Source organism: Ursus arctos, unplaced genomic scaffold, assembly GCF_023065955.2.
Source record: "Ursus arctos isolate Adak ecotype North America unplaced genomic scaffold, UrsArc2.0 scaffold_20, whole genome shotgun sequence".
Taxonomy (NCBI): Eukaryota; Metazoa; Chordata; class Mammalia; order Carnivora; family Ursidae; genus Ursus; species Ursus arctos.
The window spans coordinates 48,663,997-48,736,085 of record NW_026622875.1 but is presented as its reverse complement, the minus strand read 5'-3'; the positions used below and the strand labels follow the sequence as shown (position 1 = coordinate 48,736,085).

Sequence of the window (72,089 nt, the reverse complement as noted above, 5' to 3'; positions counted from 1 at the left end):
ATAAATAAATAAAATATTTTTAAAATAAATAAGTAAATAAATACAATACAATACAATACAATAAAATAACATGCAGCATGTTGTTGGAGGGAGATTCTCTTTCCAGCACATACTTTTTTGCAAGACTTCTGTGTGGGTAGCAGGAGTATCTGTTTAAATTGGCTGCCATTAACAGACACATGAAAAAATGTTCAAAATTATTAGCCATCAGGGAAATTCAAATCAAAACCACATTGAGATACCACCTTACGCCAATTAGAATGGCAAAAATGGACAAAACAAGAAACAACAAATGTTGGAGAGGATATGGAGAAAGGGGAACCCTCTTACACAGTTCATGGGAATGCAAGTTGGTACAGCCACTTTGGAAACAGTGTGGAGGTCCCTTAAAAAGTTAAAAATAGAGCTACCTTATGATCCAGCAATTGCACTACTGGGTATTTACCCCAAAGATACAGATGTAGTGAAGAGAAGGGCCATATGCACCCCAATGTTCATAGCAGCATTGTCCACAATAGCTAAATTGTGGAAGGAGCCGAGATGCCCTTCAACAGATGACTGGATTAAGAGGATGTGGTCCATATATACAATGGAATATTACTCAGCCATCAGAAAGAACGATTACACAACATTTGCAGCAACATGGACGGGACTGGAGGAGATTATGCTAAGTGAAATAAGTCAAGCAGAGAAAAACAATTATCATATGGTTTCACTCATTTATGGAACAAAAGAAATAGCAGGGAGATAGGTAGGAGAAGGAAGGGAAGAATGAAGGGGGGGGTAAACAGAAGGGGGAATGAACCACAAGAGACTATGGACTCTGGGAAACAAACTGAGGGCTTCAGAGGGAAGGGGGATGGGGGATTGGGATAGGCCTGTGATGGGTTTTAAAGAGGGCACATATTGCATGGAGCAATGGGTGTTATACATAAATAATGAATCATGGAACACTACATCAAAAACTAAGGATGTACTGTATGGTGACTAACATAACATAATAAAAATTATTAATAAGTAAGTAAGTAAATAAATAAATAAATAAATAAATAAATAAATAAATAAATCGGCTGCCAGAGATCCCACCAACCAAGCAGGAACTGAAGGTCTGGGAGCTATGGAGGTATACTATCTGATATGTCCCTGTATCAGAAGGGAGAAATAGCTCACCTGAGCAGCCTCAGGGGCAGAATGAGCAAGAGAGGCCAGCCCTACAAAACACAGCCTCAGTGCAATGTCACAACATAGAACCTCCCCCTTTCCCTGGGCCAGCTCAGACCACATCTGGATGCAGCAACCACTCCCCTTCATTGCACAGAGTGGCAGGTGTGGGGAAGTAGAAATCGAAAGGGAGGCGGGCACTCCCCGCAGGGCACTAATGTATCCTGCAATTCATTCCCTGCCCTTAGCCATTGCTCGTTCAGGTGAAGCAGGTGTGGCAGCTTTCCCATGAGTACTGGTAGTTATCTTGGCGCAGAGATATGCCCACACCTGCTCTTAGCGCTCACTCTGGTCCACCTGCTGGATCCAGTCTCCAGGTTAAGGGAATGGCATAGAGATAGGTGTCCCAGATGAAGGGGCATTTGCAGGAGGGTGCCATCTCTCTACATGGTTCCAGTGAGTCTGTACAGGCAAAACATGTCCTTGTGGGCTTCCTGGAACAACCAGCATTCTTCCAGGAACTGCAATGCTCATGCAACTTGTCCCTGAGTGTGGCTTTTCCTTGTAGTATGTGGCATCCCTCTGGACATGAGAAGGTCAGTTCTGGCCTGCAAAGTCCAAGGGTGGGTGCCCCACATCACAAGGGCCAAGACCAGAAGGAGTAGCACTGATGCTGTCATCAATCAGGCCATGTCTACCCTGAATCCCGCAACAAACAACCTAGGATTGTCGAATCCTCCAAAGATTTCAGCAGGTCCAGGCTCTTGGCACACAAACCTTATGTTTAATCCTTTACCTTTTCAAAAAAATTTATTTCAAAGACGAACAACCTAATTAAAAAAAAATAGAGTGTGTACTCCCAGTTCACTAAAACTAACAAACAAAAAACAAAAACAAATGGCCAATAAAATATGAAAAGATACTAAAAAATTTTGTCAATGTTTGAATATGATTACATCATTCTGACTTTATTATAAGAATAAAGGGTGAAAATTAAAATTTTCTCCCGATCTCATATTTTCATTGGTTTTTCAAAAGCCCATAAATGCCTTTCCTTTGGTCCATCTTATTTTTTTCTCATATCAGAAGAGCAAGGTAGGCTTACAATTTCAAAATGAAAACTAATTCAAAGAAAGAAGAGCCAAAATATGTTCACTTCTTTAGTCAAGCCACCTCTCTTCTTGAATTCCTATTATCCACAGTCTGATTTATTTTGGTATTGAGTTCATCCTGATATTTGAGGCTGTCAATATAATTACTGATGCCATCTTACTGTGATGGTTTTAAAGGTGGAGATTTCTATATTTAAAAACAACATAACACATTACAGTTACAACTAAAATTTTTTTAAAGTATAGGCTAGCAGGCTACCTATCACATTTTCTGACTTTGCTCTGATATAATTTTTAAATTATGTTATAGAAAGAGATGCATTCAGCTCTGTCCTCTACAAAGAACAAGAGGAGGCATAGGAATTTAAAAATCGAAGACCACAAGGGACGCCTGGGCAGCTCAGTCGGCTGAGTGACCTACTCTTGATCTCAAGTCTTGATCTCAGGTTCTTGAGTTCAAGCCCCGTATTGGGCTCCAGGCTGGGTGTGAAGCCTACTTAGAGAAAAAAAAAAATAGAAGAACACAAGAGAAGCATTGAGGATGAAGTGTGGTTCATGCACCTCTGAGGTTTATCTCCTTTGCATCTTCATCAGGACTTTAGGGTGGGACCCCAAAGAATCAGAATTCCATCTCATCGACACCAAACTTAACCAGAATCTCTGGTTATAGGATATCCATACCCATCTGAGCTGTCTTAAGGCCTTTGTAGGTCCTGAGCATTCTTACTTTGAAAGCCCCACCTATATTCTTGTCAAATCCTTTAAAATGCAACCATGTCATAAATATTTATTGAGCATTGTCCTAGGCATTGTTCCAAAAACTTGGCCTATAGTAGTGAACAAAAATAAGATCCCTAAGACCCTTTATTCTACATAATTTATATACAACTATGGAGGAGTCAGGTTGAATTAAGTATAGTTGAATGGTTGGCATGTTATGTTAGGTAGATGCTTGTACACAGGTTAGGCTAGCCTCTGCTGATGTAACAAACAATCCCCTAAATCTCAGTGGCTTAACAGAACACAAGTATATTTCTGACTCACTACATGTCCAGGGTAGGTTAAAGGAGCTCTGCTCTCTTGGGAACACAGACTTCAGAAGGTATCATCATCTTGTAGCTAAACCAGTGAGAACATATGACGTCTTCGGTCTCTACAACCGGAAAGGAGTAACTTGGAGAGTCATGCGCTGGCTCGTAAGTGTTTCATACTAGAAGAGACAAGAGCCACTTGCAGTCATAGCCAATGGCAGAACCAGCCACAAAGTCCTGTCTAACTGAAAGGAAACTAGGAAATGCAGGAGAGCCCAGAGTTATTCATGAGCAGTGAATGTCCCTGCCACAAAGCTTATCTAATATTTATTGATTTTATTTTGCAGTTTTCCTTTTATAGTATAGAGCCAGTTAATGTTTTTTCAAGCCTCAGATATTTGCATGAAATGCTCATAGACCCTAACCTCTGTTGTTATAATAGTTTATATTTACTGAAAGTTTGTTGTATGTAGGCACTGTTTTTGGTGCTTTGTAGGCATGCATAAATGTACAGCTCATCTACTCTTCACAACAACCCAGTGACATAGGTACTAGTCCTGTCCCCATTCTACAGCTGGGGGATGGAGGCACAGAAAGGATGAGTCACCTGCCCAAAGGCACACAACTAGAAAATGCCAATGCCAAGTGTGTACCACCTAGTTTCACTGCCTTTAAAAACACGAAGGTGAAGATGGCCTGTGGGACATGCAGTATTTATCTTTTCTGCCTGTACCAAGGCTTATGGTAACAATGATGAAAGAAGAGAAAAGAGGAAGGGGATAAGCAAGATCCTTCCTGCCCAAGTCAAGCCCAGTAGTGAGTAACTCTCATTTTCCTTTGGGTATGTTTCTACCCAGCACAGTGCTATAAAGAAATGGGAGAAATAGGAGGTGGCCCATCCTTTGAAACCTACTACAGTCCACATTCTGGTAAAATGGCATAAAGCACTTACTCAACCAGTGCAGCCTGAATGGAGTGAGTTTTGTTTTCAAATGAACATCTAATGTGATTAGAGAACAGAAGTTATTAAACAAACAGATGAAGCTCACTGAGGCAATGATTTTCATCATTGTGCCTGAAACAAACATAAATGTAGCCTATTCAGCCGAGATGTTGCCTTACCCCAAATGTAGCAATTCAAGATCTATAGCACATCCATGAGTCAGCACACCCATTCACCATGCGTGTTATTTCTGGGTTTGTACTCAGTGTGTCCACCAAGAAAGGCAAACAAGACTCAGAGTACACAAGCACGTGCTAACACACACACGCCCAATACCTAGAGCGAGAAACCACACTTGAGGGCTTGTACTGTGCCATTCCATTTATATAAAGTTCCCTAAGTGGCAGAACTTATTTATGATGACAGACGTCAGAACAGTGATTACTCCTGGGAGGAGGCACGAGGGAACGTTCTGAAACAATGGAAATGTTCTAAATCTTGAACTAAGTGGTTTACACATTAAAAATTCATCTAACTAAGCACTTAAGATTTGTACATGTATTTATATAAAGTATACCTCAGTAAACTTACCTCACTGGAAATCATTAGTCAGGTAATATATGATTCCGCCATAACAGGGTCACAAACCAGGAGTTCCTTTTACCACACTTTTAGTTGGGTGATCTCGGTCAAATCTCTTAATCTCTCTACATTCCAATTTCCACATCTGTAAAAAGGGGCTAGTCACTGTGCCTACCTTCAGGTGTTCCTACCTATACCCCCTTAGCACTAGACTCAAAAAACTCTATGTTATATCCATTAATTCACATATTTGTGTGTATATATCTAAATCTGTATTTCCATGCTATAACCTTCATGGCCCATCAGTATGGGAGACAGAATCATTAGCATCCAACAACTGGTTCATAGTTCCTAAAGGCAGGAAGAACTTAATCTTCAAACAGCCTCAGAGATGAGTTGAGGGGCGAGGCGAGAAGCGGGTGGCGGGTGGGGGGTGAGGGGGGCTCAAGGAGGTACACACCTGGAACTCCAACCTTGGGAGTTGACCTTGTACAAGTTACAGAGACAAAAAGGCAAGAAGTGGGGAGTAAGGGGAACCCTGCTGCTCTGGAAGACTGTGCACCTAGCCAGGTCCAGGCCACTGTGCTCGGCTATGTAGGTTACACACTGCACAACGCCAGGGCTGTGGTCCACGTGAATGGTGTCCTCTGCAGTTGAGTTGGGCAGGATCACTGTGAGAAGCATCAGAGGGCTGAGGTCTCACAAGCTGAACATCCCACCTTCTCCCAGGAGAACCTCTCAGGTAGGATCTCACCATGGCTGACTCAGCCTTCACCTGGTGGTTTCTCAAGTGAGCAAAAACCTTCACTGCAGTGGACTTTGTTCCATCACTATCAGAGTGCTCTGCTCCATTCAACTCCACCCAGTAAGGATCTGGGAACACCTAAACCCAGTGGAGCTCCTGGACAGCCACAGGGGTGGACGTATGAAACTCTGCAACTATACTTGGGGGTATTGGGGACCCTTGAGCTGAGTCATGTGAATCACACACACACCCACTGTGTCTATAGTGGTGACAATAGTAAGACTGATAAAACCTGTAACTGTAGCTTTAGGGTGACCAGAAAGGTCTAGGACATAGAACTGGGGTCTTATCATATCAGAATGCATCAATATCTGCATTTTTTTAAATTTGTAAAACCTCAGAAAAACCAAATCTTTTATGCAAATTTTTTTTGCAAATTTCCCCATCCTCTGACTACCAGGTGAAGTTAAAAAATGGTGAACCAAAATAAAAGACAAAACAAAACTGTGTTCTCCTGGAAGGACAATCCTGAGTTTTATTATCCACTCCAATGTAACAAGTGGGGGGCAGGAGGGCATGTTCACGGCTTACAGCCCTCCTGGGGGGACACTTAGATCTTTGGGCAGTGCAAGGTGGGGACCCCTAAGCTTTGCAGGGCTAAGAGGGGGGATGCTTTCTTCTTTCATTATAATCTGCTTTCTCCCATATAGAAACATGTTAATTTTAGAAAACAGAGAAAATAAGGATTGCCTCATCACAGAGATGAATCAAGTGGGACAGCTCATCCATTTTCTCACTCTCTTATTTGTCCTTCTCCTTTTTATGCTTTTATCAAGCTCTTAGTGGATTTGCTATTGAAATTGATTATTAAGGCAGTTTTTAAAAATTGCTTGAGAGAGTGTTCAAATTTTCAGGAACTTCCACATGGGTCCTACACCCACCCTGGGAAAATGAGACTTACAGCTGTTTGGGAATATACAGATTGAGGGAAGTGGGGCAAGCATTGAAAATTCTTGCTTGGCAAGTTCTGCTTTTGTATTTCTCAAAGTGCATGTATTAGAATAGATGCATGTATATAGTATATATTTTATTGTTACTATTACTAGGGAATAGTTCATGAAATAAGGGGACCCCTTTGCCCCAATCCATAGCTCAGAGCATAGTGGATATCTTGGTTTTTGATTCGGATCAAGCTGAATCCCTGCCTAAATGTCCAGAGTCACAGTTGTGAAAGCCTCAGATAAGAATAGTTACTAGATTATTATAATCAGCCTCACGATGGGAGCAGGTGAACCAGTCTATCAATGACATCGGGGTGGAAAAAGAATGAGCGTGGGCTATAACAGAATAAAAAGGACTTAAGAGATATAACAACCAAATGCAATATATGGATGTGGTTTAGATCCTGACTCAAATAAACCAATTATTATATGATACTTCTACCATTATTCTATTATGGGGAAGGGAACGGAAGCTTTTAATGTTCCTATCAGTTTACCAGTGAAATGATAATGTCTGATATTTGCTTTAAAATATTTGCATAAAAAAGTTTTGGCTGGGGTCATATGTAAGCAACAAAGTGTTAATTATTGAAACTAGATTATATGAGTTCACAGCACTAGTTTCTTCATTTTTATGTATAGTTAAAATTTCTGTAATAAAAAATGTTTAAAAAGAAGTAATGGAGGGGCATCTTGGTGGCTCAGCCAGTTAAGCGACTGACTCTTGATTTCAGCTCAGGTCATGATCTCAGGGTCGTGAGATTGAGCCTTGTGTCAGGCTCCACGCTGGGCATGGAGCCTGCTTAAGCTTCTCTCTCTCCCTCTCCATCTGCCCTTCCCCCCCCGCCATCTCTCTCTCTCTCTCTCTCTCTCTCTCTCTCTCCTCTCTCTCTCCTCTCTTTCTCTCTCTCTATCAAAAAAGAAGAAGAAGAAGAAGAAGAAGAAGAAGAAGAAGAAGAAGAAGCAGAAGCAGAAGCAGCAGCAGCAATGGAGAACAAAGAAACTGGTGAACATAACAATTGAATGAAAAAATAAGTAACTAAATCTCTTGTACAGGAGAATCCTAAATAATTTTTGTAGCTGCTCTGCCCTCAAGGAGGTGGAATGTAGCTTCCCACCCCCTAAGTATGGGATGCTCACAGCGACTTCCTTCGAAGAAGTACACAGTGGAAAAGAAGAAAAGAAGAGTAACTTTGGATAGAGGTAATGAACATGCTCTGGCCAGGTACTCAAGGTCAACATCATCAGTGGCAAGTCATGTTGACAGCAGGTACCCCAGATATGATGTGATGAGACGGGCACCTCACTTCTGTGGGCTTCCTCCCCCAAACCCATAATTCCTGTCCAACTGTGAGAACATCAGACAAACCAAACTGAAGGACATTCTACAAAACACTTGCATAGTATTTCTCAAACTTGTTGTCAATGTCATCAAAAATAAGGAAAATCTGAGAAACGATCACAGTTTAGAGGAGTCCAAAGAGGCGTGATGACTATATGTAATATGGCATCCTGGGTGGGATCCTGGGACAGAAAAAGGATGTTAGGGAAAAATTGTAAATCTGAAAAAGTATGGGCTTGAATTCATAGTAATGGATCAATATCAATTTATTAGTTGTGATCAATGTAGCATAGTATTAATAATAAGGAAAACAGGGTATGGGGAATACAGAAACTCAGTGATATTCTGACAACTTTTCTATAAAACTAAAACCATTTTAAAATAAAAAGCTTATTTTTAAAAAATGACTACTTCTGAGGAAGTGGAAGATACAAACATAAAGGTAATGTAATAGCAAAACTGACTCCACGTCACTTAAATCAAAATCACTGGGGATGGATGTCAGGGATAGTTAGATTCCATAGTGCCTGAGAAAGAGACAGAGGCACAGAAGGACACAGAAAAAAAGAGATGCATATGCAGATGTTATGGACTGAATTGTGTCCCACAGAATTTGTATGTTGCGGCTCTATCCTAAATGTGGCTATATTTGGAGATAGGGCATTAGGGAGATAATTAAGGTTAAATGAGGTCCTAAGGGTGAGGCCCTAATCCTATGGAACTGATGTCTTTATAAGAAGAAGGGAGCAGATCTCTCTCGCTCTGTCTCTTTTTGTCTCTCTCCGTCCGTCCCTCCCTCCCCATGTGCACAGAGGAAAGGTCATGTGAGGACACAGTGAAAAGGTGACTGTCTACAAGCCAGGAAGAGTGAGATTTCACCAGAAACCAACCCTGATAGCCTGTTGACCTGGGACTTCTGGCCTCCAGAATTGTGAGAAAATAAACTCCTGGTGTTTAAGCCACCCAGTCTGCGGTGTTTTGTCATGGTGGTCTGAGCTGCCTAATACAATAAATGCCTGACAACAAGAGTGGCAGATGGGAGACAGGAACATAGTGAGTGATTGCATTCTATAGACTGTGCATTGTTTGGGACTGAAATAAAGTTACTGATTACCTTCATCAAGCATACATTTAAATCTTCGTTCATGTTAAAGAGTAACTAAAAGAAAAAAATAACATCTATTTTCCTCTACTTTCCACACTTCTGACACCAAATGTGTGAGAGTTTTCCCCACACTAATCTTCCCACTCTCCAGACACCAGTTGGGTGTCCTAGAATCCAATCATGACTTTAACTACCTGGAGTGAGTGCAGACCCCACAGGTTAAGGGTTTGGTCCTACAAGACTACCCCCACTTCAGAAGCCAGTGACAGGTCTCAGGCTATCTCCTGTACTTCTGACTACCTGGCTATAAATTGGAGGTTCCCACAACCCCCTCTTCAAGTTCAATGATTTATTATAACTGCTCATAGAACTCAGGGAAACACATTTATTGATTCATTTTAAAGGAGATAATAAAGGATATTGATGCAGAGATACAGAGAGTGAGGTCCAGAAGTGTTCCGTGTGTAGTGAACTTGGGAGAAGCCACCCTCCTGGCACGTGGCTATGTTCACCCAGAAGCTCTCTGAACCCCATAATTTAGGGATTTTTATAAAGGTTTCATCACATAAGCATGATTGATTATTAACTTAATTTCCAACCCCTCTCATCTCCTAGAAGGATGGAGCTTGTGGCTCAAAGTTTCAAGTTTCTAGTAATGTTTGGTCTTTCTGGTTGACCAGCCCCCATCCAGGAGCCTGCCAAGAGTTATCTCATTAGAACAAAATATGCTTCCATCCCCTAAGAAATGCCAAGCCTTTGGGAGCCCTGTCATGAACCAGGGGTAGAAACCAAATATATACTTCTTATTATGTCACAGTAACCAAAGAAAGAATAAAAAGAGGACGTATACAGTCAAAACTGGTGGATGGAAAACTAGCGAATAAAGAAAGCTCCATATATCCAATGGAAGGCAGGAAGGAAAGGGGAGAGGAAAGCAAAGACAGAGAAAAAAGCACAGTAAATAAAGATCACTAAATAAGATGGTAGGAAAATGAATGAAAATATATCAGTAATCACAGATTCACCTTAAAAATGAAGGTTTTAAGAGGCACGTAAAATCTAGTGATACAGCAAGTTTGAAGTAAAAGTATGGAAAAAGTCTACCATGCGGATCAGTCTGGGTCCCAGGAGATTTCGAATCAGCTGGTTCAAAAGACTTTAGGGACAACCCACAGAGGGAGGTAGAGGTCGATTCAGGAAATAAAACAGGGATGAGAAACAGAGAGAAGCTGTTTGGTACTCAGGGCACCTGGGTGGCTCAGTCCGTTAAATGCCTGCCTTCAGCTCAGGTCATGACCCCAGGGTCCTGGGATTGAGCCCCGAGTTGGGCTCCCTGCCCAGTGGGGAGCTTGCTTCTCCCTCTCCTTCTGCCCCTCCCCCCCCAACTTGTTCTCTCTCTCTCTTAAATAAATAAATAAAAATTGCTTTGAAGAAAAAGAAGCTGTTGATACTCAGGCTAGACATGACAAGGGGAAGACAGTCTTGTCACACCTTAAAGGCAGAGCTCGGGAGGCGGGGTCTCCATAGTCCTACAGTCATGGCGAAACATGGCATCTTCCAGATAATGCAGTTTAGTGTGAGGGGGAAGAGGCAAGAAATACTTGACCTCTCTTCTCCACTTTTACGTCTCCTGCCTCCCCTTGGCAGCTTAACCATGGGCGGTTAGCAAGAGAGCCTGCGTGGTACAGTTTGTGGGTCGGAGGAGAGAAGAGAGAAGGTGGGCAAAGGGCATGGCAGTATTCATGCCCGATAAAAAGAACTTTAAGAAAAAGGCACTGTTGGTTTGGGAGTTAAGATGGCGGAGGAGTAGGAGACACCGTTTTCAGCCGGTCCTCCGAGTCGAGCTGGATAGGTACCAGACCAGCCTAAACAACCACGGAATCAGCCTGAGACGCAGGAAGACGCATCTGGATCTCTACAAATGAACATCTCCAGCGCTGAGTATTGAGGTACGAAGCGGGGAGCCATGAAACTGTGCACAGATATCGGAAGATAAACGGAAGGGGGAGGGAGCCGCCGCGTTCGGGTGCCGGGAAGCGGTAGCCACTTGCACGGGAGAGCGGGCGGGGCTCACGGTCGGCACCCGCAAAACAGCAGACTGAGACCGTGAGCCGGGTGCGCGCGCCACCAGGCATCTCGCGGAACACCGGAATCCCGGTGCGCTCACTGGATCCAGACTGAGACCGGGAGATCCGGGAGCGCGCGCGGGCGGCTGGCGGCTGGCGGCATTAGAAACACAAAGGACAGAGACGCGCCGGCCCTGGAAGTGAGGGCTGGGACGCCGGGTGTGGGGCGCACATCCCGGGACGCTGCAGGGTTGAGCAGCACCAACAGTAACAGAGTTAAAGTGGCCAGAACATTAGTAGAGAACGGGCCGCAATCCCTCTGTTCTGTGACAGAGGCTGAAATTCGGCCGCTGCTGCTCTGACTCTCAGAAGAGGCACAGCAAACCGCCAGGGAAAGCCGCCAGAGAACAAAAGCCTGGAAAGACCGGCTCAGGGAGTGCCCATCCCCATCCCCCCTCGCAGGGGACGCCGAGACTCTACCCAAACAGGGCTGCCTGAGTATCGGCGCGGCAGGCCCCTCCCCCGGAACACAGAAGGCAGGCTGAAAAATCAAGAAGCCCACAACCCGGGCGCCTGGGTGGCGCCGTCATTGAGCGCCTGCCTTCAGCTTAGGGCATGATCCCGGCGTTCCGGAAAGGAGTCCCTCATCGGGCTCCTCCGCTGGGAGCCTGCTTCTTCCTCTCCCACTCCCCTGCTTCTGTTCCCTCTCTCGCTGGTTGGCTGCCACATAAATAAATAAATAAAATCTTTAAAGAAGAAGCCCACATCCCTAAGATCCCTATAAAACAAGGGGCACGGCCTGGGACCCAGTCAATAATTTGGGCTCTGGAAACCCCGCAACCTCTCTTCATCAGAATGACAAGAAGGAGAAGCCCCCCCCAGCAAAGAAAAGACAGTGATTCTGTGGCCTCTGCCACAGAAATAATGGATATGGATGTAACCAAATTATCAGAAATGGAATTCAGAGTAACGATGGTCAAAATGATGAGTAGAATTGAAAAAACTATTAACGAAAAGGTTACTGAGAATATAGAATCCCTAAGGACAGAAATGAGAGCGAATCTGACAGAAATTAAAAATTCTATGAGCCAAATGCAGGCAAAACTAGAGGCTCTGACGGCCAGGGTCGCAGAAGCAGAGGAACGGGTTAGTGAATTGGAGGATGGGTTAATAGAGGAAAAAATGAAAATAGAAGATGGTCTTAAAAAAATCCACGCCCACGAATGTAGGTTACGGGAGATTACTGACTCAATGAAACGATCCAATGTTAGAATCATCGGCATCCCCGAGGGGGTGGAGAAAAACAGAGGTCTAGAAGAGATATTTGAACAAATTGTAGCTGAAAACTTCCCTAATCTAGCAAGGGAAACAAACATTCGTGTCCAAGAGGCAGAGAGGACCCCTCCCAAGCTCAACCATGACAAACCTACGCCACGTCACGTCATAGTGCAATTCGCAAATATTAGATGCAAGGATACAGTATTGAAAGCGGCCAGGGCAAAGAAATTTCTCACGTACCAAGGCAAAAGCATCAGAATTACGTCAGACCTGTCTACACAGACCTGGAATGAGAGAAAGGGTTGGGGGAGCATATTTAAAGCTCTTTCAGAGAAAAACATGCAGCCAAGGATCCTTTATCCAGCAAGGCTGTCATTCAGAATTGATGGAGAAATAAAGACATTTCAGAATCGCCAGTCACTAACCAATTTCGTAACCACGAAACCAGCCCTACAGGAGATATTACGGGGGGTTCTATAAAAGTAAAAAGGCCCCAAGAGTGATACAGAACAGAAAGTCACAGCCAATACAAACAAAGACTTTACTGGCAACATGGCAACATTAAAATCATATCTCTCAGTAATCAGTCTTAATGTAAATGGTTTGAACGCTCCCATAAAGCGCCACAGGGTTGCAGATTGGATAAAAAGAAATGACCCATCCATTTGCTGTCTACAAGAGACTCATTTCAAACCCAAAGATGCATTCAGACTGAGAGTAAGGGGATGGAGTACCATCTTTCATGCAAATGGACCTCAAAAGAAAGCTGGGGTAGCAATTCTCATATCAGATAAATTGGATTTTAAACTACAGACTATAGTTAGAGATGCAGAAGGGCACTATATTATTCTTAAGGGAAGTATTCAACAAGTGGATATGACAATTATAAATATATATGCCCCCAACAGGGGAGCAGCAAGATACACAAGCCAACTCTTAACCAGAATAAAGAGACATATAAATAAAAATACATTAATAGTAGGGGACCTCAACACTCCACTATCAGAAATAGACAGAACACCCTGGCAAAAACTAAGCAAAGAATCAAAGGCTTTGAATGCCATACTCGACGAGTTGGACCTCATAGATATATATAGAACACTACACCCCAGAACCAAAGAATACTCGTTCTATTCTAATGCCCATGGAACATTCTCAAGAATAGACCATGTTCTGGGACACAAAACAGGTCTCAACCGATACCAAAAGATTGAAATTATCCCCTGCATATTCTCAGACCACAACGCTCTGAAATTGGAACTCAACCACAAGGAAAAATTTGGAAGAAACTCAAACACTTGGAGACTAAGAACCATCCTGCTCAGGAATGACTCGATAAACCAGGAAATCAAAAATCAAATTAAACAATTTATGGAGACCAATGAGAATGAAAATACAACAGTCCAAAACCTATGGGATACTGCAAAGGCAGTCCTAAGGGGGAAATACATAGCCATCCAAGCCTCACTCAAAAGAATAGAAAAATCTAAAATGCAGTTTTTATATTCTCACCTCAAGAAGCTGGAACAGCAACAGAGGGACAGGCCTAATCCACGCACGAGGAAGCAGTTGACCAAAATTAGAGCTGAAATCAATCAAGCAGAAACCAGAAGTACAGTAGAGCAGATCAACAGGACTAGAAGCTGGTTCTTTGAGAGAATCAATAAAATTGACAGACCCCTGGCAAGACTTATCCAAAAGAAAAGAGAAAGGACCCAGATTATTAAAATTATGAACGAAAAAGGAGAGGTCACGACGAGCACCATTGAAATTGGAAGGATTATTAGAAATTTTTATCAACAGCTATATGCCAATAAACTAAGCAATCTGGAAGAGATGGAATCCTTCCTGGAAACCTATAAACTACCAAGATTGAAACCAGAAGAAATTGATTCCTTAAACAGGCCAATTAATTATGAAGAAATTGAGTCAGTGATAAACAACCTTCCAAATAACAAAACTCCAGGCCCAGACGGTTTTCCTGGGGAATTCTACCAAACATTCAAAGAAGAAATAATACCTATTCTCCTAAAGCTATTTCAAAAAATAGAAACAGAAGGAAAGCTACCAAACTCATTTTATGAGGCCAATATTACCTTGATCCCCAAACCAGGCAAAGACCCCATCAAAAAGGAGAATTACAGACCGATTTCCCTAATGAATATGGACGCCAAAATCCTCAACAAGATACTTGCTAATAGAATCCAACAGTACATTAAAAGGATTATCCATCACGATCAAGTGGGATTCATACCTGGGATGCAAGCGTGGTTCAATATTCGCAAATCAATCAGCGTGATACATCATATCAACAAGAAAAGACTCAGGAACCATATGATCCTCTCAACTGATGCAGAAAAAGCATTTGACAAAATACAGCATCCTTTCCTGATTAAAACCCTTCAGAGTGTAGGAATAGAAGGTACATTTCTCAATCTCATAAAAGCCATCTATGAAAAGCCTACTGCAAATATTATTCTCAATGGGGAAAAGCTGGAAGCCTTTCCCTTAAGATCAGGAACTCGACAAGGATGCCCACTCTCGCCACTATTATTCAACATAGTACTAGAAGTCCTTGCAACAGCAATCAGACGACAAAAAGGGATCAAAGGTATTCAAATTGGCAAAGAAGAAGTCAAAATGTCTCTCTTTGCAGATGACATGATACTCTATATGGAAAACCCAAAAGAAGCCACTCCCAAACTATTAGAAGTTATAGAGCAATTCAGTAACGTGGCGGGATACAAAATCAATGCTCAGAAATCAGTTGCATTTCTGTACACGAATAACGAGAACGAAGAAAGAGAAATCAGGGAATCCATCCCATTTACAATAGCACCAAAAACCATACGTTACCTTGGAATTAACTTAACCAGAGACGTAAAGGACCTATATTCTAGAAACTATAAATCACTCTTAAAAGACATTGAGGAAGACATAAAAAGATGGAAAGATATTCCATGCTCATGGATCGGAAGAATTAACATAGTTAAAATGTCCATGCTACCCAGAGCAATCTACACTTTCAATGCTATCCCGATCAAAATACCAAGGACATTTTTCAAAGAACTGGAACAAACAGTCCTTAAATTTGTATGGAAACAGAAAAGGCCCCGAATCTCCAAGGAACTGTTGAAAAGGAAAAACAAAGCTGGGGGCATCACAATGCCAGATTTCGAGCTGTACTACAAAGCTGTGATCACAAAGACAGCATGGTACTGGCACAAAAACAGACACATAGACCAATGGAACAGAATAGAGAGCCCAGAAATGGACCCTCGGCTCTTTGGGCAACTAATATTTGATAAAGCAGGAAAAAACATCCGGTGGGAAAAAGACAGTCTCTTCAATAAATGGTGCTGGGAAAATTGGACAGCTACATGCAAGAGAATGAAACTTGACCACTATCTCACACCATACACAAAAATAAACTCCAAATGGATGAAAGACCTCGATGTGAGACAGGAATCCATCAAAATTCTAGAGGAGAACATAGGCAACAACCTCTACGACATCGGCCAAAGCAACCTTTTTCATGACACATCCCCAAAGGCAAGAGAAACAAAAGATAAAATGAATTTATGGGACTTCATCAAGATTAAAAGTTTCTGCACATCCAAGGATACAGTCAGAAAAACTAAGAGGCAGCCCACGGAATGGGAGAATATATTTGCAAATGACACTACAGATAAAGGACTGGTATCCAAGATCTACAAAGAACTTCTCAAACTCAATACACGAGAAACAAATAAACAAATCAAAAAATGGGCAGAAGATATGAACAGACACTTTTCCAATGAAGACATACAAATGGCTAACAGACACATGAAAAAATGTTCAAAATCATTAGCCATCAAGGAAATTCAAATCAAAACCACACTGAGATACCACCTTACGCCAGTTAGAATGGCAAAAATAGACAAGGCAAGAAACAACAATTGTTGGAGAGGATGTGGAGAAAGGGGATCCCTCCTACATTGTTGGTGGGAATGCAAGTTGGTACAGCCACTCTGGAAAACAGTGTGGAGGTCCCTTAAAAAGTTAAAAATTGAGCTACCCTATGATCCAGCCATTGCACTACTGGGTATTTACCCCAAAGATACAGACGTAGTGAAGAGAAGGGCCATATGCACCCCAATGTTCATAGCAGCAATGTCCACAATAGCTAAATCGTGGAAGGAGCCGAGATGCCCTTCAACAGATGACTGGATTAAGAAGTTGTGGTCCATATATACAATGGAATATTACTCAGCTATCAGAAAGAACGAGTTCTCAACATTTGCTACAACATGGACAGCACTGGAGGAGATAATGCTAAGTGAAATAAGTCAAGCAGAGAAAGACAACTATCATATGATTTCTCTCATCTATGGAACATAAGAACTAGGTTGATCGGTAGGGGAAGAAAGGGATAAAGAAAGGGGGGGTAATCAGAAGGGGGAATGAAACATGAGAGACTATGGACTATGAGAAACAAACTGAGGACTTCAGAGGGGAGGGGGGTGGGGGAATGGGATAGACCGGTGATGGGTAGTAAGGAGGGCACGTATTGCATGGTGCACTGGGTGTTATACACAACTAATGAATCATCAAGCCTTACATCGGAAACCGGGGATGTACTGTATGGTGACTAACATAATATAATAAAAAATCATTTAAAAAAAAAAATAAAATATAAAAAAAAATAAATAAATAAAATTAAAAAAAAAAAAAAAAAAAAAAAAAGAAAAAGGCACTGTTAGGCAGGGAAAAGGGTTTTGCCTAATGATAAAACAAACAATTTGTCTAGAAGATGTAACAAGCCTGTAGCTATATGAATCTAACAATATAGGCTTCTCAGTATATAAAGAAAATACTTCAGGGGTTATACGAAGACAACAACAAATATACTATCATAGTGGAAGGTTAGCATCCCTCTCCCAGAAAGTGATGGATCCAACACACAAGAATCTTCTAAGTCTACAGAAAATTTAAACAACACAAGAAGCTTCATATAAGGGATATGTAGAGCATTCTACTCCCAATAATTTAAAACAAGCAGTGATCCTGAAAACCGTACAAGTGTCTTTCAGCTGGTGGATGGATGAACAAACTGTAGTATATGCATATATGGAAGACTAGTCAGCAATAAAAGGAAATGATTACTGATACATGTAACAACGCGGACAAACTTCAAACATTATGCTGACTAAAGGAAGCCAGACGCCAAAGTCACATATCTACATGATTCCATTTATATGACTGGAAGAGGCAAAATTAAAGGTTCAGAAAACAGATTAATGATTGCAGGAGCTGAGGGTGGGGGAGGGGTTGACTGCAAAAGTGCAGTGGAAGGTGCTAGAACCATTCTGGCTCTATCATGGTAGGTAGTTACTTGACTCTATGCTTCTGCTAAAACTCACAGAACTGTCCACCCAAACCAGGAACATTACGGCATACAGACAAACTTTTAAATTGAATTTTAAAAGCATAGTCTATTCAAGCTCAATCAAATAGCGACATCATTGACCAAGCGCGTGGTCACAGGAGGAATCTTAAGAACCATGAAAGATCAGTATTATACACACCAGATATTCTAACTACAGCAATAAAACCCTGAATCGGTTGTGAAATTTAGCTCCCAAACGTCATACTTGTGGAAACTAAGAAACTGCATTTTAAAAAAATCAATGGGTCAAAGAATATCATAATGGAAATCACAAAAGAGTTCAACCTGAACAGTGACAGAAGTCTTAAATGCGAAAATGTGGGGCCCGTAGCCAAAAATGGCACTTGGAGTTAAGAGCGGAGTCAGAGAAGACAAGAGTTGTTGCTGTTGTTTTAATAATAAGGGAACCATTTTGCTCAAGAAGTTAGAAAATGGACAATGACGATTTAAAAAGTGGAAAGAAGGAAATAATACACATGAGAACAAAACTCGCTGTAATTGCAAACAAGGCACGCTGCAGAGAGGACTGGTAATAAAATGACAATAGAATTGTGACTGCCAGCCAGACAAGAAAACAATGAAAAGAATGCAGAATCCAACCAGGCAGAAAAAAAGAGAAGTTGAAGCTGGTCACGTGGAAAAGGAAATTAGGCATATTCCAGGGAGGAGTGCAGAAGTTCCTCCCCTGAAATCAAGTGATTAAAAAATAGAGAGAGATTACAATGAAAATCAGTGCCCAGGGGAAGCACTTGTTTATAAATCTCAACCCAGCTGAACGGCTTGGTCGGCCCGCCATGCCCACGGACCCCAGCATAGACAGGGCCCCACCCCAAGAAAGGGCTTAGTATGTGCCCATCTGTGGCTCAGGTAGGATTGGCCTAGAACAGCTCTCAGGACACCAAAGAGCTTTTATTTTATGGGTTTTACCTACCAATATTTAATGTATTTGAATTCAAAAAATACTTTATTCACAGGGTGCCTGGGTGGCTCAGTCAGTTAAGCATCTGCCTTTGGCTCAAGTGATGATCTCAGGGTCCTGGGATGGAGTCCTGCATCAGGGTCCCTGCTCAGCGGGGAGCCTGCTTCTCCCTCTGCCTGCCTCTCTCTCTCTCTCTGACAAATAAATAAATAAAATCTTTAAAAAAAAAAGAAAGAAAACATTTTTAAAAATTAAAAATAAATAAAAATACTTCATTCACTTAAAAATAACAATAATTAATCCAATACAACATCGTTTACAAACAATGCAAAATGTGAACAACCCAAATATCCACAAATATGGAAAATAATGAGTGAACGAACTGTGCTTTATTTGTTTAATAAAATACCATACAGCTTATTTCTAACCAACTACATGTAGCAATATAAATAAATCTCAGGAAAAAAAATTGAAGGGAAAAGGCAAGTGGCAAAAGAACGGAAGATACAATACCATTTATGTAATTTTTTTAAGGTAGTAAAAGAATTAATTGGTAGAAGCAAATCTTTGAAGGCCAGGCTGAATTTAGACTTGCTTCAGCAAGCAGTTGAACGAATGAATCATCACAAGATTTTGAGCAGGAAACACACACCTCTGCTATAAGATCAGTCTGGTAGTTTCTTAACCTGGGGTCCACAGACAGAATGCAGGGAGCTTGTGGCTTTGTATGGGAGAAAAAAAAAATCTTTGTTTTTAGGAAATGGAGCACTTCCCTCAATTAAGTAGTCAACAGAGCACAGAGCACAATGGTATTGGCAGGACACGGGACTTGTCAGAGAAATCATAGATATTTTCATATCACAGTATAGTTGTAGTAGATGTCTTTAAATACCCTTTAGCTCATCACACTTTGAAATTAGAGTAGGCTCTGGGATACCTGGGTGGCTCAGTCGGTTAAGCATCTGACTTCAGCTCAGGACATGATTTCAGCATCCTGGGATCGAGTCCCTCATGGGGCTCCCTACTCAGCGTGGAGCCTGCTTCTCCCTCTCCCTCTGCCTGCTGCTCCCCCTGCTTGTGCTCTCTCTCTTTCTGTCAAATAAATAAATAAAATCTTTAAAAAAAAAGAAAGAAAGAAAGATTAGAGTGGTTTTAGATCTGCTGCTGGATCTCATTGCTTAATAAGTTGATAAAGAAACACATATGTATTACATCCCAAATTTGATTTTTTTTTTTTTTTTGAGAAATAGAGAGCAGGAGTGGAGGATAAGGGGCAGAGGCAGAGGGTGAGAGAGAATCTCAGGCAGGCTCCGTGCCCAGCGCGGAGCCCGACGTGGGTCTCGATCTCACAACACCGAGAGCATGGCCTGAGCGAAAATCAAGAGTCAGTTGCTTCACTGACTGAGCCACTCAGACATCCTCCTAAATTTGATTTTTAAAACATTTCGATAATGCATTTCAACATAAAGGTTCCCTTTGTAATTCTGTGTTTCATTTTGTACATTTTAAAAAAAAGTTCTAGGAACATTCATAAGCTTCACCAGACTGGCAAAGGGGTCCATGGCACCAAACAAGTGTGGAAAGTAAGATGGCTAAGAGTGGGAGGGGAGGGCAGATGCATGAAGGCTGCTGCAGCTGTATGATCCTGGGACCGCAGGGCCGGGGTGAGGGTGTGAAGGACAGGGCGCATGCTCAGTCCTACAGCTCAGATCGACTCATTTCCTGCCCTGCCCTGGCACCTAGCACAGTGCCTGGAACAGAGAGGCCACCGACTGAAATTTGTTACATGAATGGAAGATGTAACTGGCGTGGGAAGCGAGTGTGAAGTAGGACACACTGGGCTGGTCCAGTGAGTGGGCTTCCGAGGCTAGAAAGAAGGAAGGATCAAGGGGTAGAAGCTGTTGCATCTAACCCAGCCGTGTTCCAGTGGGGTCTGGCCCTGGAGCAGGTATGAAGGATGGAGACTTGCAGTGAGCCCACTGAAAGGAAAGGATAGACCAGAAGCACACAATGGTCTTAGTTTTTAATTTCACTGATTTGTCCAAATTTGCCTTTTTTTCTTTTCACATGGGACTCTTGAGCCATTGCCACAAAGCACATTTGTCAGTCTTTCTGAATGTCTCCACAGAAGCAGGTTGGGACAAGGCTTTTTCCAGCCCGGAACTTCTATTGCGAAGGATGACTTGCCTGTATGACACCGCCCAGGCAAGCCCTGGGTCTGGGGCCAGCATCAGAAATAAAGAAAAGGCAATTGGATTTCATAAGTGTTAATTTTATGTGTCAACGTGACTGTATCATCACATGGCCAGATACCTGATTAAAGAGATAGTGGCAGAGTTAGGTGAACTCACTCTCTGCCTGACAGCCTTTGAGCTAGGACATTAGTCTTTTCCTGTCTTCAGACCTGGACTCAAACTGAAATTTACACCATCAGCTCTCCTGGTTCTCAGGCCTTCGACTCAGACTAGAATCACACCACTGGCTCTCCTGGGTTTCCAGCTTGTCAGCTGAGGATCCGGGGACTTCTCAACCTTCATAACCACATGATTGATGGAATGGAATTTATCACAGGCAGTCTGATTTCACCCAGTGCCTTCATATCACAGATTATAAAACTGAGGACCTTAGAAACCTAGAGATGCGTCCAGAGTCATGTATGTGCTGATAATTAGCAGAGTTGAGATTAGAAGCCAGGTTTGCTAAATACCACTCCCACACTCACTTGAATAACCTGGTTTTCCATCTGGTCTATATTCCAGTGAGCTATGAACTATCTTCAATTAGATATCCTCTGTTCAACTCAGACACTACAAGCCTCAACATACACTTGCAAAAATGTTGAGTCTTAAGTGGACAACTAGGGGAAAGTATTTGTCACACAAGATAGTCAAGGCGTTAATATCGTTAATTTGTAAAAGAGCGTCCATTCAACGCATGTTCATTGAGTGTTCACCAGGCGCACTGTGCTAGACAGTGAGAGTACGATGGTGAATAAGAATAGCACGGTTTGTCCTTACACGGAGTTTACCATCTAGTGGGCACAAACAAGCTGATCTGGAATTACCATTGGGAAAGGCGGTCACACACAGCTTCTAGCTTCTTGCACAGGAGGGCAGTGTTCTCTTACAAAGAGATAGAGCACCCTTCCGACCTGTGCTGGGTATCGCTCTCTGCTCTGGAGTATCTTTTCCTGTCCCACGTTTGAACAGGTGTCATTCTTTGTTCGGCTTCAGCGTGGGTCAAAGGCCCTTGGGTGTGACCTCAGCTTTCTGTTTTTCAGACCCCGTGGGGGAGGACATGGGTCCTTGGCCTGAAAGGCAGAGGGGACGTGTGTGCAGACCATCTCCACATGTTGGCTGAGCGGGAAGACCCCTGAGTGTAAGAGACGGACCCTAGCTATTGGAGCAGATCTTGCTCTGTCTCTTCTCTGTGTGCGTGAAGTGCTGTTCCACCCAGTGCCTGTGTGAGTCATGTCTCTCCCAGCAATCCCAACACCTGCAAACTATGCAGGGGGTTGACATCCTGGGATTGCTGCTCCTGGTGGTTGGCAACAGGTGCCACTTACCTGACAATTACCGTAATAAAACACTAACTGAAGGAAAGGAATGCCAGCAGAGGAAGCACGTCACTGAGGACCTGACTCATGTTGGCTGTGTGACCTGGACTGTGGAGTATCAGGAGCTATCTATGAAGTTCTGAGCTGAGAATGAAAGTCTAAACACGGGCTAATTAGGGAAGGATGGAAGAAGGGGCAGACACCACAGGCCAAGGAAGTTCTGTGCAAAGGCCCTGTGGCATATTTGAAAAACTGAAAGAAGGCTGGTATGGCCTCAGGGCATAAGTAAGGAGCAGGATGTGGTTCAAATAAGCCTGGAGGGGCGCCTGGGTGGCACAGTCGTTAAGCGTCTGCCTTCAGCTCAGGGCGTGATCCCAGCGTTCTGGGATCGAGCCCCACATCAGGCTCCTCTGCTAGGAGCCTGCTTCTTCCTCTCTCACTCCCCCTGCTTGTGTTCCCTCTCTCACTGGCTGTCTCTCTCTGTCAAATAAATAAATAAAATCTTTAAAAAAAATAAATAAGCCTGGAGAGGGAAGCCAGGGCCAGACAGTGCAGGGCCTTCTAGGTCACCTTGAGGATTTGAATCTGCATCCACTAAGGAATGGACAGCACAGAAGAGCTCGTTAAGGAGAGGTTGACATGGTGGGATTTGTGTTTTGAAGAGATGAGGCTGGCAGCAGTGGAAAAAATGGTTGTGAGAGGGAGAAAGTAGACACCAAGAGCTAAGTGAGACCATTGCCAACATCCAAGAGAAAGAGTGGTAGCTTAGGCCGATGGTTCTCAGTCAGGGGAATTTCCCCCCTCAGAAGACCCTTGGCAATCTCTGGGAACATTTTTCAGAGTCACACTGTGTGCGGGGATGTTACTGGCATTGAGCAGATTAAGGTCAGGAATGCCACTAAATAAACATACTACAAGACACACAAAGAACCCCCTGGCCTGAAATATAAATGTGCCTGGATTGACAAACCCTGGCTGAGACGGTGGTGGTGGTGGAGATGGGGGACCAAGCGAGAGACAGTTAGGAGGGTGAAGCCAGCAGTACTTAGTGACTGATCGATGATGAGGGATGAGGGAATGATTAGCAAAAAGAGCCCTCCGCTTTCTGGCTTGCTCACTTGGATGGGTGAGGGTGCCGTCCACTGAGACAAGAATCTTGGGAAAAGCTGATGGTTTGCTGGAGGAGGATGGGGAGCTCAGCGGGAGACCTATGAAACTGAGATGCCTCTAAGACATCCAAAAGAAATCAGGCCATTCCCTAGGTCTACAGCTCAAGAGGAAAAGCCCGAGCAGGAGACATGCATTTAAGAGGCTTCTGTGAATAGAACGGAAGCCAGGGGCAGGGGTGAGATTACAGAGGAAGGGGGTACAGAGTGAGGAAGAAAGAGGGCCCAGGATGGAGTCTTGAGAAACTCTTGGAAGAGAAGCACAAGCCAGCAGAAAGCATGTAGGGGACATCCGGAGAGGTGGGAAGAAAACCAGGGCATGTCACCTCCCAGAAGCTTCAAGTGGGACGGTTTCCCCCATGCCTTCTCCAACACAGAGCACCACAGGTCTTTTTAAAGCTTTGCTAAACTGCTAAACTGATCAGTCAAGAAAAATCTTGTTTAAGGGTGTTGAAGTTTTAGTTGGCAATCTTGGGGTAAGTAATGAGATTAAGCATCTTTGCCATGTTTACTGGCCATTTATACTTCTTGTGTCATTTGTCCATTTTCCTATTCTAGATATTCCTATTTTTCTTTTCTTTTTTTTTTTAAATTATTTATTTATTTATTTGACAGAGATAGAGACAGCCAGCGAAAGAGGGAACACAAGCAGGGGGAGTGGGAGAGGAAGAAGCAGGCTCCCACCGGAGGAGCCTGATGTGGGGCTCAATCCCACAGCGCCGGGATCACGCCCTGAGCCGAAGGCAGACACTCAACCGCTATGCCACCCAGGCGCCCCTAGATATTCCTATTTTTCTAGATTGGTATGACCTCATTATATATTATGATTTTTCACTCTTTGCTATCATATTCTTAAATATTTCCCCACAATTTATCTTTTTTAAGATGTCTTTTTCCGTGCAGTTGTTTTACATTTTTTCCCTGCAAGATTGTTGTTGATTTTATCTTCCTGCTTTGATTTCATGCTGGAAGAGGCTGTTCCTTCCCAAGGATCATAAAAATATTCTCCTATATTTTCTTAGGATATTAAATCCTTTTTTACATTTAAACGTTTCATCTGTCTAAAATCTATTTTTGTGACTGATGAGTGATTGGGATTTTTTTCTCAATTCAGTTGTGAAATGTGTTCTTTCAATCTCCTCTTTATGTTAAACTAAGTCCCATATCCATTAATCTGATATTGGTCTATCTCTTTTGTTCTTTAGATCTCTTGGTATATTCCTGTGCCCAAACCAGGCTGTTTTAATTACTGTTGCCTTATAGTATGGTTTGATATCTGGTAAGGCACATGTGTGTATCATTTTATAATCAAGAAAATCCATAAAGGTTTGCATACATATATATGTGTATGTGTTTGCTCCTATGTGTAGAGGGTTGATGGGGAAGTGTGTGTGTGTGTGTGTGTGTGTGTGTGTGTGTGTGTGTGTGTGTGTGTTACACATGGAGGGTTAATGGAGAAGTGCCTTTGAAAGGCTAGGAGTAGTTTGGGACTGCAAAGGAGTTTGAGACAGTGCCTGGAGAAGAGTCCCCAGGGAAGTTTGGAAAAATAAAGGAGACCATAGGGCTCTCAAAGGAGGCTGGCGCTCACACTTATGAAGCCTCTAAATTGAGGGAAGCAAAGAGGAAAGCTGGCAACATGGACTGATCTCTGATATTTTTAGAACTAGCACCAACTGCATTTCAAGGCGCCCTAGGCCCAGGAACTTTCTCTCCGCTCCTGGGGAATCACTTATAAAGGTCATTCACTTCTTAGAACCAAAGTCACTGACCTCTGGTGTAGGTAGAGCAGCAGCAGCTGCTTGTGGGCTTATGACCCCCTGGGCGCAGAGGTCCCTTGGCTTTCTGTCAGATGCCTTACCTTTCATTGGCCCAAAGCTTTCAAAGAAAGTAAGTCTTGTAATTCAGCAAGTATTCACTGACTGTCTGACATCCCCATCTCAGACCCTGTACAAATCTAGCAAGGGCTCATTTCAAACTACCCAGAGTGAGTGACTGGTGCTTACACACACACACACACACACACACACACACACACACACACGCACTCACACACTCCTAGCTTGGAGCCCTCGTCTCTGGGCTCAGAGGTCTCAAATCAGGGACATTCTTCTCTGAAGGCCCCCCAACTCATAGTGGGTTTGGCCCCATCTGCACGGGACAGAAGACTAGTGGCCTATGGAGTCTAGCTCTCCAGAAGAACAGGCAGGCCAGGACATAGCCCAGACCTGAGCTCTTTCAGGGGCCACAGGGAAGGGTGGTCCAACAGAACCTCACTTAGGCTTCTTGATGGATCGTTTCAAGAGTCCTTGAGGTCACTCAAAGGAGCCAATGCATTAAAAAGGGAGCCGATGCATTAAAAACAGACTCCTGGGGCCATTTGAGTCGCTGTATTTTAGTCCTATTTGGCCTCTTCCAGGAAGAGCTTGTCCTGAATCTTAGCCTAATGATACCCATATAAAATGGGGTAGGGGATGGCATTGCTGAGTAACTAGTGAGCAGATCCCTGGGCATGGCCAAGACAGTTGGTCTAAAATACATGAGAGGGAACATCTCTGTATTACTTTGCTCTCCTGGCCCAGATTCAGGGACCTGTGTGCCTGCTAGCCTCACACCCAACATTACAGGTGTTTACCGCCTCCACTCCAGGGAAAGATGGGGCACAGGGCCCACCTGTGCACATCCACAAAGTGCCCGGTTTCTACTCGGCCCTGTCCCCATTCCCCCTCCACCTAGGCTTGGGGCGAGGATGGAGGAAACCAAAAGAGAGATCAAAGGATCCTTGGCCTTGACATCGATGGAAGAAGGGTGACGGTCAGGCAGTGGACACCCTCCTGGCCTGCCCCCAGGAACCCCGGGCGGGATGGGGGTGGAGTGGGCTGGAAGAGGGAAGGTGAAGCAAAGGTGCTGGACTTGACCCGGCCGAGGGGGCGGTCCCCGGCCACGGCTGCCCCGCCCCCGCCCCGCCCCCGCCCCGGGGCCGCCCCGCCTCCCCGCCTCCCCTGCCTCCGCAGAGCCTCCTGCTAGCTGGCCGCCGGCTGCCACTGCGGCAGCGCCGCTCACCCTCCTTCCACCGTCCGCGCGCAGGTGAGGATCGGGGACCCAGCGCCCGAGCCGCTGAGGAAGGAGCAGGAAGCTTCCTGGGGCTGGGAGCTGGGAGGGAAGAAAACGAAATCGGGTTCCGGAGAGGACCGGAGGGAGGGACCGAAAGGCGCGCGCCCCAATCCTGGGCGGCGGGGAGGTGGTCCCTGCCAAGCCCGGAGAGGTGGACGCGTCCTCACCGAGCGCATCTGCGGCTCCGGATAGATGCGCTGGAGCTTGGATATCCCTGGCTGTGTGGAGACACAGTTCCAGAGCGGGGCCTCCCAGATCCTGGGGCGCTGGCTCCCGGGGGCCCGACATCCCCTTGCAATTGTTTCCAGCCAGCAGCTAAAAATACCCCTCCTAGGTCTTTCGGGGGCGACTCCGGGCTCGCGGGTGGCCAACACCCACGGAAACCTCCCTTGGTGCTGGGATTTGAAGAAGAGCCCTGCCTCAGCCCTGTGAATGTTACTAATAGGTGGAAGATTTCTAATGCCCTGGTTGCTGTGTACAGGTGAAAAAAACCTGCAAGAAATGATTGACTTATTTTTTTGAAAATTTTCAGTTTAAAATTTCAGCAAACCCGTTCTTTTCCTGGCATCTGGGGAGGTGAGGCCACAATTTAAGCCCAGCTTTGGATTTATATCCAAAGGGCTCGGTTTATCCGTCCCGCAAGAGGTTTGGATTTGGAAGAAGCGAAGTGGGTTTGAAAGCGGGTTTCACTTCTGATAGGCTTTTCTGCTGGGACAAGGGTTTGCTTAAGGTAGTCATTAGCTTTTTACCTGAAAACTGAGGACCAGGATGCAGCCGCGTGGCTGGGTCAGGAGACTGCTTACGTATCACCCCTCCCACCCCGGACAGATGTTCTTTAGTCGTGCCCCCAAATTAGGCTTACCACTGCAAGTTTCTGGAACTGAAGTCAGGGGCCAACGACACACTGTCATCCTGTGTTCTCTTGCCTACAGTTGGGAGGAAAGATGTTCACCGTGCTGACCCGCCAACCTTGTGAGCAAGCAGGTTAGTATCTCTCAGGCAGCCCCAAGTGTGGTATTCTCACGTCACAGTCTCGGCTTCAGCCCACAGTTCTTCATGCGTGGCCCCTGCGAATGATTTTAACGTCTTTGGTTTGAGACTCAATTGCTTACCAGGCTTTCTCCACCAGCATTCCTCAGGTAGAAGTAATGCTTTTGATCAAAGCTACACAAAACAAGGACTAACATGCATGTTTCGCTTAAATGGTTTTTCCGGTTTGCATAATCCATTAATTTGGCTGTTTGTGGTTTCCCTTACCAAGCTGCGTGTGAGGTTTGCTCGAGAATATTGTTGATTTTGTAATGAATTGTAAAGTATTTATATCTGTCCTCTACTTCCATCCCAGGGTTGTTGCTGGCACGGCGCCTGCAGCTACCCCCACTCCCCACCCCCACCCTAGGTCAGCAACGTTACCCTTGCTAGTGGAGGCACATGTGCAGAATTCTCTCTCTCTCTCTCTCTCTCTCTCTCTCTCTCACACACACACACACACACACACACACACACTGCCAAGCTTGCCCTGCCTGCCTCTGGCGCACGTTTTGCAGTTGCTCATGTGGAAGCCCAGAAGGGTCTAGCCTCTCCACTCCCAGGTAGACACCTTGTAATTACAGTGTTTGTTCACTCCTAATGACAGCACAGCTCTGGGCTGCATTCCCTAAATGAATGAGACCTGGTCTAGTCCATTTTGCTTTGCGATAGGCTTTTCTGCTGGGGCCAGGGTTTGCAGAAGGTAATCATAGCTATTTACCTGAAAAGTGCTAAAGAGCAGAGGACCAGGGAGGCCAGCCACACAGCTGTGGTCAGGAGACTGCTTACATCTCACCCCCCTTCCGTCCCTGGACAGATGGTCTTTAGTCATGCCCCAAAACTGGGCATTCTTGTCTTCTAAAAGGATATAATTTTAGGATTGGTAGGGGCAATTTCTACAAATCTTTTTTTGTCAAAGGGAACTGTACCTAAGGAGCTAGTTTACTTGGATTTTCAGGTTTTCCTCAAAGGGCTTTGAAAGGTTTGATGAATTTTGACAAATGCACACACCCATATACCCCATAATCCTAGGGAAATATAGAACATTTCTGTGACCCCAGAAAGTGCTGCTGTGTTCCTTCCCAGTGAGTTCCTGCCCCCAAGCCCCCGGGCAGTCACTGTTCTGTTTTCTGTCACCTGCCTGTTTTAGAACTTCACATGAATGAAATCATTTCAGGATAGAACGGTATTTGTTTGTTTCTGTTTTATTTTTTTTTTAAGATTTTATTTATTTATGTGACAGAGAGACAGCCAGCGAGAGAGGGAACACAGCAGGGGGAGTGGGAGAGGAAGAAGCAGACTCATAGCGGAAGAGCCTGATGTGGGACTCGATCCCGGATCGCCAGGATCACGCCCTGAGCCGAAGGCAGACGCTTTAACGACTGCGCTACCCAGGCGCCCCTGTTTGTTTCTGTTTTAAAAATGTATTTGCTACTCTATTTATAAAATTTCCATTAACCCACACTGGTTTATTAAGACCCAAGTTCAAAATCATCTAGTTAAGCAATATTAGTTGAACTTTAATATATAGACATAGTCCATTATAGTAATTATATAGTTTTATACAATACAGGTATAATTATCTTTTTTCTGAGGCTGTGTATTTAGTTGAAGATTATTCATAGGCTTCATTATTATTATTGTTTTGCTTTTAAATGGGTATAGTTTTCATGTTGTGATTAAAATACAAAGGCCAGAGATGATATGACCCCTTTGGGAGGGAACACATGGCTTGGGCTCTGGCTATTCTTTGTGAAGACGTAAGTGAGACCCTGTGCCCTTAGTGTAGGCACAGGAAAAATGACTGAGATTGACTTCTTACTGGGAAACCAAATATTTTAGAAATTCGTACATGTGGGGCACCTGGGTGGCTCAGTCGTTAAGCATCCGCCTTCGGCCCAGGGGGTGATCCCAGGGTTCTGGGATCAAGCCCCGCACTGGGCTCCCTGCTCTGCTGGGAGCCTGCTTCTTCCTCTCCCACTCCCCCTGCTTGTGCTCCCTCTCTCGCTGGCTGTCTCTCTGTTAAATAAATAAATAAATAAATAAATAAAATCTTAAAAAAAAAAAGAAATTTGTACATGTTACTATTTGCATGACAGTACGCCACTGTGTACTGAACTTTATAATCATTGATTATATCTGAAGTATAGTATTAATTTCTTTGGTTTATCTGATATTATTTTTAAATGAAATATTGTATCACCTGCTTTAATAGAAAACCATATATTTTAAATCTACATAGAAATAAATGTTACTGTAAATCATCTCGGGGACAACCAGTAAAATGCATAACACATTTGGGAAGATACAAGGAAACTAAACTATGCACACCCTCTCTGCAAATGATGTTAGTCCACTCGTTTGGAGGAAAGATAAATGGTTATTGGAGCCCAATCACTGCTCCACCTTAAAAGTGTGGGTCTCACTAAAGCCAGAGGAAGCGATGTATGCACACAGTTATGTACCCAGTCTATGGATTCTACAAAGAAAGCCAGTGCCTTGTTCCTACTTTCCCCTCATGTGTCTTATGGGTCTTCCCATTTTAGGCCTCAAGGCCCTCTCCCGAACCCCAGCCATCATCGCCTTGGTGGTCTTGCTTTTGAGTGTTGTGGTACTTGTGGCCATCACACTCATCCAGTTTCACCACAAGGAGGTCCTCCTTCCAGGACTGAAGGTAAGTGTGAGGGGATTGGCACTGAAGGGATGGTCTATGACATAAGTTATTCTAAAACCATGAGTTAGAAGAAAACCCTTTTCCCCACCTACAGTGGGGGAAGACCCAAGGGAGAACCCAAGGGTCTTTGATTTAAGACCCAAGGGAGGAGCTCTGGACATACTGGTTTTGTGGTGTTTGACACTAGAGAATGTTAATGGTGACACCTTCTCTAAGGACTGTGTGGCTCTGCTTTGACTCCTGACTGTTGGAATCAAAGCTAGACTTTGTCGCCAAGAATTGCAGATGGCTACCAAAGATCTACCAGCCTGTGCATTCCCCCAAGACCACACAACGCTGATCATGAGAGGAGACCAGGAGACCCAGCCTCCTCTTCTGGCCCAACCTGGTAAACAAAACATCAAGGACTTGAAAGGTCTCCCTGAGCTGTATTTCTGCTACCTCTCCTGAGTCTAGAAGTGTGCCATGATCCCTCTAACTCTTCCGCTTGAAAAATTACTCAGGATCTTATGCTCAGTTTCATAGGCTACTCTTAGCCCTTGATAAGTCTGTCCCCACATGGTCTCTCAGATGGTGTCTGACAGTCTGAGAACCATATGTATCACCCCAGCCTTGGCTGTAAGGGTGAGGGGAAGTGATCCCATGAGGGACTTGTCAAATGAAAAGGAAAAGAATCCTTCAGTCATTTGGATAGAGTTTGGCAAACTTTTTCTGTAAAGAGCTAAATAGTACATACTTTAGGCTTTGAAGGTCATTTATAGTCTCAGTCACATATCTTTTTTTTTTTGTCTTCTTATGATTCTTTAGAAGTGTAAAAACCCTTCTTAGCTAGAGGGCTGAAGGAGCCAAGAAATTCAACTGTTATTTGAATCTCATTTAGCCTTTACCCTTGACCTCATGAGTCCTTTCTACATCTTCCTGCTCTTAGTGACTGTTCAAAAGCTATATTTGAAATAGAAGTTTTTAAAGTTTTTAAAAGATAAAAAAGAAACTAATATTGCCCCAGCTTTGTGGGTGAGTTTGACCTACCATTCTGAGGCTGCTCTTCTGAAAGATTAAAGTAAAATCTCCTTTAGATAATGGCATTTGGCTCTTTTATAGGACATTTTATTTAAGAATCTCAACATCCCTTCATGAATAACATGAAGAAAAAAGAAAAAAGAAAAAGAAACCTTATACAATTGTCCAGTGATGAGGGAAAACAAATTATCTGGTTGTCCAAAGACATTAGCCAAGGCCTAGAGAAGCCATTTTCCCAAGCTCCAGGCACTGCCTTCTTCTATTAACTATAGAAAATTAGGATTGCAACTGGGAGTAATACCATCTCCTTATACTTTGTAAACTGCTGCTCAGTTTAATGAACACTTTTCCCTGAATTATCTCATGTAACCCTTGTGGCTGCTATAGCAGGGGGACAAAGCAAGCATTGTCACCACCATCTTGCAAGTGAAAAATCATAGGTTTGGCCAGTGAATGGCATACCAGAACTGAAACCTTGTCCCTCCTGTTCCCAAGGCCAGGGTTTTCTTCACTCACCTCCCTCCTCTCTCCGATCCTAAGTTCAGAATGGGGGACTCAGGAGAAGGTACTGGCCTCTGATAGGAGAACTTGTCCTCCTTTGCACAGGAGAGAAGATGGGGAGAATGGATGCAGATGCAGGAGAGTTTGCTGAACTGGGGGATGGAAATATCCCCCAAATGGGGGGGAAGTTAATAGCCCTCTTAGATCCCAGGAACCACTCTTACACCCATATTTCAGAGGAACCAGCTCCAGTTGTATTCTGGGGTTATCGCTCTTCACGGCACAATGGAATGTGCCTACCCAGAGCCATGTTTCCCCTTCTAGAACAAGCTGTGGTGCCTGGGACTCTAGAAACCAGGGTCTGTGTGGGCCTCCTCCTTAGTACAGACCTCACCACTGGTCTGAGGAGTGACAAAGGGGGAGCTCTTCGCAGGGAGTATAGACAGAGCACAGATGTGGAGTCTGAGCCATCACACCTTCTAGAGTCAACATACAGGTGCATGAGGCTCTTTACCAAAGATTTGCCAAAGGTGGGATGAGGACAGATGGAAGTTGGGAGAGAGAGTAAAATTCTCCTCAGGCCCTACAAATTTATGGCTGGTTAAGGCAGTTGCCAGCTGCTGGCTTCCACTTGTTCTGGGAGGTAAGAGGTAAGTCTTCTGTTCATACTGAAGGGACATGGAAGAATTGACAGAAGACCAAAAGAGTAAACTGAGTAGAGAAAAGTAGACCCCAGGGCAGTATGGAGGCTACTTCTGAAGGAGGGGAACACATATGTTTCATACTCCTGGGTCAGATAAGTTCCCCTGGTCAAAGATGTGAGTAAAAGTAGGCCATCTGGGAATGACCCCAGGAAGCACAGGTGGGGGTGGAGAAGTGAGACAGGAGGGAAGGCAGCCAATGGAGGGCCTGCCACCCAGCAAGTTATCACTGTGGGCAGCAGGGGCTCAGTCCTGCAGAGCATCTCTGGGAGCCAGTATAGAGAACCCATCCCAGGGTTTTCCTCTACCAAAGGGCATCTAGAACACCTGTCTCACAAGTATCCCACTCAAGGACATACTTACGCACCAACTTCCACCAGTCATTGGTTGAGTGGCTGCTCCCTGGGAGACATTCACTCCCTAGCATTTCTGGCACATTGTATGCTCAGGTGGGCTCAGGCCACTGGAGAAGACCTTTAGGCAGGTGGAACGTGCATGGCTGGGTATCACCATGGTAAGGCCTGAGGGACGTGGGCAGGGAACCCGCAGCGACTATTCCACATAGATATGATATTGTTATCCTCATTCTGCAGATGAGAAAGTAGAGGAACAGAAAGGGCAGATAGCTTTGCACAGTTACACGGACTGGAAATAGCAGACATGGTGCAGAAGAAACAAAAGAGAGCAGAGAATATTGGCCTCAAACAAGGGTTTAGAAGGACCAGAAGACACACCCTCCCCCATTAGCACACAGTTCAAAGAGGGGATTTTTAATCTCCTCAAATCTTGCTTTCAGGCCCTGGTCACAGCTGTAGGGGACAGGAAGTTGTAGAACGTTGGAATACTGGCTCAGAAGACCCATTCTGCTTCATTGGGTAGATTAAATGTGAGAAAAGACATGTTCTGAACCAGGGGAGCCAAGAGCAGAATGGCCACTTGAAAGAACATTCCACATGCAGCTCTTTTCAGAGTGAGGACAAGCCTCTTTTTTTGTTTTGTTTTGTTTTGCAGTGTGTGCTAAGGGTGGGAAGGGCAGTTGTGGAAGTGAAGCTGAATGAATACAAGGGCTTTTAAATTGTTCTGTTTATGTTTTAATATCTTGACGTTCATTTTGCCTTTGTGTGCACCTGACGGTTTTGAGGGGCCAGCTCCACAGTGGCCTGTCTGGGGGGCCCTGGAATGTTCCTTAAGACCCTAATCATGAGAGCTGGCTCTTAAATCCAGCCTTGGCTTACCTAACCTTGGTTTATTTAGGTTGAACAGCAGAACTATTAAAACTTAGTCAAGGGTCATAGTGTCCCCAGTCCCATTTTCATTGTTACTGGTCTGACCTGCTCTACCAGCTTAAAGAATAAACATGATGGCATCACTTTTCTTTTTCACTCAGGCCCCCACTTGCTTTATTATCATTAAGTCTAATATCTTCCTTTTGAGACTTTGCCCTCCCCACCCCCAATCACAACTGTCTTGAAGTCCTGTGGCTTCTCAGTGCAGTATGATCAGTATCCTGTTGCCTTTGCGCCTTACAGCCATATGACATCACTGTTGAACAGGGGCCTACATAATCCCTCTCAGGTCACATTAGATCCCCATGTTGGGTCACACTCCCATGCTTGGCCCTTACTCTCCAAAGCACAACCATGGGACCAGGCTGTGCTAAAACCATTCTTTTCTAATCCTTACTGGTTGTCAGTCATCGGCCTGGAGCTCTGGTGCCTTGTGGCCCTCCCTGGTTTACCCCTCAGAGAGTGAGAGTTAGATAACTGGTTTCCTCCTTTCCAGAAAGACTCAACTCCTTCATCATTTTGGTCCACCTCCTCTCCAGCCAGATCTGCATACTACTTAACTATGAGTTTGCTTTTGAGGGACTTTATCTGAACAAAGGAAGTCTGCTATAGAATTCCTTATTATGAAACAGTCAGCCCTGGTAGACCTGGTTTCCTTGGAACTCAGTGAAAGCATGGGGGCTCTGTGTATAGGGTTGATGGTCAGTTAGACCCAAGCTTGAGCCCAATTCTGGGACTGTGGGCAATTATTTACCTCTGTGAGCCTCAGTTTTCCCATCTGTCAGGTGAGAATTATGACAACACCTGCCTTCTGAATGCAACACTAAAGCACTTTGTGTAGTGCCTGACATAAGTACTCAACAAATGTTTATTACTACTATTCCTATTATTATGCTAATAGTGATGATGATGATGATGATGGTGATAATAGTAATAAATAAATCCAAGGAGGCTGATCTTATGATCTTTACTTTTGCTTTGTTAGAAACTCACACAGTCCTTAAGTTTTCTGTCTGGGGTTCATATGGAAGGCTGTTTCCTTTTGGTTAACCCACTGACTGTGTCTTCAGTTCCACCTTCTAGCCATGTTTTTTTTCCTGACACTGCATTAAACAGAGGGTTACTTACTGCTTTCCACCTAGCCGAACTGAATGAAATTCAGTCTCCACTCCACCCCCTCCATCAAACCACATTGAGTGCCACTGATCTAGGCAAATGAGCTCTGAAAACTGGCTAAAGACCAATTTTTCCATTTTTGAAAATGTCAGGGAATGATGGTGATTACTCAGAAGTAGCGCTGGGCTCAGGGCTGTCCCTGTCAGCACATCAGCTGGTGCCCAAGGGGCAGCCATTTCTCCAGGCTCATTGCAGACAGAATATCTCTGGCTGTTCCCACCCTGATGAAAACTGGATCCCAGCCGGAATGAGGATGAGAATGAGGACGGCCCTTCTTCCTCCTTTCTGATCTTGGCCCAGCAGCCCCAAGTTTCCTTCACAGGGAAAACCCACTGTTTGTGAAGAGTTGGGATCCAAAAGATGTGGGAGGGGTGGGGACCCTGTGGAGTGGTTGCTCTCGTGTGTGTGCTCCCTCCTCTACTCAGCACCAGGTGTGGTGGGGCTGGGGGAGGGGTGCCAAAGGTTTGGCAGCAGGTGGGAGGGGAGAAAGCAGACTGGTAGGGAGGTTCAGATCTCGAGTGCCTGGTTTCCTTCAACTCCACCTGTGCGTTAATCTCCTTGGTGAGCCTCTGCCCAGAGCAGGCTGTGAACAATGCCTGCCTTGTTCCCAGGGGGTGTCATGTCAAGATCCCTGTCGGCATTCATCAGATTGAAGGCCGAGATTAAGAGGCTGTCCAAGTTCAAATACCAATGGACACAGGATGTTCCATCTCAATATAATGGGGAAGCCCTGACTGAGGAGCTGGAGCAACATGTTTTTATTTGGTCCCATTTCAAATGAAACAAGCGCTTGTTAATCGTGGAAAGTTGGAACCCTCCCAGATGTCTAGAATCAGGGAATTGGTTAAATAAACTATGGTACATCTCACAGAAGATGTGGGGAATGTATTGAAAATGATGATATCAGTATTTTTACTGGCAGGGAGAGATGTGCATGATACACTTATTGATATCGAGAAAGACTATGTGCAGTATAATCCTGTATTGAATTGAAAACATATGTCTAACCACATATTCATATATGTAGCTGTATATACAGAAGACCATTAGAAAAGATATATAGCAAGGTATTAAAACAATGGTGGGATTTGAAGGCTGTTATTTACTTTTCTTTCCTCTTGTCCTTGCTTTGTAATTTTATTTGTTTATTTTGCTTTTTTGATTTTTCTATATAGCCTGTATTTATTGAGCAACCAGAGTGTCAGGCATATGGTCTCATATTTACTCCTCAAGGTTAAGTTTTCTGAAGTTAAGGAAACCCAGACAGCTTAGGCCTCATACCCAGGGTCGTAAAGCAAGCATCCATCTGAGTTGCCCTGCCTCCAGACACCAAATTCATCTTCCTCGCTGAGAAGAGCAGCCTAACCCAAGAGCAGTGGAACTGGGGAAGAGCTGTGACCCAGAAGCCTCTGCTGCCCTGGGCTGACTCCAGGCCCAAGCACATACTGACCTCAGTCAGCATTACTCATTCCAGACCCCATAGTCTGCTAACGCATGCTCTTTCCTGCTCAGGCTTGGTCCAGGGCCCGGGATGGCAAGACCCTCAGGGGAAGCTCCCTGGTGCCTGCCTCTAGCTGGGGAGATGGTCCAGGACTCCTAGCCGGCAATCCTGGGCACAGCTAGCCCTGGCACTGCCCTAGCAACACCCTCCTGTCTGTCTCTTTGTGTTGCATATTACCAAAGTGGGACGATATGTCAACATTAGTTTGTATTGTGGGTTTTTTTCTCCTTAATTATGAATACTTTCCTTCTGAAGACTAATGCAAGTATTGATGTGTCTCTCCCTTGTGAGAACTTCCTATGTTTATTTCCAGGCTGACAGGGCTGGAAGTTTGGAGAGTAGAGGGCAACAGGTGACTGACTATTCATTTCCCTCCTGAGACCCAGGTGGCTACTGTCCTCCACCTCAGAGGTCTGGGTGAGGAAAAAACCAGGATGGGCAAGATATTCGGAGTGCTAATTTTCAACCTCAGCTGCATACTGGGGTCACCAGGAAAGCTTTAGAAACTGCTGATGCCTGTGCCCACTGCCAGAGATTCTGATTTAATAGGTCTGGGATACGGCCTTGGAACTGGGAGTTTCAGAAACTCCCCAAATGATTCTAATGTGCGGCCAAAGCTGAGAACCAGGCCCCAGAACACCTGACCCACCTCATCCCATCCCCTTCCCCCACAGTCCAAGGAGACAAAGTTGGTTTGGAGCAAATCATTTTTTCCCCTTGGTCAGCCCATACCTAAATGATGCAGTGTGGATTAATTTCTTGAGAGTATTTGGGGTTCTCAGCCCATTGGAAAGGAGTCCTCAGAGAGGCCTGCCCATTTCTGACTTTCCCTTTCCCCTTTTGTTCAGTATGGGATCGTGCTTGATGCCGGGTCTTCCAGAACCACCGTCTACGTATATCAGTGGCCAGCGGAGAAGGAGAATAATACTGGAGTGGTCAGTCAAACCTTCAAGTGCAGTGTGAAAGGTAAGGCACAGAGTGTGTGCAGGAGGCCCATAGGGAAGCAAGGGAGAATCCTAAGGGCCTTCAGAGGCCTGGAGGGATCCCGAGAAGCTGCCCGGAGGCAGGGAATGAGCACTGGACTGGGCATCAGGAACATATGTGATCTTGTCCTAGTGCTGCTCCTCATCCATGCAGTGACCTCGGGCCACTCACTTCCCTTCTCTGGGCTTCAGTTTCCTCATGTCTGAAACATGGCGGTGAAGGTGTGAGCATTTACCCTGCCATGCTTGCATGAATGAAGGCTGGTGGAAGACACAAGTGTCCCAGGTCAGAACCAAGGATGGTTTATTGCTCACAGTAATAGCAGTAGGCGGAGCGTCAGCATTTTCTTGAGCTGGTTCTCTGAGCCTCACTTTGCACAAGATGATGTAAAGAGGGCTAGACAGTATCTGCTCACACAGTGGGTCGTATTACAGAAGACGAACCCCAAGATTAGGGAATCTGAAACATTTATAGTGCCTGCCTTTTGATCTGGGGGAGAACACTGTCTCTATCTTCTGAGCCTGCTTGTTATGCAAAATCCTTGAAAATGCAATCCAGAACAAAAGCAGTCAGGGCCTCTGCTCATAAGACATACAGAAACATGAGCGAGTCATGGAAAATTGTATTCCAGTAGGGGAATTGTATTCTAATTGGCTGTGTATGTTGAGGGGGGGTAGAAAGAAATGGACAAGGATGGACAATACATAAACAAACGGGCATGATTCTATTCCAGTAAAGCTTGATTTATGGACCTGAAATTTTGAAATTCATATAATTCTCAAGTGTCACAACATATTGTTTTAATTTTTCCTTGTTATTTAAAAATGTAAAAACTATCTTAGCTCACAGGCTGTACAAAAAAAAATGATAAACCGGATTTGGTCTATGAGATGCCAACCCATGAAACAGAACATTCTCGGTATCTCCACAACATAGACTGAATTTTATATTCATTGTTTCCCTGTTCTTCTTTCTAGTTTTGTCCTTATGCATTTAGTTTTTCCTGTTCTTGAAAATGGAATCAAACATGTGCTCATATAGATGGAATCAAACATTTATTCTTCTGTTATTTGCTTTGTTCACTAATATTGGGTGTTTAAAATTCATCTACACTGACAGAAGTAGCAGAAGCTCATTCATTTTTCCCTGTTGGACATTTGTATGTCCATGGTTATGGAAAGGATAGTTATGAATAAGGTTGAGTATATTCATATTTTTATTTATTTATGAAATTACAAATTATAAATATATTTAAATATTTTATATTTATATTTCATATACTTATGGTCATTTCTGTTTTTGTGAAGTGCCTGTTCATGTCTTTTGTTCACTTTTCTACTGAATGCCTGACTTTTTCTCATTGACTCACTGGAGTTCTTTATAAATATTGTAAATATGGGTGCTTTGTTAGTATTATTATGTTGTTCTCCTATCCCCGTACAGATTATGGTTCATCTTTCTTAGTCTCTTCATTGTGTCTTTTGATGAACAGTTCTTACTTTTTATGTATGAACAGTTATCAGTCTCCTCCTTTATGATTTGCTCTTTTGTATTCAAGAAATCTTTCTTAGCCTGAGGTCATAAAGATTTTCTTCAATCAAAGTTTTATAATTTTGCCTTTTACAATGAAGTCTTTAGTACTCATAACAAACCCCAGTTAGTGAGTGTGTGTATGTGTGCACCTTTTCAAAAGCCACCCTCTTTAGAGCATCATCATCTTTGACTTGACCCAGAGCTTCCTGACCAGTGCATCCTGAATGTGTTAACAGGTGTACCCTTGGCCCACAGGACAACAGGTTAGAGACTCTGGACTGGTCCCCCCAGCCCCAAGCATCTTCCTTCATTTACCTCAATGAGCTGCCCAAATATAATAACTTTTCTGGGGGGGGGTCATGGCATTGAAAAAGCTGGGGGGCAGAATTAGCCTTTCCTGTAGGGAGACTAACAGACTTCTTTGAATAACAGAGTAAGTCCTGATCATCTGCCCTTCCATGGAGGGCAGCTAGGAGCTCACCTACCCTGGTACATAGGTGTCCCAGGTTAGGTTGTCAAGAAGCTGATTTTGAGCTAGAGTTTAGGATGCAAGATAATTGTTAGATTCCACCACTGTGGAAGAAAGGATGAAGAAGGAGGATCGGTCAGAAAGAGAAGTCAAACAGCCACATGGGCCTGACCAAGCTTCAACCAATCAGAGTTATCCTGCATGGCCTGAATTGGCTAGACTGTGATACCCCTGTTGCCATCAACTGTTGAATGTTGCCATTCTGGGAAGAGCAAAACATTGGGCAAGACAGCTCTCTGCAGCTGAGGCAAACCATGAAGGAGCTGACAGCTGAGACACTAAGTCTTTATTTGAAGGGGCATCTGCTTGGCATCTCAGTGGGCCACACAACAGGGGACTTAGATGTTTACTAAGTACTGCTTGCATTGGTATTCACAAGCACAGGTGGCCGTAACCTTGTGTGAAGCACAGTCAGAGATTCCCATCTCTGTTGTCCTAACTTCTGAGTCATTTCCTTACCTTCAAGCATGAAAGAGGGCAGCAGGATGATCATTTAGAAAGGTGAGACCAGCCACTTCAAGAAAGTAGTGTAGGATAATGATTAAGACTTCACCTCACCCCTCCTGTGTGAGTTCTGGGAAGGTTCCAACCTCTTGGTGTCTGGACCTCTTCATCTATAAAATAAGCATAATAATAGTAATACCCATCCCGTAAGAATCATTTGAAGATTCAATGACATAATATATGTAAAAGGGGTGACAAATACATGGCATACAGTTAAGTACTCAATTAAGTGTGAGCTATTATTATTCATGGGGCAGCACACTTCAGAGCTCCTGGTGGATATTCTTGCCAAGAAGTTAGTCTGTTCCAGATCTGTCTTTAGACTCAGAGAACAATTCAGCCAAGTCAGTCCTGATGATCTTCTGACTGTAGGGGGAGATGTGACCTTCATGGAGGGACACAAGTAGTCTCTCAGGGGAAGGGGCCCTGGGCCACCCTGGGTGTGATTTAGGGGAGGGGTAGGGTCATGGAACCCACACCACATCCATAAATGGGTCTTCCCTTTGATCGCAGTAGCCTCAGGGAGCCATATATATACTCCAAATGACCAGAAGACCACAAACTAAAGCTCAAAATATAGAGTTAAAGTTTGGCAAGTGCCGTCCCCTTGAAGACACGTGGCTTCTCCAGAGATAATTTGGGCTTCTGGTTTCCCAGTTGCAAATTTCCTAGGACTCCCCTGCCTTGGCCAGTCTGAGGGAGTGATGAAACTTGCCCAGCAGTGTTTCCCAGATATGCAGGTTCTTGGAAATTTCTTTCTTGGCGGGGGTTGAGAGGCCTTGGTGAGTTTCATCAGTCCTCAGTTACTGCTGTTTTCCCGAGTTCACTGCATTCTGCCTTAGCTGCTGGTCCTCTTGCTGGTGTCCAGATCTCTGGCTTCATGTTGTAAAGTCATTCCCTGGAGGACACTGGGCCCCTACATGACCCTCATCTCTTTCACGGTGTGCGGTGTTCATGGCTGCTGCTGCCTCCTCCCACAAAGACCATTCATGTGTTTCCTTTAAACAGGTGGTTAAAGTTTTTTAAACTCCATTGGAGCTTAAGTGTAACCATCTCATCCATTGAAATACCTTAAAGAGTTGCACTGGGGACCAGGCCAGTATGGTATTGAAAGCATCCTTTGCTTGGGTACATATCTTCTGCTTCTGTTCCACCTCGAGTAAGTTTTGTATCATCTGTCCAACCATCTTTCTCCAGTTTGGAATAGCGATTTCAATGCTCCTTTCTTGAGGTTGTGAATCCCAGGATCCCATGAGCCTGTGAGCCCAATCTTGTCTTTCCTTTAGGAAGCTTATAGGACCTTATGCAAATAGGTCTCGGGTGACATGATCGGATATCCCCAAGTTTTGACATTCCAACAAGTCTCCTAACCAGTTCCTTTCCGGAGACCAGCTCTGGCTGATCAGATTGGACTACGTGATCCCCTTAGTATAGAGTTGCACACTGGTTTGAAAATCTCATTGACTGATTCGTGTAATCATTTATTTAATAACTATGTATTAGGTATCAACTGTTTGCCAGTTGTTGACACTGGGGATTCTAAAGTAAAATATACAAAGTCTCTGCTGTTGTGGAACTTACATTCTAATCAAGAAGATAGATCATAAAAGAGTATTTAACATGTCAGGGAGAAGTACTGCAAAGAGAAATCAAGTGAGGTAGGTGGGCAGAGAATGATAATGCTCTGTTTGGAGGGGATAGTTAAGCAGAGGCAAAAGTGGAAGGAGAGTGTGAGCCATACACAGTTTTGAGGGAAGAACGTGCTGAGCAGAGGGCCTGGCAAGCAGACAGGCCAGGTGTGGAAGCTGCTCAGCATTTTCTAGGAAAGGCAAAGGGACCAGTGTGGCTGGAGCAGAATGAGGAAGAGGAAGAAAGGTGAGTAGTGAGGCCAGAGCTGTGGTCAAGGCCAGCTCACGGAGGGCCTTGAGAGCAGTGAGAAGTTTGACTTGTACTCAGATGCATTTCCTTCAGAGTACACCATTAGGAGATTCTGGTCAAGGAACTAACATGTATATGACATATTTTTAACAGAGAGCTTTGGATGTGGAACATGTAGTCAGAGGCTGAGATCAGAAGCAGGGAAATCAGGGCTATTAGAACAGTGCATGTAATGATGCCATAAAGTTATGACATTATGGTGGTCTGGCTGAGACTGTGCTTGTCAGTGTGGGGTGACTTGGCTCCCCAGGGAACATTTAACAATGTCTGGGGACATTTTTGATTGTCACCACTGGGGTTGGTGGTTCTGCTGGGATCTAGTGATAGAGACCAAGGATGCTGCTAAACATTGCACAATGCACAGGATGGCCCCACAACAAAGAATTATCCAGCCCCAAATGTCAATGGTACCAAGATTGAGAGACTCTGATCTAGAATGGTTCTGGGGAAGAGGAGAAAGAGTGCTCAGATTTGAGAGGTGTTTTGAAAGTAGAAACAACAAGATTTTATAAACGATTCACTGTGAGATGTCTAAGTTGGTGGTGCCTGAGCACCAGTTCTGACCTGAGCAACTGTGTGCATGATGGTACCACTTCCTGAGACGGGAACACTGGAGGTGGGTCTGTTGGGAGCATGGCAGGGATAAAGGAATTTGGTTTTGGACAGATTAAGTTGGAGATGCCCATAAATCATCTAACTCCGGGAACAGCAAACTTTTTCTGTAAAGACCTAGATGATAAATATTTGTTACTTGTTGGCCATATGGTCTCTGTTGTAACCATTCAACTCTGTCACTTTAGCACAAAAGCAGCCACAGACAACGTGCAGACAAATGAGCATGAACATATATGTGTTTCAAGAAAATTTTATTCATGGGTGCTGTACATCAGGTCCATAAGGCCTAATGGGATATACCCTAAGGAAAAAAAAAAAGAACTTAAAAAAAAATCTTAAACTGTTTTCAATAACCATACAGTTGGTGGTAGTGCTGATATTGTCATACTAAGACCATTGTGAGTGGATTGTGAAATAAAGCAAGCGAGCTATTCAGTTGGAGTTGCTGGGAAGCAGGATTTTTTTAGCATAGGAAAGAGAAGGTCAAGATCAACTTAAGTAGGGGCGCCTGGGTGGCACAGCGGTTAAGCGTCTGCCTTCGGCTCAGGGCGTGATCCCGGCGTTCTGGGATCGAGCCCCACATCAGGCTCCTCCGCTATGAGCCTGCTTCTTCCTCTCCCACTCTTCCTGCTTGTGTTCCCTCTCTCGCTGGCTGTCTCTATCTCTGTCAAATAAATAAATAAAATCTTTAAAAAAAAAAAAAAGAAAGAAAGTTTAAAAAAAAAAAAAGATCAACTTAAGTAAAAACCTGTAGTTTTGGAGTAGAAGTACCAATAAGAATTCATGATGTATTTTCTCTTGAAATAAGTTCTTCCTAGGTCTATTCTCTGAAGAGTCTTGCTTCCAAATTTCAGACACTAAATACCATACTCAAAAAAAGAAGCCAGGACTCCTTGGAGAAGTGGCTGATTCCAGAGCTGGGGCAAGAAGTGTATAAGATCACACATCTAATATCAGAGAGCAAAGAAGCTCTCAAAGTTTTCTGGGATCATATCTAAAGGACTCAGGGGTCATGTTGAAGAGAACTCCACTGGCCAACAACCATCAATAAGAATAATAACTGCAATGAATCTAAATGCATCAAATATATCTTCAAATTCATATGTTCCTCAAGATACACAACAAACAATAAAATCCCTCACTGGATAAATTCGGAGGATATGGGACATGCAATCTCTATTTCTTAAGCTGATGAAGGGGAAAGATTCAAGCACTTATTCTTCCTTCCCTGTACAAACTGTACTGTAGGGTAACCAACAAACTTTCCTCTTATGAAAGCGTTTAGGTAATAAGTGAAGCAAGAAAGATGGAAATAAAACATCACCATTTCACAAACCCTACTGGGCTAACAGGTCTAAGCAATGATCTCTGATGCCTGCTCACAGCACAAAGAGAAGTAGCCAGATGCGTGTGCCTTGTATTGGAAGTGCACACTAATTCCTATAAATTATTCCTTCCGAAAAAGTCCAAACCTGAATTTGATTGAGCCTCTGCATTCAGTTATCAATTTATAGGAAAAGCCGAGGCTCAGCAGCACGTTACATGAACCATAGGGATGCAGTCAGCAAATTCTGGGCTGTAGGAAACTTTACAAGACAAATGAAATTGCAAAGAATTTTTTTTTTAATCTCAAGGGAAAAATAGAAAGGGAGGATGGAACTTACGGATAAAAGAGACTTAAGAGACATACCAGCCAACTGCAATGGGTAGAATTTATTTGGACTCTAATTCAAACAAACTGGATAGAGAGACAGAGAGAGGGAGGGGGAGGAAAATATATGAATATGGAGGAAATGTGCACCTTCACTAAAATTTGGTTCTATTAAGGGATTATTTTTAATTTTTATGGGCATAATAATAATAGGGCAGCGGTTATGCTTCTTCGAAAAAATTCTTCCCTAACTCTACTTTTAGTTCCCTCTGTGACGGTTCATTTCAGCTTCATGGAGATTTCTGACCAAACTGAGGATCTCTGTCATGGGTTTGTTTGGGTTATATGTCTGTCTAGATATGTTACTTCTTCTTGAAATTTATAAATGTGGACGTTTGGGTATTATTTCATGTTTAATGTTTAGGATGACGTCTTGTTAAATTATATATAGTTATACCAAAATGTTTCCTAAAGATAAATCATGACAAGATTCCTTTTTTCCCTCTGTGTTTGAACACATGGGGCATAGATTTAAGTTTTTGTTTCATTTTTCCTGTTCCACCTTTCACTATGTCTCTAAATCTATTTGGTGGAAGTTCTGTCAAGAAATGAACTTCCCAGGGGCGCCTGGGTGGCACAGCGGTTAAGCGCCTGCCTTCGGCTCAGGGCGTGATCCCGTCGTTATGGGATCGAGCCCCACATCAGGCTCCTCCGCTATGAGCCTGCTTCTTCCTCTCCCGCTCCCCCTGCTTGTGTTCCCTCTCTCGCTGGCTGTCTCTATCTCTGTAAAATAAATAAATAAAATCTTTAAAAAAAAGAAAAAAGAAAAAAAAAAAGAACTTCCCAGAGCGCCTGTCTGGCTCAGTTGGTGGAGTGTGCGACTCTTGATCTCAGGGTTGTAGGTTCAAGCCCCACATTGGGGGTAGAAACAAAATCTTTAAAAAATAAAACAAAATGAAAAAGAAGTAAACTTACCAAAGGCAAGTAGTGTAAAAGGAGACTAGAGAAGCAAAAAGCCAATAAGATTATTACTGAACAAAACAAAAAAAAAAAGAATTTTTGTCTTTTAGTGAAACAGACTGAAGTATTTAGAATGAAATGATACCATATCTGCAGTTTGCTCTGTGGGGAGAGAGAGCAGATGAAACAAGAGTTGATCATGTGGAAGCTGGGAGATGGGTGCAATGGGATTCATTATACTATTAACCCTGCTTTTATGTATGTTTGAAATTTCTATAATGAGACCTTTTTCTTAATCATATCCTGGCTCATTTTTTCACTTTTGTAATTCCTCCCTTCAATGTTTTGGGAGTTGACGCACCAGTGTGACCACATGGGACTTAACACATAACACATCCACCTGTTTTCATCCCATTTTCAACCCTACTCAAACCCATTAATTTCCAAAGCTGATCTGTTTTTTTATTTAGAAGTTGTACTGCTTTTGTTGGTTCCTGGGAATGCTAAGAAGTGCTGACTGCTTGCTCTTCAGGCTCTGGGATTTCCAGCTATGGGAAAAACCCCCAAGATGTCCCCAAAGCCTTTGAGGATTGCATGCAAAAAGTCAAGGGGCAGATTCCAGCCCATCTCCATAGATCCACCCACATTTACCTGGGGGCCACGGCTGGGATGCGCTTGCTGAGGTAAGGGCTGGAATGGCCCCAAAGAGCCCATCTGATCAAAATAGCCAAGACTGTGTTGAACCCTGCCAAGAATGTAACTCTATTTCTGGGAACAGATCTGAAAGAAAGAAGTCCATATTCTGCCATAAATTTAGGCTTCAAAAGCTGGGAAAATTTCAGGCTTTATTTTAATACCCAGAAAGAAATCATTCTAAAATGGATTCCCTCCCCCCTTGGTGATTTTCCTGAGAACTCTGGAAGAAAGGAAGGTAACTGAAATCTCATGGGTGTACCTCTAGTTCTTTAGACAAGTAAAAACTTTTTGGGTGCCTGGTCTTTTGATACCTGTGTGCAGCCGGCTCCACTGAGTGCAGCCCATATTTATGTGGCTTCTACCCACGTACACAATGCCACTGGAATCTTCTGGAAAATAGTGGAATTTCTGCACTTCACCCCAAAGTCTTTGGAGCTATTAGGAAACAAACAGCTCATTTCATTCAATTAAGCAGATCCTTCTAAATTGCAACCATGACTTTTATCCCAGTCGCACTCTTTTTGAGTGCCCTTTCTCTCTCTCTCTTTTTTTTTTTTCCCTATTATTGTATTTCCTTGACTTGGAAAAAAAAGAAAAATGGTTTTTAAAACATCAAACTTAAATCTGATACCCAGGGTAGAGGCTACTCCAAACTTTGAAAATAAGCTTTTAGCCCCCAAAGATGACACTCATCCTGCTTCAAAGCCACTTTGTCTGTGGTGCCAGTAACATAAAATTATATGTGTGGGCATGAAGAAGATACAGAGGAACAAACAAACAGAGCCACTTAAACATGATCATTAAAAGAAATCAGGAAGTACCCTCAGTTGGATTGGGCCTTTTCCTTGTGGTTTTTCTCTCCTTGTTTCTATTCCTATGTCCTGGTTGACCAAGCAGAATGTGGGAGAAAGTTGGATTTCTTTGCTCCCTCTTGGAATCTGCAGTGTGTTTCAAAATTATTGTGTTTACCTGAAATAGAAATGATATAGAAATTCCTTCCTTCTGTCTTTTCTTTCTTACGGAAACAAAGCACCCAAATTCTTCTTAATTGCTTTTTCTCCCAGTCCTCCCAGTGAGGAATAATTAGTGGGCTCTGTGATTTATAGCCCATGACAAAAACCATGGAATAGGAGGTGCACCACTTGGGAACACAGTGAATGTCCCATTTGAATAAATTAAATATTAACTCCTCCTTATAAAACTTTCTGATGGTGATCCATTCCTCCTGAGGAACTAGCTGACATCTTAATTGCTAGAAAAGTCAAATATAAAAAGAAGCAATAATGAGAATCCTCTGGGATGGGAACTGATAAAACAAGGAAAATTCTCGAATTATTTTCCGAGCAGTGATAATCTGCTGCTGAATTAGTATGACCTTCAGATTGTAACATGGCTCTTTCTTCTTGAGCCAAGAGTGAGCCGGGGCCCCTTGCTTTCTTAACCCACGGATGAAAGGGAAAATAATCTCCCAAGTGAATCTTCTTCTATAAGGTAAAATGGCAGCAAATGAATATTATAATGTTATGTCATTGGGAAATATAGGAGTACTATGTTAACACTCTTCCATAGGTCAGCCCACTGATGGATTTCAATCCAATGATGGCCATGATGGCCATGATATCTCCTCATGATGAAGCCCTCCCCAAGAGCAAAGCAGGGACTGCTGAAAACTCAACCCTCTTCCTATCGCCCTTTCTCCTCAGATCCCCCTTCCTTCTAACCTGATAAGGACTCCTTTATGTGATGCCCCCAGGAGACTACTTATGCCACCCTTACGGCTTCACCGATCCCCTTTCTTGTGCTGATCTGAGAGCACTGGTGAATAAGCAGGAGGCTCTTTTGATTAGCTGGTTGCTAGAGAATGGGATGGGAACAGGTAAGGGAGAAGGGAGGAGACGACAAGGGGTATTTTTACTTGAAGCTATTTTTCTGATTGGCAGTTTGACAGGTAACAAGTATATCTGCCTTCACGGTTGCCTAGGAGGCTTCAACTTGCAAAAGGGTTGCCATTTTGCACACATCTGGAAAATCATCCCTGTCAGCAGAGGGCTGGGGAGGTTTACCTTTTCACCTAAGTGAGATTATTTCAAGACTCTCTTGTCCAGGCACTCAGCCTTTTGTGTTCTGTGCCTTGCATAGGTTACAAAATGAAACAGCAGCTAATGAAGTCATTGCAAGCATCCAAAACTACTTCAAGTCCCAGCCCTTTGATTTTAGGGGTGCTCAAATCATTTCTGGGCAAGAGGAAGGGATATATGGATGGATTACAGCCAACTATTTAATGGGAAATTTCCTGGAGGTGTGTGAAAACAAATGCATGGTTTTTAATCTTGCTATTTATCTCATCCCCTGTGGGTGGCCACTTAAAGTAGAGGTGCATGCTGACAGGGGCATCTGTCTGGTGTCATCCCTATCATATAAAGCATTAAGGAAACACCTATGGAACAATAGCTAAGAAAAGACACATATAGTTGGGGCAAAAACATTGCATCATAAGCAGGACCAAGTGCACAGAAGAGAGGGAGTATCATCATTTTACTAACCAATAAGAAATTGGAGGTGGGAGGATCTAAATCTAAAGCCACTGGGTCTTTTGAAGGGTAGCTGAACCCTTCCCAAAGCCCCACAGTGCTCTGAAATTTCTGGAGCCCTCAGGCTTCCCAACATATCCTGTGTCCCCGGGTCCCTTACACTGCAGTCCCCACATGCCCTGCCCCTTGTTCAAAGGAAAGCCAACTCCGAGAGATAATCACCATGTTACAGAGGGCATAAACCCTCTGTATCTTGCCCAAGACCTATTTTGTTCCCCCTCAAATATATTCTTAAATTTTAATTAATTGTCAACAATTAAAATGTTGGAAATTTCACATAAAAATCCACATATCTAGCTTGTCCTGACCCCCACACCCCCCAAAAATTGGAAGCACTGGTAACAATGGACTCACATTCTGCATGACAACAACTAACTGGAACAGAGTGTAGCTCATGTAGTCCCCCATTTGCCACAGTCCCCACTGTTCCCTGTTGTCTACACCTAATCTGCTTCACTCATTTATGTTGCCTGCCCAGCCTCTGAAAGCACTTGAGTTCATCACCCTTGAAATAAAGGAGAGATTTGACCCCCGAAGGTTCCCTGTGTCATACTTCTTAGCAATAAGAGATGGGTCATGGGTGGAGAGCCCTGGGCAAACAGAGATGGTGCCTCTCGACTTTTCTCTTGCTTCCTTTTTCCACTGTGCAGAAGAACCTGTGGCATATGTGGGTGCATCCAAATGGAGTGGAGACCACAGGTGCCCTGGATTTAGGGGGTGCCTCCACCCAAATATCCTTTGCCGCTGAAGAGAAGGTAGGGCTGAACACCAGCAGCATCATGAAAGTGTCCCTGTACGGCTATGTGTACACACTCTACACACATAGCTTCCAGTGCTACGGTCGGAACGAGGCTGAGAAGAGGTTTCTGGCAATACTCCTTCAGGTACCTAAGCCGGGGTGGGGTGGTAGGGAGGACAGCAGGTACTCCGTTGGGGAACTTGAGGGGAGGGGGCCTTGGTTTCTGGGGTCTGTCCTTGCCACTCCAATTAGAATGTGGATAGAAACGAGAGCACGTTCCAGTTTACTCATGGGGGGCCCAAGCGCTCTCTCTCTCTCTCTCTCTCTCTGTTGTATTGACCACTTCCGGTGAATTTGAGTCAGAAGTCTAGGGAAATTCCAGGACACCAGATGTTTTGTAAATGATTCAAGACCTAGGATCTCTTTATGGATACAAACTGTTTTAAACCAATAGCTAAATAAGCCTGGGAATTTTGTGACTCCCCTGAGTGTAGACAAAATAATAAAAGTGGTCCCAGGAGAAATACTTGCTGACAGGGGAGAGGACCGAGCCTTCCCTGGGCTCAGCCTCCTTTTAGAGGGGCCTACATTAGGCAGATTTGATGCCCTTTACATGGTGGGATTTTGGAGTAACAGAATTCCATCACATTGGTCAGTAATTCACATGGTAACTGTTCCATGGCACTGATGGGTAGTTCAGGCATCAGCTGGAAGGCTGTCACTAAGGTCAACTCAGTGTTAGTGTGCTGTGTGTCAGCAAACACAGGCTCCCTGGATGAGACCCTAGACCCCAAACTCCAGTGTTTAGGGGACACCCATCTTAGCCATGCACGGCTGAGAAGGGAAAATGAAGATGAAGGAAAGGGACTTTGATCTCCTAGAGGGGCATGAGGCCAACCAGAGGCCACAGATCCTGGCTTCTGGTGAGAACCAGGGGCAGGGGACAAGGGCTGGGTCGGCCTGTGAACATAGTAGACACGGCACCATAGGTTAACCCCACACACACACCTACTTCGGCAATTGAGGAAGGAAGTAGTATTCCCCCAGCCACTAGCCAGTGGGAAAAATAGTCTGGCTCACCAAAGTGCCATCAGCAAAAGGGACATCTTCAGACCCCTGCATTTACCGAGTAGTCATGCAGGTGTGAGAATTCATCCTCCAGATCTGGCCTGCTCCCCAGATCTCTTTGAGCCTCACAGGAATGGTTGGAGCCTCAGGCAGGCATTGTTGGGAGAGGCTGAGCAATGCCTGGGAAGGACAGAGTGGGGGACCCTGCAGGCAGCCTTTGGAGCTCAAGAGACCCAATACCCACCCCAGACTCACACCACCCCCACTTGGCCAAACCAAACCCCACAGGGAACCCTCCACTAAGCACCACTCCTCCCCACATGCTCACTAACGTACATCAGCCAACATGCTTCTTTCCAGGACAGAAGTTCTCGAAACACCTCTTTTCTTCATCTCTTTTTATTTCTAGCAATGCTTAATGCCCCCACTCCAGCTCTAGTCCTGACAGGATGGAGGTCAGGGTCTCCTCTGAACTTGAAACAGGAGAAAGGAGCAGGTGAAATCACCCTTTTCACAGGGTGAGTGAAGGTCAGAGAAGCTAACCTCTCAAATTTGGCTGGCCCTGGGGAATGTTTGTGTGTGTGATTTTTATTTTTATAATGTTTATTAAAGAATGACTATCCAAGAATCTATGGTAGAGAAACAAATACTCCACCTGTCTGAGGTCTCATTTGGGTTTGAACATGTAGGTCTCAAGGTGTGAGCCCAGGCCTGGGGACAGAAGGGGGAGACCCCAGCCTCTACTGTGGCCAGTCAGCTCAGAGAACAGGGGCAAGCTCTCCAATTTGCCTGGTAATCTCTGGATGCCTGAGAGGGTGGCTCTGCCCTCAAAGCTTTCTGACTCAGGTAAGGGAAGGATCCAGGTGTGCCAAGGATCACCGACAAACGCACGTCCAGACCTGCCTGACCAGTACTTTCATGTGCCAAATACGTGTTGCCAAGCCCCGACTTAGAAGGTTCACAAAGGTGACTGCATCACGAACACTGGCTGAGTAAATTCCACCAGTCTAGGTCTGGTTTCCTCATCTGAGAACAATACCTGAATATAAGCCTTGCAAACTGTTTTCTTATGAACAAGCCTCCAGTTGCCCCAGGGCTGGAGTCTCAGCCTGTTGGATGCTAGGGACGTGCATTCACTGTCCTTATTCCTCTCTTTAAGAAAGTTCTTTCTTTTGTTTTTAAAGTAAGACACATTGAACAAAAAAATTTAGAAAAGTAGACATAAAAAATATAAATAATAAAACAAAACAAAAAACCCTAGAATTAACCACCTTAAACATACTGTTGCATTTGCTTCCAGTTTTTTTTTTTCAGGTGCAAATATGTGTATTTACAAATTTGGCTTCATATGGTATATATAGTTTTATATCCAGCTTTTTCTTTAACCTAACAATATATCATGAGCAGTTTCCTGTGTTGTTCAATATCCTTTCAAATTATTATTTTTATGGACACATAATATTCCAAGTACCATTATTTAAAAAGAAAAACTGTATTGCTCATTTTGTTATAAAAGAAAGTACATTTTTATTGTAAAAATGTCAAACTATGCAAAAAACGTATTAAAGTATAAATGAAAGAATCTCTTTCCAATCCTATTCATCAAATGTCTTCACTGTTCACAGCTTGATACATCATGCTCTTGACTTTCCAGATCAAAATCTAACTTTTTTTTTTAAGATTTTATTTATTTATTTGACAGAGACAGCCAGCGAGAGAGGCAACACAACCAGGGGGAGTGGGAGTCGAAGAAGCAGACTCCTAGCAGAGGAGCCTGACGTGGGGCTCGATCCCAGAACGCCTGGATCACGCCCTGAGCCGAAGGCAGACGCTTAACGACTGCGCCACCCAGGCGCCCCCTAACTTATTTTTTTTACCCTTTAGTACTTCACAATTTGTCAACTGTTCCTATCCTTTTTAAAAAAAAAAAAGATTTTATTTATTTATTTATTTGACAGAGACAGCCAGTGAGAGAGGGAACACAAGCAGGGGGAGTGGGAGAGGAAGAAGCAGGCTCCCAGCAGAGAAGCCTGATGTGGGGCTCGATCCCATAACGCCGGGATCACGCCCTGAGCCGAAGGCAGACGCTTAACGACTGCGCCACCCAGGCGCCCCAACTGTTCCTATCTTGATGGACACCAGGCTGTCCTATTTTTGCAGCAATAATAATCCAATAAAGCCTCTTGTGCATATAACCTTATGAATTAGTGATTTTGCTTCTGTAGGATAGAATCGAAAGATAGGTGTATTTTTTATATAATTGGGCAAATAGGCAGTCTTCCAACAAAATTAAAAACCATCTAGATTCCCATCAACGAAGTTGTGATGACTTTTTGCATTCTGATAATTTCAGGGATTCTAAGGCATTCCACTAGTAAGTCCTTGGATAAAGAGACTCTGTTTCTGGATTTCCTCTTCTATTCATCCATTTTTCAATTCTTGAACCAACTATTCTAGTTGCAGTAGTTTGTTTTTCTAGTCTCAGACATTTATTCTGAACTTCAAAATCATTTTAAGTAGTAATAGAAAGGAAATTTTTTTTCATTGAGATTATGATTGCTGTTGCATTGACTGAAAATTAATTTGGTAAAAAATTGGCTTATCGATGATATTATGAATTCCTGTACAGAATTATAAAATATCCTTCCAGTTATTTAGTTCTTGGTTTGTATCCTTCAGTAAGACATAGTTTTCATTAGCGGTCCTGTACCTTCCTTTTAAAGTAGTTTCCTGGTGTGTTCTTTTAATAGTTCCCATCACTATTAAGGATAGTTCCTATCACTATTTTCCATTTTTGATGAGATTTACTCTAAGACCAAGTTATGCTGCAGTTTTCCAGTGGACTTTTGTGTTCTCAAGCCCAGTGGTTGACCTTTTAGGGCCAGTGCCGTGCAAACAGTAAGTTCAGGGGAGATTTGTTGAATGTTGAGGGCCTGAGCAACTTGGACCATCAGCAAATTACATTTGAAGAATGCCATCACAATTACTCAAACTCCAAAAAGAGCATAGAAATAATCTTTAGGGTCGCCTGGGTAGCCAGTCAGTTAGGCATCTGCTTTCGGCTCAGGTCATGATCCCAGGATGGGATCATGAACCCAAGTTGGGCTCTCTGCTCCGTGGCCTGCTTCTCCCTTTGTCGCCACCCCCAACGTCATGCTCACCCACACACTCTCTTGCTCTCAAATAAATAAATAGAATCTTTTTTTTTTAAAGAAATCATCTTTACTGAGCTTCCTCTATGTCCCAAGTCAGAAATAATTGGTATTATCTTGCTTCTTCTCCAGGCCAAGCCAGAAATAATTTATTTCGTTTTAATTACTTAAAAAGTATATCAGATTTGGAGGGGGAAATTAAATAACCAGTTGATTCATTTCTTTTTTTTTCCTCCTTTAAACCAATATTTCAGCCATAGGGTGACCCTGTGTGACATGTTACAAATTAGACATAACAATTTTTTGAAAATCATGGATTTTTCTCATACCACTGAAGCAGAAAGGAGCCTGTTTGCTCCCTCCAAAGACTCAGTTATATTAAGATCTTCTGGAAGACACTCATTAGAGTTACATTGGATGAGTATTGGATTTCTGTAGGCTTATGTGTGGAGTCCTGTCACTGGCCTTTGTTAAATGATTGCATTACTTTGTTGTGTATCTCAATTTCCTACATCAGTAAATTGGAAAAGTTAGAATAAATATTGTCTGAGTCAAGACTTTATGGCAGGAGATACTTCGGTGCCTTTGAAATTGGACAGTGTTCAAATCCAATTCCTTAGAAAAGGGGGTCCATAAATAGAATCAAACACACTTTGGAATTTAGCATGAGAAGAATATTTTTCACCAGTAGATAAAATATTGGATAGTCATTTGAAAAAAGTAAAGTCAGGTTCTCTACTACAATCTTTACACCAAATAAATTACAAATGGATCAAAGATTTATATGTAACAAGGATATTTGCTGCAGCATTGTTTATAATGGCAGAATGATTGGAAACCATCTTAATATTCATATTCATATTCCTTATCTAAGGAATCTCCTGTATAAGTTATTTGTACAGTGGAGTGCTATGCAGCTACTAAAAAGAAGAGGCCATTCTCTGTGTACAATGGGAAAGATGTGAAAGGTATATTTTGAAGTAAGAAAAGCAAGGGACATAACTGTGCATAGAGTACTACCATGTATAGTTTTTAGAAAAAGGAAGAGGGAGGAGAAGAAAAGATATTTGCATAGGCATGCAAGAAGTATCTCCGGCAGGAAATTACAAAAACTGGCAATAGTGGTTGCTTCTAGGAAGGGGATCTGGTGGCTAGAAGTAGTTGGGAGGGAACCTTAATTTTCATAATATATTTATTTGTAACCTTTTGGATTACTTTGTTAGGTGGCTAGGTAATGTTCTATTCAAAATGATCAGTTAATCTAAACATACCTTGTTTTCCCATCCAAATGGATTTCATAAAACCTGCTTCCCTGGACTGTCTTAAGGGGTGGGTCAGATAATGTGAGTGAGAGCCTGGCATCATGCCTGGTGCAGGATAACTGTTCACCCACCCCCACTGGAGTTCTCAAGACAACCTGGGAGTTGCCTTCAAGTGCACCCTACACAAAAATGGCACGTTTTCCATCCATGTCTCTCTTGGCACGGGAGGGTAGCAATAGTGAGGATTTGCAAGAGGGAAACACTTCTGCCCTCCACAAAAGAGTGGTTTCTGACACCTCCCTCTTGTACCTACAGAATTCTCCCATCAAAACCAATATCATCAACCCTTGTTACCCGCGGAATTATGTCACCACCCTCACTGGGGGCTACATATTTGACAGCCTGTGCACAGCAGACCTGAGGCCTGTAAATTATGACCCTGATGACATCATCACTTTTGAAGGAACTGGGGACCCATCAGTGTGTAGGGAAAAGGTGGCTTTCCTGTTTGACTTCAAAGCTTGCCATGACCAAGAAGCCTGTTCCTTTGATGGGGTTTATCAGCCAAAAGTTAAAGGGGCATTTGTGGTAAGAGCAAAAACCACCAAAAAATTCCCTTGTTCCCCCGTGAAGATGTAGCTCTCACCTTTCTGTTTCTCTTCTGTTGCCCTGTTTTCCCACTTCCTTGTTCCCCCCCTGAAAGCTCCATAATAGATCCTGTTCTGAGAACTGACTTCCTTCTCCGTGACCCCCTTCCAGGCCTTTGCAGGATTCTACTACACTGCCAGTGCTTTCAATCTTTCAGGGAGTTTTTCCCTGAATGCCTTCAACTCAAGCACCTGGGATTTCTGCTCAGAGAGCTGGAGTCAGGTCAGTATTTAAAGGAAAAGGGGCAGCATCCGTACAAAACAGTGAGCAGAGCCGAGTATATTCCATTTGTTTGCATGTGTGCCAGTGTTCCGAGTTTGTACTTTACGCCTTTCTCCTTTCCACACATCCACTAAATGGGGTAATAAGGGAGCCTACCTCATACCTGCATTGTGGATCAATGATCTGACCATAGGCACAATGGTTACAACAGCATGTGGTATACCCCATACTGCATAGGGGTATTTTCATTATGATATGATACAATTGGATTATTTTATGGTGATGGTATTATGAAATTCTAGGTGATGAGATTCTTTAAAATGTGTTCTGAAACATGCATTTTCAAACGTGCCTGCCTCATCTGTTTGGAACCTCCTCTTCAGCTCCCGCTGCTGCTCCCCAGGTTCGATGAGGTGTATGCCCGTTCCTACTGCTTCTCAGCCCACTATATCTACCACTTGCTCGTGAATGGATACAGATTCACCGAGGAGACCTGGCCCCAAATACATTTTAAAAAAGAAGTAAGTCAAGGCACAGGTTGTTTTCTACTCTTCCTCTCAAAAGCTTTATGTATATAGATGCGGAAGAAATGTAGATGTTAAGAGGGTTTTGGTGATTTCAGTTTGCTGAGGGGAAGCTGAAGAGACTTTAATCCCTTGTGAGCTTTCCAGAAAAGATGGTGGAGAATTGAGAGGAGGTGTCACTGGAGAACCTTCCACATGGGTGAGGGATCAGAGGCCAAGAGCTCACAGACCCTGAGCTCTGCGAGCACAGGACCTGCTTCATTATCTTCACATTCCTAGCATTCAGCACAGGAACGAGAACCTAGAAGGTGTTTACTAAATGTTTGTTGAGTGTATAAATAAATATTTTAAGGATCAGACTTTTTATCCAGAAAAGAAGCTTAAAATAGAGCAGTGATTCTTTAAGAGGCTAGTAACTACCTGCTCTCCATTTTACACAGATGTCAGGGTGACAGAGAGTATTAGGGATTTACAGCAGCACGAAGGAAGAACTTCTCTTGGAATGTGCCTGAGGTCCCTGTATTTTCTGTCGAGTGTCCAGGATGGCCTGAAGCTGGAATCCCAGCTATCACCAGGTGGCTGTTTGGCTTGTCACCCTCCAGACCTTGTTTCCAGGCAGGACTCAGCCTCGCTGATATGTTCACCCAGCACTGTGTTCCCCAGGTTCGGGGAGAATTTTCTCATTTCAGGAATAGCTGATATAAAGCCTGGAGTCAGTCTGTTTGATATTAGCTTTAGCAATAACTAGATTAAAACGATCAATAGCCAGCATTAGGCCTGTGACTGTCTACTTCTGCATAAATAAAATTGAGTCATCTACAAAAAGATGAGGCTGTCTGGAGACATATAAAGACTCTTGGTGGCATGCACTCTCTAAGCTTTGCTTCTAATGAATCTAATTAGCAGGAAAGTACATTATGAGAAAGCAATGTCCCCTTGGATACCAGTTTGGATGGATACAGAATTCCAGCTTTCAAATCCCTTTCCTTTATTCATAAAGATGTTTTTATACAGCCAAATTAGTATTCAAACATGAAGGCATAAAAAGACTTAGAAGATTTCCTACACAAAGACGTCAAAAATATTTTTGGAGGAAAAAATCAAATAAAAAGAGAAATAGGAAATGTTATAAAAATACAGGCAGGAAGAATAAATGATGTGGTGGCTTAAAATGTATATTTAAAAAAAGAAAAAAGAAAACTTACACCAAAGAAAAGTAAGAGTCCATCCATAACAACCCAAAATTCAAATATAGCTAATATCCAGTGTGAAGAGAGCAGGGCAAGGGTCGTAAGAGTGGCCTAAAATTCTCATCCTGTAAAGGCAGAATTTATTTACATATCATTTTTAAGGCAAGAAAGGAAAAAATATAGAAAGAGGAAAATAGCACTAATTGAAAATTTTAAACTAAGATATTAGAAAGAAGTAGTCCAAATACATCAATAATCACAATAATCATAAATGGACTAAACCTACCAGTTAGAAGACAGATATTGTCAGATTGGATTATTAAAAATCAAGCACATGTTGTTTGTAAGAGAAACCCTTAGGTGTTAAGCAAAAGGACATGGAAAGTTTGAAAATTAAAAAAAAAAATTTAGGGACACCTGGATGGATCAGTCAGTTAAGCATCTGCCTTTGGCTCAGGTCATGATCCAGGGTCTTAGAATCGAGCCCCACATCAGGCTCTCTGCTCGGTGGGAAACCTGCTTCTCCCTCTCCCGCTCCCCCTGCTTGTGCTCTCTTGCTCTCTGTCAAATAAATAAACAAAATCTTTAAAAAAAAATAAAATAAAAATACAATAAAAAATAAAAAAATTCGACTATCAGGCAAATACTACCCAAAAGAAAACAGTATAGCTAATTTCTAAAAATTTCAGTACAGCTATTTAATATCTGACCAAATAGTCTTTAAAATAAGGAGGATCATTCAAGATACAGAGGATTGCAACATAATGATATAGAGTTCCTTCTGAAAATTACAGATTTGAAACTTTTTTTGTATCTAATAAAACAGCCTAAAAACATGGAAACAAAAAAATGATGGAACTAACGTAAGAAATTGACAAAGTCTATTTCCTATTTAGACTGACCCCCAGTGCTTAGAAACTGATCCTGGATTCAGTAAACTGCTCGTTACCCTCTTTTTTTTAGCCACAGACACTTCTGTACCGGACAGTAGAAAAACTCCCACTGTTGTTAACTGTGTCATCATCCCAGTGACGAGGCTGTGAGGACGGTTTTCTCCAAAGTGCTAAGGGTTGGGCCCTCGAGGCTTTGTGGTCTCAGTGACCTGGATTCTAGCCCAGTCTCTGCAGTGTCTGAACTTGGGAAGGTCCTTTGACCTTAGGCCGCAGTTTCTGGTGGGTGTTTCATGAGGATGACAGTGTGTATGTGTGTAATTCCTGCCTTGAACCCTACCCTGAGAACTAAACCATCTTTCTACCATACAGGTGGGGAACAGCAGCATAGCCTGGTCTCTGGGCTACATGCTCAGCCTGACCAACCAGATCCCAGCTGAAAGCCGCCTGATCCGCCTGCCCATGGACCCACCTGCCTTTATGGGCATCCTTGCCTTCTTCACAGCAGTAGCCTTGCTGTGTCTGGCATTTCTTTTGTACCTGTATGCTTCATCCAGGAAGCAGAGGCGCTCCCAGCATGCCTTCGACCACACAGTGGATTCTGAGTGAGCCTTGTGAAGCAGCTCCTGGAGCCTGAGGGCTGCCCAGAACCAGCCTGCAGAGCACCGGACAATGCAAGCGAAATGTCCATCTTCAGGAAATGCAACTAAAGTCAAATACGTAGGTCATGTGCCTCTCCGAGACTGATTTATGCCAAAGCACCTCTTGGGGAGTACCCCAACCATTCTGGGTACGTTGCTCCTCCAAAGACCCTACCACCCACTCGCTGACCTATTGGGGAACTGAGGAGAGATAAGCCATCAATGTCAGGCTCTTTATTCCAAGTGCCCTAGAGGAACATCAAGTTGAGAATATGACATTTTGATGTTGAAGAGTTGACCTCCTCAGGGCTCAGTTTGCATTTTTTCTTCCTCAGAAACGCAGTATGCCTCCTGGCAAGTTTGGAAGCTGGCAGGCGCCCATTAAGCATTTAACACAGTTTTAGATATGTTGCATTATGGCTTTCTCCGATTGATTCTTAACTAAGACTTGGCAATCCCATAAACATTGAGCTCCCTCAGACTAGTAGAATACAGTATCTGGGGGAGAAGATTCCTTTACCCCAAGGACAGTGGCCATGGCCAGGCTCTGTCATAGGGCAGAACCTGAAGGACAGAGACATACAGAAAATCTCCCCGGAAACTGCAGTCCATTTCCAGAGTGGGATTCCCACTCAGCCTACTAGTCGGTAGATTGCAGCCTGTGCGTATGTCTTCATTCTCGCCTGCCCTTCACGTGGCGGGGTCCTCCTATAAAACATTTACTCCTGGTGAGGCCATCACATAACAGATCTTTTTGCCTTTGCTAGGCTTTTGCTTAGGGCTGTTTCTCCACTGACAGTGTGGTGTGTATGTTTCGCCCACTGTTCCCACAAGTGTACTTGATGCTGTCCTGAGATAGCCTTGCTTACCACTTTCCTCATAGGATGAGAAAGAGCTCCAGCAAGTCCAATGGTGACAAACTAAAAATCAGCATTATTTCAGATTGTTGTTGGTTACCTGAATATGGAATAAAGGACTCTTGTTTTGACTTGAAATGTGTGTGTTTGTTACCTTGCAAACAGTACTTTTTCTCCTAAGGACCCAAGGTAATATTTAAGAGAGGAAGTTCTTAAAATGAGGAAAAATTCCTTAGGAAATCTTTCCTAGTGAACTAAGAAAATTATGCATTAACATCACCTTTATTCCAGAGAAGTCAAAGCACTTCACTTTGATAAAACTTTGGCTCCTTGAGATAACTGAATCAAACATTTCTGTATCTTCTTTGACATTCAAAACTTCTGTGAGGCTACAACCTGCCACTCAGATCTTGATTCCCACCCAGAATGGCTACTCCCTTCCCAAAACGTACCTTTGCTCCCACAATTCTTCCTACCCTGCCTTTGGTCATCCTCCCAAACATCCATATAACGCATATTTCTGAGGGCCTAATTTAGCTCTGCTTCTTCCACAAAGCTTTCCTTACACACAACACACACACACACACACACACACACACACACACACACACACTATGATCTACTGGACCACTTTTTAAAAACTAGTTAGGAATACATATATACATACTAGTTAGGTAAATTCTTATATTATTTATCTTGTGTGTGCATATGGCTTATTTCTAAAATAGACAGTAGGCTACTTAAGGGCAAATCCCTTTTGAATCCCATTCATCACTCATTCATTCAACAAAATTCTAAGAAATACCTACTGTGGACCTAACACCTTGCCAGGTGTGATCTTGGATTTGGATAAGTGCTGTAAATATAATATACTCAACCTACTTGTTGATTGATGTTATTTTCATAAAGGACAGAAGGGTGGGCAATAAAGTATGGAGATATCAGATAAAAATAGCATCCAAATCACCAAGAGTTTGCATGAAAAAACGGATATGTCTGTGCAGGAAAGAGGGCCAAGATTCCATGAAGGCAAGTCATAGTCAGTGTTTCTAGCTGATTTGGGAATTTGGAATAAGCTGATGAAGTATTTTGGGTTCTCTAACATATACATCAAAGAATTCTTACCAAATGGACCATCATGAAATCTGCAGTCCAAGTAACATATCTAGTAAGACTATGGTAAGCCGGAGTCCAACATGGTCCCTGTCACCTTGCCTCCTAGTGTTACTCGGGGAAAGTATGTTGTTACATGGCAAAAGGGATTTGCAAGTGTAATCACTAATCAGTTGACCTTAAAAGGGAGAGATTATCCAGGTAGGCTTTTTCTCCTCACGTGAACTCTTTAAAGGCAGAGTGTTTGCTCCAGAAGTCAGAGAGATTCAAAGCATGAGAAGGATTTGCAGTGCTGTTGCTAACTTGACGATGGAGGAGGCCAGGCAAGAGAGAATCCGAGAGCAGCATCTAGGAACTAACAGCAACCCTTGGCTGACAGCCTGCAACAAAACAGGGGCCTCAGTCCTACAACTGCAAGCAACTATGTTCTGCCAGCAACTTACATAAACTTGAAAGCATAGTTCCCCAGAACTTCCAGTTAAGAGCTCCACCAGATTAAGCACATCGATTTCTGCCTTTTGAGATCTAAGCAGAGAACCCAGTTGAGCCCACCCAGATATCTGACTTATAGAACTGGAACGTAATACATGGGTGTTGCTTGAGGCCACTAAGTTTATGGCAATTTGTTACACAGACAATAGAAAATTAATACTACAGAACCCAGGCCCCAAGACTCCAACCAAAACAAGCACTTACATTTGAAATATGAGTAAAAATAAAGGTGATTAGGTATCAAAAATTGTGTCTATTCCTTACAATGACCATGCAGGAAAGGCATGGGCTCAGAGATAAAATAACATGCCAGCATCACCCAGCTAGTAAGCGTTTTTGGAGGTGGAAACTGTGAGTTGAGATTCTGGTCTAGTTAAATCTAAAGTCCGTTATGTCTGCCACATTTCCTGTCACAGGAAAAGGCAGTATCACACGGCAGATAGGAGTTTGGCTTTAGAATGTTGTAGTCCAACATACTCATTCATATACAGACGATTGATTTATGACAGAGGTGTCATGTCAGAGCAGTGAAAAAGATGTGGGACAACTGGAGAGAAAAGGAAATTCGATCCCTTCCTCACACCACTTTCAAAAATTACTTTGACAAAGACCTAAGTGTGAAAGATAAACGTACAAAGTTTTAGAACAGAAAAGAGGAGAAAATTTTTAAGATCTTGAGTAAGGAAAAGGTTTCTTAAGCTTTACACAAAATGCATTAACCATAAGAGAATATTCGATTACATTAAAATTAAGAACTTCTGTTCCTCAAAAAACACCATTATAAGCCACAAAGTGGAAAGAGGTATTTGCAACATATATAACTGATAAAGGACTGGATTCCAAATTATATGTAGATTTCCTACAAATCAGTGAGAAAAAGGCAAATGATCCAATTTTCGTAAATGGGCAAAAGCTGTGAAAAGCCATTTTACAAAAAAGAGAAACCTAACTGTCTAATAAATATGGAAAGGTGCTCAATCTCATTCATAGATTGGGGCAATGCATATTAAAACTATGATGAATTAACATACCACACCCATTGTTTGACAAAATTAAAAACTCTGACAACACTAAATGTTGGTGAGTGTGAAACAACTGGAACTCTCATGCACTGCTGGTGGGGATGTAATTTAATGTAACCATTCTGGGAAACTGGTATTATAAAGTTGAAGATATGCATACCAAATGACTCAAAAATTCCAGTCCAAGGTATATACCTTAGACATACATATTCTAATGTACAACAGGCTACATGCCTAAGAATGTTTTTACCAGCAGCCAACATGCCTATCCCACAGAATGGAAGGGTATATAGTGATATATCTGTACTAGAAAGCACCATACAGCATGAAAACAAAAGAACTGCAAATCTATGCTCAAATGGGTGGATCTTGACCAAGGTGACATTGAGAGTAAAAAGCAAGTCACAAAAAATACATATATGAATAATTCCATTTATACAAAGTTCAAAAACAGGCAAAACTATACACAAAAAGTCATCTCTCAAGGAAAGCAAGGAAATTATTACTCTTAAATTTGAGGGAAGATGGAGGTAGTGTTTGGAAATGGATACATGAGTGTCTTAGTGTGCTAGGGCCACCATGACAAAGTACCATAGACCAGGTGGCTTAAACAGTCCACATTTATTTTCTCACAGTTCTGGAAACCAGGAAGCCTGAGACCAAGGTGCCAGCCAATTCAGTGCCTGGTGAGAGCCTTCTTTCTGGCTTGTAGATAGCCTGCTTTCTTACTGAGACTCCCCTTGGCCTTTCTTCTCTGCTTGTGTGGGGAGAAAGACAGTGAGCTCTCTGGTATCTCCTCTTTTAAGGGCACCAATCCCATCATGAAGGCCTGGCCCTCATGGCTTCATCCCACCCTAATTACCTCCTAAAGACCCATTTTCAAATACCATCACAGTGAGGGTTACAGCTTCAGTATAGGAATAGTGGGGGATACAAACGTTTGGTCCATAATAACAGGACTTCTGGGGTGACAGGAATGTTTTTTTTTATAATAATATTTTTTATTATATTATGTTAGTCACCATACAGTACATCCCTAGTTTTTGATGTAAAGTTCCATGATTCATTACTTGCATATAACACCCAGTGCACCATGCAATATGTGCCCTCCTTAATACCCATCACCAGCCTATCCCATTCCCCCACCCCCTCCCCTCTGAAGCCCTCAGTTTGTTTCCCAGAGTCCATAGTCTCTCATGGTTCATTCCCCCTTCTGTTTACCCCCCCTTTCTTCTTCCCTTTCTTCTCCTACCGATCTTCCTACTTCTTATGTCCCATAAATGAGTGAAACCATATGATAACTGCCTTTCTCTGCTTGACTTATTTCGCTTAGCATTAACCAGCCAGTAGTTACAGGTGTTCCCTTTTTCCAACCACGTATACACTTTGTATATGGCTTATATGACATTTAAAAAATAAAATTATAGGGGCGCCTGGGTGGCTTAGTTGGTTAAGTGTCTGCCTTCAGCTCAGGTCATGATCCTAGAGTCCCAGGATCAAGCCCCAAGTTGGGCTCTCTGCTCAGTGGGGAGTCTGCTTCTCACTTTCCCTCTGCTCCTACTTATACTCTCTCTCTCAAATAAATAAATAAAATATTTTTTAAAATTAAAATAAATAAAATAAAAAATAAAATTGTAGATCGAGGTTAACCCAAAGATTTTCCACCTTTATGATCTTCATAAAGCCTTTCAATTTCTTTGAGCCCTGATTTCCTCATATAGAAAATAAGGATAGTACGTACCTACCTCGTGGGATGGATATAAGAGAAAATTTAGCACATAGCCAGTGCCTGGCACAGAGTATAGCCAATGAATACAAGTTTAAAAAGTATTTCTTTCACCCATTTACTTATTCATTCATTCATCATCATACATTTTCCAAAAGTCTACCATGTGCTAAGCACTGGGCTGAGTGACTGAGGTTATAGAAGAAACCAAACTTCTTTTCTCTGGAAATATAGGAGACATGATGCCCTCTGCTGGCACCAAGGAGAAAATCCTTCACAGCCTGTTTCTTTTCCTCTCCCCAACTAAAGATGCAGGAAAAAAAATCAGTAGTTCAAAAATATTTTTAGTATTACAAAGTAATGTGACAACTGGAGGTCTGAACATATGATGATATCAAGGAACTGCTTTTAATTTTTGTTCAGGTGAGATGATGGAATTGTGGGTTGTTTTTTGTTTTTCAAGAATCCTTACCATTTAGATACTTGCTAAACTATTTCCAGATGAAATGATCTATCTGGTGTATCAGTCAGGGTTTAGCCAGAGAACAAGAACTAGTAGGAAATATATGTGAAGGTATTGGTTTTGCAAGAAATTGGCTCATGTGATAGTGGGGGCTGAAGGCAAGGAGGGGCAGGGGGTGAAGGGCAGGCTATCAGGAAGGGCAGGCTGGAACTCCAGGGCTTGAGCTAATGCTTCCATCCACAAGGGAAGGAGTCAGCCATTTGAACATCTACCTGGTGGAAGATCATTCTAAACAAACAACACAGTATGTGCAAAGACTACATGTGGCATTTCTTCTTGCTCAGGGAAGCCTTGGCTCTGCTCTTCTGGTCTTCCCACTGATTTAGTCGGGTTCACCAAGATTATCTAGAAAAACCTCCTTTACTTAAAAGCATCTGATTATGGGCTTTAATCACCTCTACAAACCTTCACAACAACACCTAGATTAATGAATAACTAGGGTCTGTAGCCTAGCCAAGTTCACACATAAAATTGACCATCATATCTGTGAGTAGATGGAACAGGGCTGGCACATGGTTTGAGAGTCCTTGAGGCTGGGGTGATAGTACTGGGGAGGTTCATTATACTATTCTGTCTGCTTTGTACTTCTGCCTGTCTGTACTTCACAACTGTCTACAATAAAAAAGTTTTAATTTTAAAAATACTCAGAAACTCACTGCTTTATATTTGATACTTTTCTTTCTGGATCTTTTCCTCTACACATTCTTATATGGCTAAGATCATGCTGAAGTTACTATATCTTACCTCTTTCATAGTGTTATGCCATCAGCAGCCTCACGTGTCATTAAAAATTCTTCCCAAATATCAAACAAAATCATTAGGAGCTCAGGCTCTGACACCACACAAACCTGGTTCAAATCCTGGTTCTGCTGTTCATTGCTGAGTGACCTTGACCTAAACTTCCTAGGCCCCCTATGACTCAGTTTCTTTTAATAGAATCAATCAATTCATTCACTCATATTAACTGAGTGTGTCCTCTGAGTCAGATCCTGTTCTAGGTGCTGCAGCTATACCAATGAACAAAGCAGACAAAATCCTTGCCTTTATGGAGCTGACATTCTAGTGGGGGAAACAAATACTAAGAAACTAGATACATAGTGCACAGGGGTTTGTAACGAATCCAGAGAAAAATAAAGCAGGGTAAGGGGGATAGAGAGTGCCAGAAGCAGGAGATGGGGATTGCTACTTCATGTAAATAGGCCAGAAAAGTCTATGAGATGATGCTTGAAGAATGTGAAGGAATCAGCTGTTTGAATATCTGGTGAAAGAGCATGCTAAGCAAAGAACACAGTATGTACAAAGGCCCTGGGGTAAGAACATGTTCAAGATACAGGTAGGCAAGCGTGGTTGGAGTAGAAGGAACTAGAAGATGTAGGAAATGAAGTCAGAGAGTTAACAGGAAGTAGACAGGACAAGAGGGAGCCACTGGAGGGTCTAGACAAAGGAAGGAAATCTGGCTTCTGTTTTAAAGGGTCTACTCTCTAGCTGCAGTGAGAAAAATAAAGAGAAGGGTACAAGCGCAAAAACAGGAAAACCAATTGGTAGGCAATTAGAATCATCCAGATGAGAGGTGCTGGTAGCTTGGACCAAATGGTAGCAGTGGAGGCTGTAAGCAATGGTCAGATCCTGCATATATTTGAAAATAGAGCCCACAAGATTTGCTGGTGTATGTGAAGTGATAAACAAGAGGATTCAAGAATTATTCAAAATTTTGCCTCAACAACTGGAAGTATAGGGTTACCATTAACTGAGATGTAAAAACAGCAGAAGAAAAGGGTTTAGTAGGGAGAAGGTTAGGATCCAGACTGCTTTTAAAGAAGGTTGTCCAGGCACTGGAGGAGATAATGCTAAGTGAAATAAGTCAAGCAGAGAAAGACAATTATCATATGATTTCTCTCATCTATGGAACATAAGAACTAGGATTATCGGTAGGGGAAGAAAGGGATAAAGAAAGGGGGGTAATCAGAAGGGGGAATGAAACATGAGAGACTATGGACTATGAGAAACAAACTGAGGGCCTCAGAGGGGAGGGGGGTGGGGGAATGGGATAGGCTGGTGATGGGTAGTAAGGGGGGCACATATTGCATGGTGCACTGGGTGTTATACTCAACTAATGAATCATGGAACTTTACATCGGAAACCGGGGATGTACTGTATGGTGACTAACATAATATAATAAAAATCATTTAAAAAAAATTCATTCATAACGCCCAAAATTGAAAATAACCAAAATGTCCCTAAATTGACAAATGGATAAGCCAACTGCTACATATCTATAGCATACATCATGCATACTGTTGTCACCAACAAAAAGGAATACACATGCTACAAAAAAAAAAATAAAATAAAGAAGGTTGTCCATATCAGCACAAATCCACAAGCATGGGGAGAACAGGAGAAGAAGGCAGCAACAACATTTTGCACTTGCAATGCTGACCAACCGGGGTAATTGACTTAGCAGACCCAAGAAATCCTAATCCTAAATCAATGAGGAAATTAAGAATCAACCAATTAAACAGTAGCATCCTCAAAAAGCTCAGAAATTTGTGGATTAGGTACAGCTGGAAGTTGGGTTGGTAGGCATAAAATAAACAAGATTAATTTAAAGCTGTTTGAGAAGTAGGAGCTCCCTGGATCCCTTCTCCCACTCTTTGCTGTTGAGAGACTACCTCTCCTCAATGCAGGAAGAGGAAATGGAAAGCACAAGTCAGTTGAGGTTGGAGGCATCATAGCCCCAAACAGTAGGATTAAGGGAACTGGGGCATATTCAGTGTTTAGACTCCAAGCCCTCTACCCCCATCAACCCTCGGGGCTCTGAGGCTACCTCTGCCCTCCAGGAGGAACTTTGGAGGAGCCTTCCTTAATGGGGAACCCAAGCAGTCCACGCAGACAAAATGTGATGTTGGTGGGGTGCCTGGGTGGCTCAGAGGGTTAAGCGTCTGACTCTTGATTTTGGCTCAGTTCATGATCTCTAGGTTCTGAGACTGAGTCCTGTGTCAGGCTCACATTGGGCATGAAACCTGCTTAAGATTCTCTCTCTCTCTCTCTCTCTCTCTCTCTCTCTCCCTCTGCCCCTTCCCCACCTTCTAAAAAAAATGTGTTGTTGGTATTTTGGAGTTCCCCAGTAAAATTATCCTATAGTGAAGCTTGAGTCAACAACTGAGAACCTCCATTTTTACTTCACCCCCTACCTTAAATATGAGAGGATAAACAAGGATTTCCTGGTGTCTATGGAATCTCATCACAGTTTTGTAGTAGACTGTTAAGAAGGACTGCAACTAAATATTTGTGTTCTATCAGCCATCTTTACCCAGATGTTGTTTTCTTACCTCCCCTCTACCTTTTGTCACTGCTCTCTTCCTTCCTAAAAAGTAGTGGTGTTCCAAGAGGCCCCTGATTTTGTTGCTTTGCTCTTGTCTACCTAAAGTTCACTTCTGAATCATCTTAGAACGTGACCTCTCAGCAAGGGGAAAGTTTCATTGCCTTTCTCTGGATTTCAGAACCATGGTCAGGAATAAAAATACACTGGTATGAAGTGGGTTCCGTCAAACTTTCATATTATTGGTGGCTGCTTTTGCACTAAAACAGCAGAGTTGAATAGCTGTGGCTGAGACTGTATGGCCAGCGATGTCTAAAATACTCACTGTTAGGCCCTCTGCAAGAAGAGTTTGCAGATCCCTGATACAGATTGTCTCATTTAGTCTTGACAGCCCTTGAGGTTGACATTTGTCATCCTTATTTTATCAAGAAGGAGCTGAAGTTGAGGGAAAGCACGTAACTCAGAGTCATAGAAAGTATTGGTAACATCATCAAAGTGTCTGTTGACAATAGCATATGGTCTCCTATCACAGTCATTTCCCCACCTCCCAGGACCCCCAATGAGGAGACACAGTGGGTAAAAGAAATCCAAAGTATTGAAGTATCAAGCCAGCTGAGACATCATAAGTACTTTTCCCGGAGTTAATGGCCATTCTCTGTCTCTACTTTTTCAGAAGTGACTCTGTCCACTGGTGCAAGAGCACTAACCTCACCTTAGGATACCAACCAACCAACCCTCCAACCTCCCTGAAAACCTCCTACATCTCTGCCACCCCTTTCCCAAGCAGACAGCCCAACCTTTCTGAGGTAAACTCATTCTGCAGGTGAATAAGGAATATCAGTGGGCTCCAACACAGCCATCACAGAGTGTCCTCCTCTCCCACTCTTCCAGAGCTCTTCCAGCCCTCGACCCTAGAGGAAAAGCCCTCCCCTGGCTCAAATGAGCACAGAGGTGAGAATAAACCAAATCTAACTCTTCTGAGGGAGAGGCTGCCCCGGGCTATGGAGCCCAGTCCTATCAGGTGAATTCATCCCAGGCTGCGGCACTGAGCTGCAGAGAGCAGTCTCCTCAGAGAAGAGCTATTCCACAACTAGAGCTCTTTGAGGGCGGAGGCTGTCTTATTGACCACAGGGCCTTGCTTAGAGCAGGGCTTGGCACTTGTGAGCAACAAATAAAAGTTACAATCATTACGTGTGCATATGAGTTCGCTAAATAAATGAATCAATCAATGATGGTCTCACAACACATCTCTTATGGTAGTTAACCACATATACAAACTTAAAATTTACAAAGTATTTTTCACATCTTCCAACCCAGTTCGCCCTTCCAGCAATGTTTAGGGAAATACAGAGAGCTCTCAAACCTCAATTTCAGAGAGGAAAGGCCATTAAAAGGTTAAGTACCTCAACCAACATCACACAACCAGAGAGGGACAGAGGGGAGATGTGAAACCAGGGCTGACTTAACAGCCTGTGTTTCTTCCAGCAAAACCACACTGCTTCTCTCTGCCAGAACCCTGATGCCCTCCTCACCACGTACATGTCTTTTTTCACTCTCTTTCCCTATCTCTTCCCTTCTCTCTAAAGATTCCCTTTTTTCTCCCTCTCCCTTGTCTCAGGTCCCATGAAAGGATTCCTTGACTGTACTAATGATTAGATATTGTTGCTTAAAAAAAAAAAAGTGTGCTTGGGTTTATACTCAGGGTTTCTCTGCAAAGTTTTTAAATCTAATAACAGCAGGTAAAGAAAACATACAAGGGCACTTGCATTTAAGAACTCCACATGTAATTCTGTTTTCCTTACTGAACCACGGTGATTGAATTTTAAATATATTGAGCACCCCTGATTGCTTTTTATGCAATTGTCCTTCAACCTGACTGCATTAAAGGTTCACAAGATTTACCTCCCCTAGTACAAGGGCAAGCTCCATTCACAATGGAAAGCCTTTTTAAAACAATCATATAAATCAAATAGCGAAACTCAAAAATATGTTCAGCAGACACATGTGCCAACACATGGGGTAAGTTCCAGGTACCAGTTATAAGCTCAGCAACTCAAAAAGCCTGCCAGCCACTCTGGGTCAAAGTCATTCAAGACCTGATGCCTATCAGATGTCCTGAGGAATTCATGTCAGGGCCAGCCCAGGCAAGCCTTTGGTCCCTTCCAGAGTGCCTCATCAGATTCAGATTCTCTCTTGCTGCAGGTTAGACATGAATAGGCATAGCGGCCAGCATAATCGTCGGGACAGAGAGAGCTGTACTGATGCTGGGGTAGGAAATGAGGTTCAAGTGTATGGCAGCAAGGATATTATATGGCCGCTCCTGCCTAGGAACATCCATCCATTCAGCCATCCACCTCTACAGCTCTGCTCTACACCTGTCCAGGTAGGGACTATCTCCCTTGAATGCCTCATACAGTGACACCTCAGGCTCATCATTCCCCAGCAGATGCAGATGGTGTGGGATGAGGTAGTGAGCAATGAATACCAGCAGCATTTCAACAGCTGCCCCTGCACCTCAGAAATGACATGGTTCAGAAGGGGAATGAACAAGGACTTTCTGTGGTTCTCTTGGAGGCCTGTGGCTATGAAGACATTATGGGGAACTTGTTGGCCACACATCATGGGGGAAAGTGTGAGGAGATTTGATTCTCATGCTTTACTTCATTGTACCTGGGCACAAAGCCTGGGTCCCACTGCCCCTCATCTTCAGGAACCTCTGGATGACAAGGTTGGCTTCATTAGACAAGTTAATGGGGTCAGTATCAGCCTGCTGCATGTCCTGAGGCAAGGGCTTAGTATATGAAGATGTACTCAACACAAAGCATCATCATCAGAAGGTCAAACTTGCTGATAGAATTTTTTTAAAAGGCCTTTCAGCACCCCTATAGGCGCCTATTTCCTGAAAAACTTTGATGGTGATCGTACACTTTGCTGTGAAAAGGTTCAGACTCTGAGAGTCTGCGCCACATGGCATTTTCTCTGATGCTTCTCTCCCACTCCTCTTCCTCCTCCCAGGATTTCCCCTCCTCATTCAGGAATACCTGCAGCAAACCCAGCCGAGTGGTGAAGTGGCCTGAGAGTGACTTTGGGAGTCCATGACTTTGCCCACAGTGTCTAGAAGCTTTGTAATTGGCTCCACTGCATAGGACCAAATAACAGCTGAAGCCATCTTCCACATCTTAGAGGTCAAGAACAAGACCTCAGGAAAGCTGTCACAAATCCTTGCCAGCTGGTCACTGATGCTAAATCAAACCCCACAGGAATTCCTCTGGTAAACCCCAGACTGCTATTCTCTGGAAGAGATTCTCAGTCATGTCAACAGCTTCTACAAAATCAATCAGGTCTTAACAAAGTTCCACCTTACCTTCTGCACTCTGGTGAAAACAGCACACAAAGAGGGGGAGATTTCCTTTGGGAGAGATACCAGTGTCCTATCTATGATTACACTAAAGAATTTACCTGCTTTTACCTGTTCCTGGAGCTTGTTCTGGGTTTAGGAGCCTATTAGCTTGACCAGTTCATTTTACAATTGTTCAGCTATTTCCAGAGCATATAGCTAACATTTTCTTTTAACAGTGGGTCCAGTTCTGTAATATAATGTGAGAATGTATATATAATCTTGGTGTTAGTGAGCTTTCCACGCAATGGACTATTGTCTTCCACAGAGAATATTGTCTTCCACAGAGAATAAGGAGTTTAGCCATCTATTTCTGTCAACTGCTTCTTATACTCAAACGCAACAGAAGCCTCCACTTTTGCTGTGGCCTTAGCATATTTCTTAGATCTGCTATACTTCCCAAATATTTTCTTGACACTGGACCAATCTTTCAAAAGCACAGAACCCAACACTACCTCTTTAGTTACTAAACCAAAAAACAGACCACAAAATACCCCAGCCGGGCATTTGGAGCACTGGACAAGCTTGTACTGCTGAAGGAACTGGGTGCTACATCCCAAGAGTCCTGACCCATTCCAGAGTCCATCACGTCTTTGGTAAATGGAAGCTGGAAATGAGCAACCAATGGGTTGCTAAAAACAAACAAACAAACAAACAAAACAAAACAAACAAACAAAAAAACCCCTTCATTTGCTCTTACTCAGGTCCCCATGATTTAACAGGCCCGTGTCTTCCTCATTATGGGCATCTTTCTCATCCCAGAATATGTCATCACCTGTGGTTTGTGACTTTACCTCCTGCTTTATAACATAAAAGATCAAAAACTTCCCCACTGATAAAATCTTCAGAGTTCTTTCCTTCTGTGTGTA

The 72,089-nt window shown here is 43.2% G+C and overlaps 1 protein-coding gene across 1 annotated transcript; it reads left to right on the top strand.

The window, feature by feature from the left end:
- Positions 1–26,444: 26,444 nt before the first annotated feature.
- Positions 26,445–59,766, top strand: ENTPD3 (ectonucleoside triphosphate diphosphohydrolase 3). The gene is made up of 11 exons (XM_026496779.4): positions 26,445–26,519; positions 27,479–27,530; positions 30,122–30,249; positions 37,283–37,400; positions 45,681–45,831; positions 47,984–48,143; positions 49,086–49,319; positions 54,972–55,244; positions 55,416–55,526; positions 55,910–56,047; positions 58,503–59,766. The coding sequence occupies exons 2-11, from the start codon at positions 27,491–27,493 to the stop codon at positions 58,737–58,739; spliced, it is 1,590 nt and encodes a 529-aa protein (XP_026352564.2). The 5' UTR covers positions 26,445–26,519; positions 27,479–27,490; the 3' UTR covers positions 58,740–59,766.
- The last annotated feature ends 12,323 nt before the right edge of the window (positions 59,767–72,089 follow it).

Bases quoted from the DNA above. Each gene is read 5' to 3' on its own strand.
- ENTPD3 (XM_026496779.4), top strand. From the start codon at position 27,491: ATGTTCACCGTGCTGACCCGCCAACCTTGTGAGCAAGCAG. The intron at 45,832-47,983 runs GTAAGGGCTGGA...TGCCTTGCATAG, and splicing joins GCTGGGATGCGCTTGCTGAG to GTTACAAAATGAAACAGCAG. The intron at 48,144-49,085 runs GTGTGTGAAAAC...TCCACTGTGCAG, and splicing joins TAATGGGAAATTTCCTGGAG to AAGAACCTGTGGCATATGTG.